At 45.4% G+C, this 72,089-nt stretch overlaps 1 protein-coding gene and 2 pseudogenes across 1 annotated transcript; 2 read left to right on the forward strand and 1 right to left on the reverse strand.

The window, feature by feature from the left end:
• Window positions 1–10,439: 10,439 nt before the first annotated feature.
• LOC8041998 (phosducin-like protein 3) lies at window positions 10,440–50,190 on the forward strand. Its single transcript, XM_002415142.4, has 6 exons — window positions 10,440–10,590; window positions 11,249–11,390; window positions 17,180–17,267; window positions 25,909–26,052; window positions 31,316–31,524; window positions 49,949–50,190. Exons 1-6 carry the CDS (start codon window positions 10,585–10,587, stop codon window positions 50,074–50,076), a joined length of 717 nt encoding a protein of 238 aa, XP_002415187.2. The 5' UTR covers window positions 10,440–10,584; the 3' UTR covers window positions 50,077–50,190.
• On the reverse strand, window positions 38,613–39,384 carry LOC121047815 (annotated as a pseudogene).
• Window positions 50,191–70,327: 20,137 nt separating the features above from the next.
• LOC121837500 lies at window positions 70,328–71,803 on the forward strand (annotated as a pseudogene).
• Window positions 71,804–72,089: the final 286 nt, after the last annotated feature.

The raw sequence follows: 72,089 nt of genomic DNA on the forward strand, positions 1-72,089 counted from the left end.
TAGCTTTTCTTTAGCATTGGTGGACCCAAAATAATTTATAACAAAATAGAGTTTTAGTAGATCGTTCTCATGACTCCGATAACGATGCCCGATACTCCGCCACCGCCTCCCTTGCGCATGCATAGTATCGTTATCGGGGCTATCAGAACGATCTACTAAAACTCTCTAATAACTATGCAGTCAAAACAAATGAAACTTTCTGGGGATATTCTCTGGATGTTGGTGAATGTAAAAATGGCCTTTTTAAAAAAAAAAAAAAAATATATATATATATATATATATATTATTTTTTTTTTGTATCGAAGGCATTGAAACAATCTTCTAAAATCTGTATTGAAGAGTTTTAGTTGATCATTTCGATGCCTCCGACAACGATACCCGATACTCTGACACCTCCTTTGCGCATGCATTATATCGGGTATCGCTATCGGGTCCGATCGGATCACCTGCCCATACTTTTTTAAATCTCAAAATGAGGACAATTTTTGCATGAAAATTGAAAGCGGAAGGATTTTTTTTATTTGTTTTGTATTGTGTTGTAATCGATTTCTTATAGCGAGTTCGTTTCACACGCACTGGCACGGTTCGAGTTCTCTCCCAGAATGCATCGCTCTCACAGAGTGTTGCACGGAAAACTGGACTCAAACGAACTCGCCAAATGCACCGAGTGCAGAAGACTGACGCTGCCGCCATCTATGTTGTAGAAAAGGTACCGACTTCAAACCGAAACTAGCGCCTTTCTGTTCGGTGTGATGCGTGGGAATGCGAGAATGCAGTCGCTACCAACGTTTATCTACGAACGTTGCTCGCTGCAACATGTAGTTTATAGTTGCGATGGCTTCAAGCAGCTAGGCTGCCGTAGAGATAATTACAGACGGCGTAAATTTCCGCAACCAGCTGTCTACAAAGCAGCTGGTTGCGATCTTTCAATTCTTATAACCGTTTACACTGAAGAAAACTGATGATGCTGTCCGAGCAGAAGCTTGATCCGTTTGAGCATGGTATTATTCGTGAACCACTGAAAGGGTACGGCTTAAAACTAGCCTGTTGGAATATCCAGCAAAACTGGGACTTTCGATTTGGATCGTCATTATAGGTGGATTAGATATTAGCCTTGGTGAGGGCGTCGAGAACGAGAGCTTTCTCGAACAAAATACGACGGGGCAAGTTAGCTGACGTAGGTAAATGTTAAACATGGTGATGTTGCCCAATCCTCGGGTAAAGTCTCCATCTTTAGCTTTCTCTGATGCTTATTTAGCAGTCAGAGGTTTCTGCCGGGGGAGTTTTGTCGACAAATGTTAAATTTTTCACCCGCACATGGATGGTGATAGACATCTCGGGGGCCGCTGTTGCGTTTGTTCTGAGCATTTCTTTACACACTGGTATATTTCAGCGTTTTGTGCGGCAACAGAGCGATTTAAAACCTGCAAATAAATCACGGGTTGTCAATTGCTTCCTTCGTGAAATAGCAGACGCTCACAATTCAAGCTCGGGTTTGATTTCGTTGCCCGCGGGACGCGATTTCTATCAGAAAATCTACTTTTTTTTTCGTTCGGTTCCGCGACACATCGTAGCAGACGAACCCTCGTCGTCTGCTCACGCTCCTCGCCGGCCCCACCGGAGCGAGGCATGACGGGATTGCATTCTGGCGCACTCCCGATTTTCTCGGTGCAGCGAGTGCATGCACGCGTGGGGTGTCAGCGCTGAAACGAACTCGGAGAGTGCAACCACTCGTGGAGTGCCGGCCGAAACGAACCCGTTCCACGCTGCGAGTGGGCACGCGTGGGCACGAGCAACGTAACGTTGGGCACGAGTGCCGTGAAACGAACTCGCTATTAAATATCGCGTGTAAACTTTTTTTCCCCGCTAAAATCGGCGGGAATCGTTGGAAGCATCTGTACACACTGGGCAAACAAAGATGGCGTCCGCGTGTGATCTCTATGCGCCATTGCTATCAGGGTTGCCAGGTTGGGCTATTAATAGCCAAATTGGGCTACTCTGTCATGCATTTGGCGTCGAAATTTGGCGGTTGGCTATGTGGCTATTTTTGGGCTATTTAAAATCCTAACGCGGCACTTTTTTTCTTTTTTTTTTTTTGCTTAGTTTAGAGTAGTTGTACAAAAGACACTTCAGCATGGACCCAAAGTGACAATCCACCCTTTCTGGATTCCCGCTTTCAGATATGTTCTGCCCGAGGATTCGTGGGCGTGATGTCAGAACCAGCTCCGACGACATCGCTTTTGTACTAATTGTGGCTTATTTTATGCTCCCAAGTTCTTTCTGCTTCCTACTGGCGTCTCCTATTTTCTCGAGTTTCCCACCATCCTCCTACAGGAAGCACCTCATTCGAGGAATAATGATACTAAAGACCAGTGTTGCCAGATTGGGCTATATATAGCCAAATTGGGCTACATTTTTTTCTAGTTGGCGTCAAAATTTTGCCTTTGGCTATGTGGCTATTTTTGGGCTATTTCTAAGGGTGCGGCGAACTCTTGTCGAACCTCAGGTTCGACGTCGAACTTTGAGGTTCGACTAATTAATTTTTGGAACTTCTAGTCAGTTTCGTAAAAAAAATTGTTTCTCTTTTGGCTAGTTGAGAAGAGAGAGAGGAAGGAGAATGGCTTCAAACTTCTACAAACTTCGGGGTTTTCACAATGCGCAGAGAAGCAGTGCTAGCAGAGTTCAAGCGGTCTCTCCACAGCGCAGTGAAGCAAATCAAACAAACAAATTGCACTGTTTTTACAGGTCCGGTAGCGCGTCTTCTACCCGGACGTAGACTGGACTCTCCCAACGCAGCTTTGGTACCCATTGCGAAAATTCTTAGGCATCGCCAACTTTAAGAAAAGAAACACAATAAAAAATAGCTTGAACCGGAACGGGGGACGCTCATATTCTATTCAAAGAAAAATAGACGGGTGGTTTATTGGTAAGAACCTTAGATATAGGGGGTGCTAGTTTAAAACTCCCAGTTCTGACTGTTCTGCTTCTACATTCTGTTCTTTTACTGTATGATTATATCTCCCGGGCTTCACAATACAGCTGTCCATGTATGTTTTCTATTTCTGAAAACCTACGAAGGATGGGTAATTGTTTCACAAATTTTCATCCTTCTGAAGCTTTTTTTATGTATATATATCAGGGGACCTAATGTACACAAAAAGTGGCGCATCTGAAGGTTGAAAAAGAGAATTTAACGTGTTGTTTTTTGCGCGTATGAAAAATTGTCAATAAAAGGCTTAAAAATCGTCGTTTTTAGTCTTGGCTATTTTGGGCTATATTTATTTTGTGGCTTTGGCTATATTTGGGCTATACCTCCCAGCCGTTTGGCGGTTTTTTGTTGGGACCATCTGGCAACACTGCTAAAGAGAACTCAAGACCACCTTTATAGAGTTGGTCGTGCTCAAGACATCCTGCAGAATTTGATGTCGCCCGATAACGCGTACTGTACCGGATATAACAAAGGAGGCTTTTCCGCGAAACATGGAAGTTTCTTAAAGCACAATGAGCCGTAACAAAAGACAACAGATTTAGGTCAACGAATGTTCCGAACAAGGCCAAGATCAATGCGCAGGAGCAGTCCGGTTTCCGTTGCTATCCGAGCTTGCCAACGCGCTCCCGACACTGGCCATGCCGAATGACGTCGTGGAGAGAGTATTCAGTCACGTGTCCATGCACGTGTCCCTCACAAAGTCAGGCCTAAGGCAGAACATGTCCCTTCCAACTCTTCAAAACGTCCTCTATGTAGAGTTTGGTAAAGTTTGCTTTCCTTTGGGAAGAATGAGTTCTGTAAGGACATCAACCCTTCTGAAGAAGCTTTTGCCCGTTTTATCACGGAATTCATGTATGAGGCGGGTAAGCCGGGCACGAGCGAGCGCTTCATAACTATGTGACTGCAAAAACGCGTGTGGAAAATTGTTGTACTTTTGTGTTTGGAAAAAAAAAGAAGAAAATAACGTTCAATACATTTCGAGATGTCGTAGATCTTGCAGGCTGCTCCTAAACCGTAGATATGCAGGTGCAGTGCCTTCGAACTGAGCTCGCACAATCGAACGCACAATTTTTGGGTACTGCAGAATATGGCTACTTTTGGGCTGCTGGATCAGGTGTTAATATGATTATTTACGCTGATGATACCAGCATATTTATAACCGGAAATGTATATAATGAGATAGTCGATAAAGCAAATTCGACGTTACAAAGACTAGATGAATGGACGTGCCAAAATAGCTTAAAGATAAATATAAACAAAACTAAAGCCGTCTTATTTCGTAGTAAAAATAAAAGTGTCATGTTAAATCAACCAATAATGCTAAATTCGACACCCATTGAAGTTGTTTCTAGTTTTAAAGTACTAGGGGTTGTTTTTCAAGAAACTTTGTCGTGGGATACACATATTGATTCCGTAGTCGCTAAGCTGTCCCAAATAGTCGGACTTGTTTATCGTAATCGGCACATTCTGCCACGAAATATTATGATTTTAATTTATAATAGTTTGTTTTCATCTAGGCTTGACTACTGCCACTTAGTTTGGGCATCCACAACTCAAGCAAATCTACATAAAATACATGTCTTACAGAAACGGTTCCTAAGAGTTGTTGAAAATATTCCGTCTCACTTTCACACGCATGAGTTGTTCGTAAAATATAATGTATTGCCAATTCATAAAATGTACGATTATCGGCTTTCTAAAACTTTTAAACAAGAGGTAAAAACTAAATCATCGTTTTTAAAAGGACTAGCTAACTTACAAAGCAATACTACCGCCTACACTACGCGCCATGGTGAGCCTTGGAATGTTAGTACTTACAGAACAATCTACGGGCAAGATACGTTGAAAAACAGACTGCCAAGGTTACTAAATAGATTAGCTGCCGGAAATGTCGAGCTTTTAGATATTACGTTTAAAGCACTGCGTCGTTATTTCAGCCCCCAGTCGACTTTCCTTATGTAAAAAATGCTGTGTAATATTATTAAACGTGAAACTAGTTGTGCATGTAAGTAATCTTTTTATTTTTCTATTTTTTTTTCTTGATAGTGCCTTTCAAGATATCCTACAATTGCGTGGTTGTTACGTAGTTTGAGTGTGTCCATTGTTGCTTCTCTTTATTCTGTTTATCTTGCTTTTTCTGTTGATGCTGTAATCTGTATGGTATGTTGATAATTTTCTTTTTATAGTGCTGCAAATGCCAATGTGGGGGCCTGTGGCTTTGTCAAGCTGGTCTTGTGACCGCTTTTTCCACAAGCCTCCAGTATCATGTACTCTGTATTTGATGCAAATAAAATATCAACAACAACAACAACAACAACAATAAATTTCTTGCATTTGGCTACTTTTCGGCTACACCGTCTGGCTTTTGGCGGTTTCAGCTAGAAACTACCTGGCAACCCTGATTGCTATGCGCACCATAGAGTTATTATAATGTACGCTAGAGGTTCAAGTGGCGCTAGTGTGCTGACGCAAATTGAAGCAGACAGCAACCAGTCCAAAATTGACTTCCGGTAATGCATTTCTATGGGAAAAAGTGAGTGCATTTTCCCTCTGCGCTCGATCATAAGAGCAAATATCCCGAATAATTCGTACGTTCTAGGTAGCTTGGAACATTTCTCAGTCAGGCCGACGAATAATTGGTCAGTTACGGTGTTTTTCTTTCAAATTCATCGCATTAAAAACGGTGCTAAAACAGCTTCCTACGTGTATTTATGTGCACTGTCGGACACTGTTAGCGCGAACACGACGTCGGCGCTTTTCAGCGTGGGGGATATACGTGCCAAACGAACGAAGAACATCTGGAAATTAAGAAAGACGGCAAGAACTACGCAGTAACACCGGATCAGTAACTACAGGTGCATATACGATCAAAATTAATTGAAGGCCACGTAATCTATTCCTATTTTAAATAAGTAAGTACCGTTTTATTCTTTCTGCTCTGAGCGAAGCTGCTTGTTCTACGTTCAAAATATCACTCGCACGCTCGAAATCTTTGAGAACAAGTGCCCGATAAAAGCTGCCCGGCAGAGAAAACAATACGAAGAGACAACGTTTATAGCCCACGGACTTTATTATCTACGTTTTGAACGTTTTTATCCTCTCACGCACGACGGGGTCATTTTTATATAGAAACAGGACTGGCATATTATCAATATATAAGCGTCACCGGATTGCTGGCGAGCCTTGAACACACACTACATTCCTTTCCATTGTAATTTTGCTTCGAATCGTCGCTTGTTTCTACACACCTGCTGCGGAACACACGTTTGGGACTGAAATGTAGCGAAGTTAAACATCGGTCACTGATGAAGAAAAATGCGCTAACTAAAGCAATTACACTTTTACAATGTTAATTAAGACACATACTATTCGGTACGACCGAAATAACCAAAGTGTTCCATGTTATTTTCCGGCGAAGAGACAAAATGCACGCGCGTTTTCCCATAGGAATACACAGGAAGACTGGAAAAGTAGACTGGTTGCTGTCTGCTTCAATTTGCGTCACGGAAGTCGCATAGACACTAGCGCCAGTTGAACCTCTAGCGTACATTATAATAACTCTATGATGCGCACATGGCTCCAATCATACCGATGGCACGCACAACATGTGTTGCATGGTTACAGTAGAGATTCAACAAGCCATGTTTATTGCTGCGAGTGCTGAGTGGTGTGGTTATAATTACTTCATTTGGGCCTGCCGCCTCGTTGGAGCGCGAAGGATGGATAACAAAGTTTAAGGGTGCAAGGTAAGGAAACTTCGTTTCTTTTCTTGATGCTTGCTGCATTGCAAATAGGCAATTTCTGATTAATAAATATACTGAGACACTCCTAGCTATATGGTCAGTGCAGGGTAGGAGCCTGAATGAATGAAGCTCTACAAAACAGACTCTTTTGAGCTGTCCGCTTGAAAGTCTTTGTTACCCAGTGTAATGAAATGTCAGTGAAAAAAAAAAAGTGTTTAAGGTACATCTAAAAAAGAAACTGTGGATTCCTCCTGAAAGCACTGACTTGCCACAGTTTACCTTAATATCCATAATTTGCTTTTGAGATTGTCTTAATTTACTTTTGTATTAGACAGAGTGAAGACATTAAGTGTCATGCTTTCAGAAGTTGTAACTGAGGTGTGAGCAGTTACTAGTTAATAATCTTGAGTGCATTGTTAATGAATTACAGGTTTCAGTTTTCAGTGGAAAATGGAGTAGGTGTCAATTTCAGTGGGAAAATGAAGTACAGGTGTCAATTTTAGTGGGAAAATGGTGGCTAACAGCTCTCGAATACATGGAGCTGAATGGTGCTAGTTACCAAAAATGGGCCCCATTCTCGTAATATTTTTTTGAAAATCAGTTATAACCTTTATTTGAGATAAATTAGTTCTGAAACTTTGGCATTTGGTTTCGGACCGCTGACGCTACATTTGGGGGGAACCCTGTACTTAAAGGAGCCGTTTAACAATATTAAATTGAATGTTTCTCACTCTACACAAGCTTACTGGCACCAGTGGGACCCGAAATACTCGCACGCAATGCCACTGACCAAGGAGCTTCTTTTTTGCCGCATAATTTAAAGAGTAAAAGCGAATACCTCTTTTCATTCTCTCCTTTGGTTGTGGGGATAGTGTTGTCGTCATTGTCAACAACATCAATCCTCAGGAGTTTGCCATAAGGCTTTGTGATACCCACGGTGACAACATTTAGGTGTGGCTCATATAGTGGACATGAGCACAGCGTGAGCATTCTATTTGAGCTTAAGACAATACCTCGACACGCACTCAAGTAGTGGCTCGTGCTCAGTTACTGCGACGACAGGAGTAGCCGAGCCTTAGCAATCTGTGGAATTCATTGTGTGCCCTGTGCTTTGCCAACTACAGGGTGTGGATACGATAAACATAGGTGGCATGTAATCAGCTTCAGATCATGTGGTCACTTGCTCTGTCTGCGAGTTTAGGAGATAAACGGTGTGTTTTATAGGTTGTGAATGTCAATGAATAATCAAAAGCTGTACTTACTGAAAGTACAAGGTTTGAATTGTACTGCCCCTTTAATGACGCGTCGAGCATCATACAACTTTGACCTCATGTGAGCCAAGTGTTTACTCATTTGTTGTAGGTCTAGACTTTGCTAAATTCTTTCACAATGCTTCTTAGATATGCAACTTAACTGGTACACATGTTCGACATGCAGGAGGCAGAGCTGAGCATGAATGAGATGGCGATCCTGTCATCAACTGCATCCAAGTTGAAAAATAATCCTGGGAGAAGGGGAAGAAGGCACAGCTAGATGACTGGTGCGCGACCGAAACAATCCGCCTGACCCTGGTGTCGAACCAGGAACTTCCCGCGAAACATTGGTCTCAACGTTCAATCTGTAATATTTAGGTATACTGCTAGTCAAAATAAAGGTTTCATTTTACATATACTCTTCACTGTTGTGCATCCTGTGCATATAATGAATGTCCAGTTAAGCTAATTGCTTGTTCTTGCTTCAAGATTTGTGCCAATGAATGGTAGCTAAAAAACAAGCAAGTGGGCTCTTTTTGTAGTTTCGAGTTTGAAAGTCCCAAAACACAACTTGTTACACTTCCAATGGAAAAAATACTAATTGGTATTTTTATAATTGGGAGTCAGAAAACAGATGGTTATAGTTCCAATTGGAATACAACCAATTGGTTACGGTTCCAATTGAAAAAAAGGCCAATGGGTATTTCTCCAGTTGGGAGTCCGAAAACACAGATGGTTACAGTTCCAACTGGAATAGTACCTACTGGTAATGGTTCCATTTGGTAAAATGCCAATGGGTTTATTTCCCATTGGACAAATACCAATTGGTATTTTTCCAGTTGGGAGTCCGAAAACACAGATGGTTACGCCAGCTGGTACCAACTGGAAAAACCAATTGGACCCAATGGGTATTTTTAACTGGGAAAATACTATCTGATAGAGATCTGGTAAACAGGACGTGCAAGAACATAGCGAGTATACCAGCACATTCCCTAAAAATCCTGTTAGGAATGCCATCAGGACCGGGAGACTTATCGGGTTTAATTAAGTGACCACAGAAGCTTAACCAGTCCGTCAGAGTGGAATTCAATTTCCGGCATGTCACGCAACTGGTTTACTGCGTTAGGCACAGCCAAGTGCACCGCAGTTAACGGGGGAGAAAAAACTGATTGTAAGTATCTACTAAAGCATGTAGCTTTTGCTTGGTCATCGTGTATGGTCTGTTCAAGTTCCTCAATTGATGGTATGCCAACCTGGTCCTTCTTGTTGCTTTTTACCAGTTTCCAGAATTCTTTAGGGCTCCTTTTAAGACAATCACTTAAAGGCCGACGACCAGACTCGAGATTCTGCAAGGCAGAAGACCCTCCTCTCCACGCCTTCGGGCGAGGGAAGCGAAGGATGGAAAGAAGGGACCAAGAGGGGCGGGCGTGGGTGGAAAGGGTAGGAGGGAGAGGAGGAAGCGGGCGAAAAGTGGAAAGCGCGAACTGGTCGTCGGTCTTTAAGGCGCCCTGAAAAACATTTTTAGCTAATTTGAGTTTCCTTTTGTATAGTTTACTTAGGTCTCGTAACCGAGTAAGGGACGCGGCAATAGAAGTCCTGCGGAAAGTTAAGTATGCACGTTTCTTTTTCCTCAAAATTTGCCGTAACTCTTTATTTATCCAAGGTTTTTTTTTTTTTTTTTTTTTTTTTTGCTTTTTTGGAGAGATTAGCTTGTGTGGGATGTAAGTGTCGATTAAGGCAGTAAGCTTAGTTTTAAAAATGTTCCACGTAAAATTTGAAACATTTCAAGAATGTTGCCTATGTTCTTTTGAACATTTGCGGAATGACTCAAAACGTTTTCGTGCTAATTCTGCTGTGAGCCGAAATTCGCTTCCCAGAACCTCCACCGTCAAGCAGTCGGTGCTTCAAAGATTGTCGCTACTTGTAGGAAGCTCTTATCTAAGAACTTTAGTTATAACACCCCCCCCCTTTTTTTTTTTTTCCAAGATTCTTGTATTTTCAAAACGAGGACTGCACAGTCATGCACCATGCAAAATGCAAAAAACAACGTTTCTAATCAGTCGCCGTTTCTGACGAAGATGGAGGTTGGATTTCTCAAATCAGAGATCACTCTATCAGGGCGCGTTGGTAACAGTAATTAAACATGAGGAAGATACATAGAATGGGGGTACTGAAGGAAGTCATTGTTGTCCGTCCCCCCTTTCTATGTATCTTCCTCATGTTTAATGAATCCGTCAACCTGATGTCGTATTTATCTTTACGTATCTCTATCTTCCCTCCTTGCACTGGGCCCCTGTTAGCCACTTTCCCTTTCCTCGATTTTCCCGCATTTAAACTTGAGTATTTATCTTACCCGCTAGGCGGCGCAAACTACCCCCCGATGCAAAACGCGAAGACACTCGCATTTGTCTACCCATTAAGCTAGAGTTCGTGTTTCGCCGGCGTTGTTGGTTTCGCATGCGGTTTCGTAAGGAAAACCCCAGTGAGTCACCGACGTCCGTGCTTCTCGGGTCTGTTCTAAGCTTTCTTGGAGTTCCTATTTGCTAAGACTCCACGGCAGTATTCGTTTTGTATTCTCAGACTCCCTTCTGAAAAGGTGATGGCGGTACGTATTTATCCTCTGTAACTTATAAATGAAACGGTGTAGCGTGTTGGGGACCAAGTGCTTCTCGAAGACGATCACCGATTTCACACAACTCCAAATTGGGAGCTGTCTCCGTTGCCTGCCAAGACCGCTCGTGGCTCTGACTCCACCGTGATAAGCTAATAGCATTTGCTAATGAATCGAATCGGGATAAGAGTATCCGGATTAGTGTGTCGTTGCTCCTTCAGTCGGGCCCGCCCAGACCAAACATTATCTGCTGTATGATGAACCCCGCAGTTCAAATGCACAAAACGGGTGGCCCGCATTATTCGTTGTTGCAGCTAGCGCTTGTCCCTGACCTTTTCGTAGCCAAGTGCTCTTGTCTCCCCCAAGCTGTTGAATGAATAGCTGACTGGTCATTCTAACACTACGACCGAGTAGTTTTCCGGCATCTCATTCAATCGTTTCCTCATACTCGCGAAGACTGGCGAAAAACTCATTCTTAGAGAGTGTGAGTTGGTGAACGAAGTACACCTTTCCGTAAGAAAAATAGTCTCGTTTCAGCTTTAGTGTCATTTCCTTTTTTAGCGCGAGCTTGACCGAGGCTGCTTCTTTGAGACGCGTGATCTCTAGGCGTTGCTCGTACGATCCTTCACGCTTGGCTACCTTTTCTCTGCAGAACCCAAACGAGGACACGCAATGGAACGACGTGCTGAGGCAGAAAGGCATCCTCCCGCCCAAGAAGGAAGACACCGAGAAGGTCTTCACCGAAGACGAGATCGTGAACGTCGTCGAGTCGACGATTTACGAGAAGCTCAACGGTGAGTGGATCTCCAGGCTTGGCAGGAAGTCTCCTAGCGAGGAAACGCCCTGATCAGCGGCTTTGCCAGAAAATTGGCGACTGGGGTGGTCAGGATTACCATGACTTGAGAGGTGGGCCGGGGGAGGGGTGTCCCGGTGGTCGTACTCCCGCTCTAGAAAGGTAGGGAGGTCTTCCTGTGGTCCCACCTGTGGTAGGGGTCGCAACCATTAGGTTGTATATATATGAGGGAGTAAAGAGGTAGATGAAATTACTTGTTTGGTTCCATCCGGACAGGTAATTTTAATTTCATCCGGACAAGCAATCTTGTTTGGTTCCATCCGAGATGGCCTTGATGGTCGCCGGTCTCTAGATGGTGTCAGAAGTGAGCGGCTAGCGCCTTCTCTTTTTTCAAGCGCCAGCACCAGCCTAGGAGGAGACCGCCATGGCCGAAGGGGAGGGCGCCGCTGCCGGTCCGGGAGCGTTGCCAGTCAGTGCACTCAATCTACGAGCACGGCCCCAGTTTGACTTCAGCAACCACGGAAAATGGAAACTGGTATCAGCAGTTCGAGGACTATGTCTACATGTCGGGACTGTACGCCGCCAGCGACAAAGTGCGTGTTCAGATTACTATACTCCATGGGGCCGCAAGCGCGGGACATCCTGACTTTGCTACACGTCGACGACTGAGACTTTGACAGCTACGGTCTGATTGCTGAGAAGTTCAATGCATACTTCGTTCACCCAGTCAATGAGCTCTACGAGAGCACACGCTTCCACAGACGGTTGCAGCAAGCGGGTGAGTCAGCTGACTCCTTTTTTACGACACTCAGCAACATGGCAAAAAAATGTAACTACCCGTCGCGAGACGTGGAGGAGCGGCTCATTTGCAACCGTTTTGTGGTGAGCTTGCGAGACATGAAGCTATCGGACAGACTATGCAAAAACACGGAGCTTACATCGGACGAAGCGCTCATTCAAGTTTGCCAATGCAGAAAGGGAATGGAAGCTGCAGGACTCGTCAGCATCCACAGCCATGGCAGCTTCAGCAGAAGCAAAGCGTTAAACATTGACAGACCAAAAGTTGTGAAGAACCGCCTGCCAAGGCCGAAGCAAGCAAGTGGCAACCCAGCGAGTACATCTTCATGCGGCCTTTGCGGACGTTCTCCGCATCTGCGCTCAGAGTGCCCTGCTAACCATGTGCAATGCAGCAAGTGCCACAAGAAAGGATACTTCGCAGCTGTCTGCTGCACCAAGAATAAGTTGGCTTCGCTGGAGCTTGGTGTCATCCATTCTCCTCCCAAGGCAAGGGCGAAGTTTGTAGATGTGAAGGTCAACAATGTACTGCTGAGCTTCAATGTTGACAGCGGTGCGGAAGTCACCGTCGTCTCCCTTATGTGTTCGGGAAAACCAGCTCGCCTGGAGCCCCCAGAGGGGGAGTTGACAGGACCCGCCGGCCAACTGTTGGACGTGCTAGGAACGTTCGTCGCGGCCTTGGAATGGAAAACCAAGCGCGTCAGGCAGAAGCTCTACATGGTACGATCGCAAGTTGTTCCCTTGTTGAGCTTGCCGGCAATTCAGGTGTTGGTCGTGGTCAAGTTTGTGGATCACCTTCCAGAGTCTTATCCCGAAAGCTGTCCTAGTGAGGTCGACGGGACTTTGTTGACACAGCTTGTCCAGGGCCCAGGCGAACTTCGGGAGCAGTACACTATTTGTCTTTAGCCGAACGCGGTACTGTACTCGCTGCATGTTCTGCGAAGGGGGTCCCCATCCCGCTACGTGATGTCGTGAAGTCTGAACTAGACAAGATGGAGGCCCAAGGCATAATCTGGAGAGTAACCAAGCCGAGACCGGGGTGCGCAGGCATGGTAGTGCTGCCTAAAGCTTCAGGGAGCTACCGCATATGCATGGACCTGACTCGACTGAACCGGGCAGTGCTGCGTGAACGTCACATCCTGCCGAGAGTGGATCAAGTGCTTGGACTTCTGGGCGAGGTGCGAGTCTTCTCCAAGCTCGACACCATGTCGAGTTTTCACCAAGTGAAGCTGTTAAGTGAGTCCCAAGAACTCACAACGTTCATTACGGGGTTTGAACGGTTCTGCTTTTGTCGGTTGCCTTTCGGGATTACCTCTGCGCCAGAATATTTTCAACGCCAGATGTCATACATCCTGGAGGGCCAAGATGGAGTTGTCAATATGATTGATGACATTCTCGTTTTGGGCCGAGATCATGTGGAACACGATAAGCGTCTCGCAGAGGTTTTTGACTGCTTAAAGGAGGCAGGTCTGACTCTGAACAGGTCCAAGTGTAAGTTCGGCGTCACCAGTGTAAAGTTCCTTGGCGTGGTCGTCAGCCAGAATGTTATTATGCCAGACCCTGAGAAGATGGAGGCTGTACAGCACATGGAACCACCGGTTGACGTCGGAGGTGTCCGCAGACTGTTAGCCATGGTCAACCACATAGGTAGGTTTTTGCCACATCTGTCGGACGTCACAGCACCTATTCGAGAACTGCTGAGCAAGAAGAGTTTGTGATTCCGGGGACCAAGCCAGCAGGCTGCTTTCCTCAAGCTCTTAGACTTTGTATGGCTTGCTACAATCCGGAGCACCCGACCATAGTGTCTGCTGACTGCAGCTCTTTCGGTCTTGGAGCAGTCCTGCTCCAGGACCAACCATCTGGCGAGTGTCAAGCGGTGGCCTTTGTTTCACGGTCCCTCACTGCAACCGAGCAAGGGTACAGCCAGACCGAAAAGGAGACTTTGGCAGTGACATGGGCCGTGCGTCGCTTTGATGAGTACGGTCGGGGACTGCGGTTTACAGTGGAAACCGATCACCAGCCCTTGACTGCGTTGCTCGGCGACATGGACGTAGACCTTCTTCCTCCACGAGTTCAGTGACTGAAGATAAAGTTGATGTGGTATCAGTACCAGATCTTATACGTTCCTGGGAAGCTCCTGGCAACGGCCTACACCCTGTCTTGAGCGCCGTAGTGCCGAGCAGCTCCGTCAACCTGCGACAGCCTAGAGCTGTACGGCCAGAGCGTGGTTCACGCAATCTATGAAGGTGCGCCCGTCAACCTCGAGGTGGTCCGTCAACAACAGTCAACAGATGGCGAGTTCACAGCACTTGCAAAGTTCTGCGACCAAGGTTGGCCTCAGAAGACCAAGGTTCCATGTCACCAAATGAAGTACTGGAACTACCGCGGAGAACTAACCGTTTGTGACGGTGTGCTTCTCAAAGGAGGACGCCTCGTGATTCCTGCATCACTGCAACCTGAGGTCCTGCAGGCCATTCACGAGGGACACCAAGGAGTGAACCAATGCAAGGCACGGGTTCGAGACTCGGTGTGGTGGCCCAGTATCGGCGATCAAACAAAACCATAATCGAGAAGTGCGAGCGCTGCGCATCTACGAGGGTACTGCGGGCTGAACCTCTCATGACATCGCCTCCAACAGAGCTACCTTGGCAACAGGTGGGAGTCGATTTATTTCACTTGAACAGCTAAGATTTTCTACTGTTGGTGGACTATCACTCATGTTATCCCGAAGTAATGACACTACGAAGCATGTCAAGTCAAGCCGTGATCTCTGCAGTAAAAAGTGCCACGGCGCGTTTCAGGATTCCGGAGGTACTTCGAAGTGACAACAGACCACAGTTTGCCTCCCACAACTTCGCCAGATTTGTGGAAGACTACGGATTTAAGCACGTCGCTAGCAGTCCTGGATTTCCGCAGTCAAACGGAGAAGTGGAGCGTACAGACCGGACTGTGAAGGACCTCTTGGTTAAAGGCGACGATCCGTTTTTGTCACTTCTCGTCTATAGAGATACTCCAGGCATCTTGGGTTTCAGCCCTGCTCAGCTGCTAATGGGTTGACAGCTGCGGATTCAAGTATTTAAGGCTGCCAAGAAACTCCAACCAGCATGGCCGAAGTCACAGGTCTTTCTGGAGCGAGACAGCGCGGCGAAGCGACGCCAAGCTTCCGACTTAAACCGTCGTCACGGAGTGCTCAAGCTCGGGGAACTTTCACCTGGCGAAGATGTGTGGGTGACCGACGCACAGTGCCCTACCCAAGTGCTTAGCCGAGCGCAACGCCCACGCTCTTACGTCGTCGAAACTCCACAGGGTGTATTGCAGAGAAATCTGTGACACTTGGTTCCTTCAGGAGCCAACCTATGGAGCCAGCTCCGGTTTTGGCAGTTCCTGCTGCCGATGGAGCCAATGGCCTGCAATCCCAATGTTATGAACAAAGAAGACTGGTTACAGCTCCTTCTCTGCAGCCTTCTGACTACGAAGCTATGCAGAGCCAAGGGCAAGTCGGAGAGCTGATGCAAGTCGGGCATCAGCAAACGTGTGGATCCACTCTCTTTGACGAATGAGATCTGGCCGTCGAGTAGTAGCTCCAAAGAGACTGAACTTGTAGTGAGGTCGTGCATTGTGATTTGTTCATCCACGAGCGATCTCTCTGACAAAGGGGGATGTTGTGGTAGGTGTCGCTACCATTAGGTTGTATATATATGAGGGAGTAAAGTGGTAGACGAAGTTACTTGTTTGGTTCCACCCGGACCAGGCGCGTGTGTGTGTTCATTCCTCTTGGACCTTGACGGTCGCCGGTCTCTACACCACCTCCAGCACAAGCTTTCCACTTTCAGTAGCACTTGGGCACTTTATTGGCTTTGAGTATGCACATACAGCCGGAACATGATGGAAGGCAACGAGTGCATGCTGGAAAAGATGCCCTGTCATTCCCACCCTGTCCGTTCCTGTCCAATTCGGCACTTGGGTGCACTGCAGCCTTTTGGCATAGCGACCGAGCGATCGATCACAAACAGTGTAAACACTACTCGAGTAGCCAGAAAACGAAAGCCTGCTCTGCAAAGAAAGCACGACCAGGAACAAACCCGTTCAGCAGACGACGCTATGGATTGACTGCGCAGGCGCAGTCGGGTCTTTCTCTTGCTTCGTTTACCACACGATAGATGGCGCTTGGCTCTGAGCATTACCAAGTTCGGCAATTTTCGTCACATCTCTAATTATGGTACACAATGTAGACCTGAATATTATTTGACAAAACTTTTAGGGAACATTCGCCGGCTACTTATTGTTAATGATTGTGGTGCTAGGTAGGCTCTTACCCAATAGGCGACGTGGATTTGGTTGAGGGGCTGCGGGTCCACAGGTGCATCGGAGTGAAAAGGGAGATAGCTTTCGATGGAAGCAAGGTGTAAAAGAGTTTGGTTTCCTTTTAAAAGTTTTATAGCGAAGAATCATTTTTTGGCCCTCTATTTTTGTGTTTTTGGGTTTCTTTTCACACCTTTTACGACGTGCGGTCAATGAAGTTTGTTTTCAAAGTCGTTTCATGGTCCCTTTAAATAACTTTGTTTTTCGGGGAAAGTGCAGCTTGTGACGGTGTCCAATCAAGGCAGACAGACAGAAAAGTTTCTGGCAAGTGAAGTTAGTCAGAAAATGTTTATTGAAGCTTATGGAGAGTGCATGCCTAAGAAAAGTAAAGTGTCCCTTAAAAAATATTTTATTTCTGTATTTATAAAAAGAATAGTGGTAATACCGGTAACAATCAAAATAAAAAAACTGCCTTTTGCACACCACATGTCTGTAAAATATATAGAAAGAAACTTGCGTCGTCATCGCCATGTACAATTAACAAAAAATTTTCCCTCTTTTTGTCTTTCTTAAGTTAATTGTTTTGCGTGGAAGGTTAAAAACATTGTTCCAGTGAATTTTGAATTATGGCTCTGCTGTCCTGAACTGCTGAGTTCCTAGTCTGCCCGTTAAATGTTGCCCCACTCGTTTCAGGTACCCAGAAAGCTATTGAGGACCTGAGCTTGGAAGAATTGGAGGAACTCGAGGATGAAGAAGACGAACGGGCCCTCTTGCACTACAGGTGAACGTCTTTACAAACTGAAAGCGATACGGCAATACAACTCTTTGAGCCTAATTTATTGTTTCAGTGTTGTCTGTGTTGTGGCAACACCACAGGGACGCCAATTTCTTTTGTTCAGGCAGACTTAAAAACCTTGCTTCAAAACAAATCGAGCAGTCACCAAATTGCACCTGGTGGATGTCCTCTAAGCTACTAGGAATGTTGTTACGTCAACTGTCTCGTAAAAGCAACGCCGCTCCGGGAAAGTATGTTGCCAAGGTGTGCATGTGCACTGCCTGTCAAACTTGGACGAACCAAAGCGGAAGGGAGACGGTGGGGCTGCGAGACTGAAACAAGGGGGTCAGGGGAGTTCTGGAGCACGGGCGACTCACTTCTTTACCTCCACTTCCACCGCTCAACCATTCCTTGGGCGTCCCAACTGGCTAGGTTGTGATGTAACTAGGATTTCGTGTTTTCAGAGTTTATTTCTTGTGATATTCGGAGGGTGTTTTCTGGAGTTCATTTTTTACTGAAAATTCTGTATTTTTTGGAGTTTATTTTTTTTGCTCAAAATTTTCTGTTCGTCGGAGTTCATTTTTATTAGATTCCCATTTCTCTGAAATTCAAATTGTATTTTACTTTATTCCCAATTTTTAAAAAAAATCAAGGACAAAATAAATGAAGTTTGGGTACCGTGACCCGTTGTCCTGGGGGAACCTTGACAGGACTAAAACTTTTATCAGTAGTTCGAGATTTCAAAGGAAACTGAAGTGGTGTCTTCTCAGGACCACTGACTCTGTGCTCTTATAAAGCTTATTTCAGGGGTGGAACGGCTGCGCCATTTTCGCCATTTTGTGCCAGACGCATGTGTCTGTGCCATCGTGCGCCATGTTGCTGAAACTGCGCCACAGCCAATACCTCGCGCCATTGTGCGCCAGATCGCAAAACATGCGCCAAAAAACTTAATTTTGTCTTGGTTTCAGTTTTATTGACTCGATTCGCAACAATGAGCGCGTTTAGCCTGGTCGGCCTTGCAATCCCTTGTTCTGTTTATTCTCTGTATGTATCCCGAGTAGGAAGCGCGCGAAAAAACTTGGATTCTAAGTCTACACCACCTGCGACTGGATTGTTATTCTTCAACCATAAGCGGTTAAGCAAGTCGGCCGAGGTGTGGTCGAGTCGTTAAGCGTCGGATTGCCTGAGGCTTTTTGGCCCGGGATCCGGACACCAGCCAGTTGAAAACAAATGAGCAAAATATTCCTTTTAGTACCTCATCGTTAGAAGTTAGAACCGCATTCTCGCTGGATAAATCGTGATTTGATAGAACTGAAACGCGGTCCGATCCGAATACATGATGGGGAAAACAGCTCAGAAAACACGGACTACAAAGAGGAACAAACACGACAGGACAATGCTGTTTGTTCCTCTTTGTAGTCCGTGTTTTCTGAGCTGTCTTCCCCATCATGTATAGCGTCAACCAACTGGCCCAGTTCTCCACCCTATTCCGATCCGAAACCTTGCCGGCCAGCAGCTCTTAAGCGAGTGGTAGATCTACTCGGCGTCCATTAACCTTGCTCCTGCTTATTGCTTCAAATACGATAACTTCGTTAAAGGGCAACTCCAGGCCATACTTTCGATTTTGGGATTATGACTGCTTTTACTGCATTCAGCGTCCCTGATTTGGAAGGTGTAATTTTTTTCTCGTTATTTTGCGTAGTATTAAAGATACCGACGCCTCAAAGTTTTATTTGGTGCGCGGCCAACAAAACCGAAACTAGCCGCTCGAGGCCCCGGCAACACTGGAAATCAGCCGCTATGTGAACGTGACGTCAGGATCGTTCTCGTTCAACGAGTATGCAGGCCAAGCGGCACCTACCTCTGTTGCGCTAGCCGTCTAAAGATAGGAGGTAAGCTGATTTTATTTTAATTCTATATACGTGGTAGTTATCCAGCATATGTAGCAAGAGTTAGTGTGTATACAACTGGAGAACCCGTAAACTCGTACGGCGCCGTACTCGGCGGCCGCTGCCGTGCGTGCGCTATGCCGTACTCGTCGCTTGTATACCCAAAAGCTAGCGACTGGAGAACGAGTGAACTTGTTTGGTGCCGTACTCGGCAGCTATCGCCGTGTGTGCGGTCTTCCGTACTCGTCGCAAGGCCTAAATTGTCATCGGGGCTCCGTGGATGGAGCGGCGTTGCTCTACGCCGCGCTGCCAGTGACGTACAATACTGGGAGCCCTCTCGCTTTCGCGCTGCGGGTCAGTCCCAAACACAAAGCTTTGAGGCCCTTTGGCGCGGGCCGCGGCGCCCGAACACACGTCTGTTGGGCTGTATACGTCTGTTTTTTCGTTCTTTTTTCCTCGGGCGCATAAAAGCCGAAGTCCACTCGTCGAACAGCATTCACCCACACCTTCTCCGATTTCCAGTCCGTTGGAAACTTGTGAAAAAGCACCTCCGGGTTGCGCAGCGGGTTGTTTGAGCAGCCCACAGAGCTACGAGTTGCACTCGGCATCTTTCGAGGAACAGCTGGGCAGTCTTGGGCGCACCGAGTTGCTCGCTAAAAAGTCTTGGAGTCCTCAAAAACAAATAAACAAAAGGCTATACCAAAGCTACACAGGCTACAGATAAAAGCTACGGCTAAACACGCCAATCACAAGCCGAAGTAGCGGTGGTAGCGGCTCAAAGAAGTGCACCCCGCACAACGCCCGGACCGGAGGAAAAAAGAGAATGATGCTGACGTCACGGCCCAATGTTGCTTTAGCGATCGGCAACCCACTGGCCGCCCGCTAAGGAGCAGCGGCTCGCGGCGGGTCGCATTTTTATTATTTGCATTAGTTGAGAATGCGGCGTCCCACGGGCATAATATTTTGGCTGGGGTCGTATTTTGTGCCATTACAGCGATACCAGTACTTTATTTCATTCTGAGTTTTGGCCGGAGTTGCCCTTTAATCATAGTCTGCTGCTTCGATATCGAGTTGCACTATAGGATAAACTCGAAATTTTTTGCCCTGTTCTTCCGTGCAACTGCACAACCGTTGCTTACGCAGGTCACGTGGTTTGCACAAACAATTACTATGTCGAGCACGTGTGGTTTGCAGTGCTGGTTTGCATTTTGAGCAGCTGAAAGCCACTCAGAAAATATCAAGGACGCTATCTTCAGAAACATAGGGTACTTGATTTTTGATTCTCATTAAGGCTCACGAAGTTTCAAGTTTTCGCATCTGTTACACTGTTATCCCATCCACCTGGATCCCTAACAACTTATGTTCGTCTGTGCCGCTAAGCACGGTTGAAATTGCTCCCATGCTTGTCTAAGACACAAGCTGAAGTGCAATGAAAACTGATCGGAGCTGCTCGTAGCCTGCTCCAGAATGTAGTTTTAGCTGCTCCCAACCTGCTTCAAAACTGCTGTTTCAGCTGCTCCTGTGGCTGCTCCCAAGTACATTTCATGAGTTCCACCCCTGTTATTTGTAAAACGACCTCTTCTGCTTTTTTTTTGTCGTTGCGACCACGAAATTATTACTTTTCCGGATAAATCCCGAAGTGACGAAAAACTTACCGGCAAGTGTTTTTCTGACTTTTTCCGATTTATCTGAAAACGTGGAAGCCTAGCTGTGACGCGTTGACGCCGCCGATTGGCGGAGCTCGTAACCATGCTAGCATCTCCATAGCCCTGCCCACGCTGGGACAATCAACGCCGGGAATTTGTCGTGTCTCCTGTGACGAGTGATCTCCAAAAACTGCTCTTCAAGCGTTTGTCAGGATCGGTCGTTTAGAACTAAAGATATAGCCATCCACTCAATACACAAACGTGCAATTGTCTCTTGCGGGTACTGTTGATCATATTTAGTTAATTTCTGAACGTGAGAGGTATATTGAAATTTTTGTTTCAGTTTTTCTTTAACACACTTGTAAAGTGTGCCTATGCTTCTTAAGCATGGTAGTATGCACGAGCATCGTTGCAGTAACAGGTGTGTGCGAAGTATTTTTCCCAACTGCGAATAATTCTGGCCAGGGCTACCGGGTCTCGCGGCCCATTTTAACTGGGCAGTGTAGTTGGTTAGATAGGTGGTGCCACCTTGCGCAGAATTCTCGCAACTAACGTACGGCCCATTGCCGTAATCTTCAGACTCAATCTCAAGCTGAAACGTCCGAGTGCCCCGCCAAACTCGCAACACGGCGCTCGTGTCCGGTGGTTTGGTGTCGCAGACTTCTCAAAGTTGCTTTTTAATGCGAAAGCATTAACTGGCCTCATGGAGCGAGCCAATGTCATCAGCTTTGAAACCATGCAAAACGGCATCTTAATGAAATCACGTGCAAAGCTAGCCAACGGCACCTTTTGCACTTCGGTCCCATTGGCTGGCGCGCGTCAACGAGGCTCCCATTGGCCGCTGCACGTCAATTTGTGTAATGTCATCCTGTGTTATCACTGATAACCGTGTTTGCTCGCCTCTTATCAGTTGTACGGAGCGTGGCAATATACATGGCACATGGAATAAACCAAGGGGTTCGTTCTACTGGGAACTATGTTGCTGTCTGTTCCTTCCTCACGCCGCCAGGCACACGACAGTTTAAACGATCGCTCACCCGATGGCGCTGCGTGTCCGCGAGGCAGCGGCTCCACCGTTTTATGCCCAAGGTCAGCCCGTCGTACGCTGCGGATTAAAGAAGGGAGCGAAGTGGGGCGTGCATGCTTTTGCATTCACAACTGATAAGAAGTGCTTAGGTGTACCGCGAGCCTTTTTTGACCACCGACCATGTCGACTCGCGGCCGACCGAGGCACCTCCTTTTCACTGCCCGGGATTATGCCATCGATCGAAAGCCCTTTTGCAATTTTTACTTACAAAGACACCGGTGAAATGATCTAAAGGGAAGCTGCAACCGAGCATTCTAACTCTGTCGTCTTGAGGCGAAGCGCCGACCTACGTACCCCCGGGTGTCCAGTTCGAATCCCCTTCGAGGTGCCCGCAATCCGACGTACCTCAGTGGTCGTAATTGATATTCGGGTCCCTGGGTGTTCTAAATTAATCATCGGTCCTCCGCCGTCCCGAACCAGACGCCATTCATTGGTTTGGCACACCCCTAATTTGATTGGAGATGGAATCTTCATCGCATTGATCGAACCTTAGTATGTGGTAATTTCGCAGAGTTTGTGGCTTTTCCCGAACATGAGGTACTAGTTGTTAGGATGGAGCACAGCATTTTTTGTAGTTTTCTCCGAAGCTCTCCTTTTGAGAAAGACTGAAAGATTAAAGGGAGACAAGCAGAGACGTATGCATATGTCTATGCTTGTCCCCCTTAAATGTTTGATTCTTTCTTTGTTTCTTGCCTACAGCACACTCCCCATATCTACCTCTCCTTTTGCGTCGCCACCGTGGTGCCCGGAACACATCCTTGACCGGTGTGTCTTACCCTGTTCTGAAAAGGGGTGCCTAGATTTCCGCCCAGAATGTGATGGAAGCGTCACGCTGTCGCCGACCACAATCTTGGCTGTGTCGCTGCAGTGGATGTGGCAGGTGCCCGTTTTTCTGCAGGGCATCCTCCGGCTTGACAGTCCATGCAAACTTTGGCAGCCGGAAGTTCGGACGCTGTGACAACGGCAGTGCTCAGATTTGCTCGCACCTTTTTGCCAGGAGTTCTGGTGCTGACCGCCGCCGGGGTCACGACATCCGACGACGTGTCGCGCCGGCTCCTGCGACGTCGTTTGTTGCCACTTCGGGACCGAATTTTATATGTGGGTGGGACGGGACACTAAACACGCCAGTTGCGGGCGTGTTCCAAGCACTGTAGTTGCCACTCGTCTGCACCGTTTTGCTGTTTCTTGCACAGGGGTTGCGATGTCGGAACGAAAAGCTCTTATTGGCACATTGAAAAAACAAAAATAGTGGGTAGACATTGAGGCATCTAGCATAGAGGTCTACCCACTATCCTTCCAATCAAATCCAATTAGAGCCCGGCGTAGTTCTGCCGTCACCGCAACTCCTGCGGAAGAAGCAGACGGCTTGCTCTCCACATTGCAGTTTCACGTGCCTTGACGTTGTGAGCTCCGATGTCCCACAACGACTGTAACAGGTTACAGCTGTTTCTATTCGATCCTAGTTCCATTTGTCCCCTCCTTCCGAGCTTTCTTTTATTTTCTAGCTGAACATTTCAAGCTTCTCTATTTGGCCTCAACCTTTTTATTTTCTTCTTAATAAAAAAAAACAAATGCCCTTTGGTGTATTTGGCTGAATACCCTTGCCTTTTCACCTAGGAAGATTTTTCCTCATAGGTGTCATAGGTGAAATTGAAAAACATAGTATTTCGAGCGTAGTAGGCTTATTTTGTTTTTAAATACTTGTCACTCGTTATAGACCTACACACTGTTTACAAACAACCCGTGTTTGGCAACACCAGATGTAAGCACTGCGCGAGCGCAGGAACCAGATTCGTGTGAGGTGAAGCTTCTGTGCATGCACCATGGCGACAACAGCGCCACCACAGAGGCATGATATCAGAGCCGCGTGTTGGTGTATACTTGCAGGGCGGCATAGTCTGCATCAGGCTAAATTTGTGTGCCCCGCGAAACGGTGTTTCAATATTTGTTCTGCTTTTCTTTTTAATTTGTGCCAATTAACTCAAGAGGCATCCAGAAGTTCCCAGGCGAAATTTTCAACTGGGACCAATTGGTCCCAGTTGGTGTTGTCCAACTGGTCCCAGTTCGAGTTGGTCCCAGCTGGAATTGGTCCCAGTTACAACCGGTCCCAGTTGGAGTTGGTCCCAGTTACCGCTGGTACCAACTCCAGCAACAATGAAACACGGCACAAAATGGAAGGTTGACAAGACTTTATTGTCAAAAACTTGGAGAATGAAACTAAATAACAGGTTCGGCGACGTACACGCTCCGGGTTTAACCACTTGCTTGCGACACTTGAATCGCTTTTTCAGAGGTAGCATTCGTGAGATGAAGGAAGATTGGCCGCTGGCGTCTGTTAGTGAAGACGTCCTCAGTTTCTCTACCCATCGCGTGAAGAAAGGTGCTCACCCGTGATCCCGCATTGCGCAGGTGAAGTCCTGATAGGATGCGGTAGCGCTCCTACCTTGCAAGCTCTGTCACAACAGTCGAACATTTTTGAGGTAGATCTCCCGCCATTTTCGCCATTGTGCTCTCCGCGGCATTTTCTTCCGTCCGGTCTTTCCAGCGTGCCCTCCGATCGCTGAACTGCATCTTTCCATCCTCGAAGTTCACCGCCGCCACCATGGTGTGCTTACAGTTAAGTCCAAAGAAGCGCAGCTGTAGTTCTGACATTTTCATAACGACGCCAACTTGGGCGATGGCGACCCTTTTCTACCGCGTCCGTCCAACTCCGCCGTCTGCATAGGCAGCGCCGTCTGTCGACAGCGCATACCACAATTCCGCACCCGCGTGCCACGGCGGCCGGCTAGCTCTGATTGGCCAAAAGATAAATTTATTTATTAAAAGAATAAAGAAAAAAAAGCACTGTAGGTGTTCAAATAAATGTTTTAATATTATTTTAATGATGCACTAAATGTTCATTTAGGTGAACATATTTTGTCACTAATCATATTTTCCAATTAAAAAATTATTTAGTTAATTAAAATTTTTATATTATTTTTATAAATATATAAATGTACCCAGTAATTAAAAATTTCCCTATTTGTACAAATCTATAAATTTAAGTGTTTTTAGTTTTCTTCATTAGTAAAGGTCAATACACCCCCAACTTGTCCAAATTCTTGCCCTGTGTGAACTGAGAATGGGAAAGGCATTTGAAGTCCGACTGGGAATCGCTCCAACCACTTACTTTCCTAACTGGTTCCAGGTCAGTCCATTCCCAACTGGGAGTCAAACCAGTTGACCCCTCAGCTGGTCCCAGTTGGACTCCTATTGGTCCCAGTTCATTCCCAGTTGGTACCACTTAGTCCCAGTTGAAACCAGTTGACGTGGCAACTGGTCCCAGTTAGAAATTTTTTGCTTGGGTTGCTGTTTCTATAATGGGACGATCTATTTGTGACAAAAACCATGTCTGCCTATGGACAACAATTGTCTTTAAACCTCGTATGAGCCCTTAAATTCTCATATTCATAGAAAATCTGTTTGGTAGTCCCAGTTTCAAAATTCATTTGCTCATGAAGGTGACAGAGACATTTCCATTCCCAATTATTTTATCACAAAAAAGTAGTCCACAAAACTTACTATACTTCGAGTCGTATTGGCACGCTGAGTTCCGTCTTTTTGAAGCTTCACGGGTTGATTTTCTAGCCTTTCTCCTTCCATTGTGTGTTTTCAACTTTTTTAGAAAAATTTACTTTCTGATACAGTGACAAAGCATTGCAGAAAGTGCAGTTGAGCTTGCCTTTTCTTTTGCCAATTTTAGTCGAAGAAGTAAGCTGAAACCACAACTGTTTCCCAACTCGATGTGCATGTGTCTGCCATTTTAAAGAGCCCCGTCACGACATTGGGTGTTCGACACGGAGCACGGCCGGTTGTGGTAACGCACGTGGCTAGTAGTGTTGCTCTAGCCGTGACTACGGAATGGGGTCACGACGCCTACAAGTAAGTCAGTGTTATTGAGAAAAGCGACGACGAAGGGTTGGTTGCAGACGTCGGTAGCACTCTGACCTAACCTGGTTGTGCTTGCCCGTGCGTTGCGGATGCAGGCAGATGCGGTTGGCGGAGATCCAGGCGACGCTGCAGAAGTCCCGCTACGGCGACGTGAGGGAGATCTCCGCCGACGACTATGTCGAGCAAGTCAACAAAGCCGGGGAAGGCGTCTGGGTCGTGCTGCACCTGTACCAGCCAGGGTGAGTTAGGATTGCATGTGAAGCGTGACACGGGTTTTTGAACTGGGTTCCTGGTGTTCCGAGCGAGGTGCGGAGTCCAGATCGAAGGTCCCTGGACCTAGGCCACGGCATAAGGTATAAAAAGGTATGGACACCACGCGCGTTGCAGCTGCCAGATGGAGTCCTCTCCTCAGCTCGGTTGCGAGCAACGCCGCCAGATGGCCCTTTGATGGGCCATCTGGCCCATGGCCCTTTGATGGGCAAGACCGGTGAACGCCAGATGGCTCTTTGATGGGCAAGACCGGTGAGCGTGTTGCAGTGTTCACTCCGAGATCTCTGGCGAGTAGTCAACAGGGTGCGCGTCGTTGGCTTGCCACGCCAGTTGCGAGATGGCGCCACGAGTTCATAGCGTCGGTAACTTGGTCGTCTGCGACCGTGCGTAACGAAAGCTTTGCCATGCTTTTTTGCTTTCATTTTTTTACGAGAAGCGAACTGCCCCTCAAACTTTCCCGCAGTAAGACTGATCTGCTCGGCGCACATTCAATGAAAAATTTAGCTTTCTATATGCCGGCGTCGATTTTTTCTGGCTTGTTTTACAGCAGAAGGTCCGCCTGGGACACTGTATATAATTGTAACTGAAGCATGTCTGCCTATAAGAGTGAGGAAAATTGTGAGCCTGTCGTTTTAACTGAGAGAGGGAGGAATCGCCTATTCATAAACACAAAGAGGTCAACCTGCATTTAGAGCTGATTTGCTACTTATGAACGCCACTCAGCGACTGCCCTTTGCACACGAGTGCAAAGCGGGGAAGCCCAGCACTCGCGCTGGTGCAGAACAGTGAAACCTGACACGATGCACGATTCCGAACTCCAAGCTAAACAAAACTAGCACGGAACCAGTGTAACAGAATGAACAAACGGAACTGTACATAACCGCTGTGCTTGCGTGCATCGGACAAAGAGACGGAAAGAGGAAACGGGCGATTGCAGAAACCTAAATTTCATTCGAGTCTTTTCAGGGTCATGTCAGCTTGGGTGAGATGCGCAGACAGAGAACAAGGGTGTCTACCAACCTGGAAGACCGGGAATCGTCGGGGAATTTTTACTTTAATCGGCATCGGTCAGGGAAATTGAGGTTTCCTTTACCTGAGCGGCAGCAAAAGACACGTGCATTGTACAACGCACCTTGAGAGCAACTCAGCCCATGTGCCAATGCAAATCTCCACTCGGGAACTGTCTCTGCCGCTCAGACAAGAACGCCTTGAAGTTCGTCTCGAAGTGCTTTGACATAAAAACTGCACTTCATACGTGTCCCGTCTTCTTAGGAGTCAGTGAGGGAATTATGACAAAGTTGTCAGGGGAAACCTGAAAAAGTTGAAATTTTAAACCATCGTTTTGGTAGACACCTTGGAAGAGGCAAAGCAGCTAAAAAGAGGGGGGCGGAGTAAAAGGAATAAGGTGGCTGCGGCCCAACGGGCCTGCATATTGCTTTAGGTGGCAGTTTTGGGACGTAACAGCCAAGAAGGCAAATGCAACAAAGAGGACATTCACACACATATCTTTACGGGAGTGCAGCAGGACCGGTGGTCGCAAGCGCAACAGCCAGGAAAATGCAGTAGCCTAGAAAGTATAGACAAAGTTCTGCTTATAGCAGATCTGAGCCTAGCTACCGTAAAATCCCGTAGGGCGCCCACCCAAAATGAAGAGATAATTAGTGAAAAACGTGAGGTGAACAATCACAAATATTTAGCCAGAAAAACGGGATGGACGGTGTCTCGGGGGGAGGCGCCCTTATGAGCTTTTACGGTATGAGCCAAATGCTCCTTAATATATACGGTGATCCAAGTCACCAGGCTTGATCTAAAATGGACCGTAAGAATCGACGCCTGCACATAGAAATCTAGACTTTTCGTTAAAGGTGTATTTTACAGGTCGGTTTTTTCTTGTAAAATTAGGAAGCACATTCGCTTTCTGTGAAAAATAAGGCCAAGAGACTCCAGGGCCTACGGCGGGCGGCGACACAGATGACCAAGTCGAGTAGCGGGGTGTTTTTGGCATTCATATTGATAGATGGCGCTACCTCCTTATCGTGACGGCTCTTAACCATTGTGGTTTATTAAAATGAATTTAATCTTCTGGAAATGTACCTTTAATTAAAAAATTAATGTGGACAATAAAAGCAAGACTTAAAGTTAAAAAAAAAAGTGTCTGCATAACGTCGGGGCTTTTGCTGCCAATGGATTTTATCTGCGTGTCGTCTACTTTCTTTTGCTGGTCAACTACACCTTTGGACGCTGCTCCCGACGCTATCAACACGAACGCCAAACACACCCCACTACTGCACTTGGTCGTCTGGCTCATCGCCCACCGTAGACCCTGGCTAGTTTTTTGGCCTTATATTTTACAAAAAGAGAGCTACGCTTTGTAATTTTACAATAAAAAGCCAAGCTGTGAAATACACAAGAAGTAACAGGAGGTTACTTTTTGGGGATTATTGGTGTATACTGAAAGCACAAAACCCTTCATTTTATTTACTTTTGAATCGTGATAAAAAAAAACTGCAAAAACACCTCTGGATCCATATTCTGTTTGGCTAGAAGTCTGATCCATTCAGTAACAAATGTGATCATGAATGCAGGGGTTTTCGGCCCTCTCGCTTGAGCCAAACAAATAGGCCTAAATGCTAATGTATTAGACTCACTTGTCGTATTCATATGAAACTGCGTAATTGTAATGAACGTCCCGCATTCTTTAGTGACGTTGCGGGCTTTCCATATTTCAGTTCCCAAACACCGTATCATTTGCTGTCTTAATGCACTGCGAGATAATGGGACGTTGAAATTGTTTAACGGGACATCTATTGCGATTCTGCCCCAATTGCAAAAATATATTTGTGGTAACGGTGTATTAGTTACTAAAATGTTGCGCATCGTGATAGTTTGATAATCACAGATTAAGAGGACCTCTGGCGATTTTCTGAACTACCAAAACTGAACTTGTTTTCGGAATTACGGGGCCTAAAGCGCCGTTTACACACTTGCAGTCGAGTAAGATGGAGAGAGGCAAGACCGGTTTTTAAAAAAACACTGACATGTCAAAATCTTTTTTTTTTTTTTTTTTCATTATCCAAAACAATTGAAAACCATGTCTGAACATTGCTTTCAAAATTCGAAACCTGGGAATTCAATATTTGTGAAGCAAAAAAACTTTCAGCCTTTCCACTCTGCTAAAGAAGGAAGACCAGCGAAGCTTACTACGGTGGGACAACCTCAAGGACGACTTCTTTTACGACCTCAAGGATGACTTTTAGGACGACCTCAGTAACAACGTTTAGAACAACCTCAGTAACGACGTTTAGGACGGCGTCTAGAACGACCTCAAGGACGACATTTAGGACAACCTCAAGGATGACTTCTAGGATGAACTTGAGGACAACATCTCGGGACGACCTCAAGGACGACTTCTAGGACGACGCTTAGAAAAATTCGGCCTTTCCACTCTGGTGAAGACCAGAGTGGAAAGGCTGGAAAGGTTGCCGCTATCTATGAGCAAGGCCGGTAAACCAGTTGTCTGGTTACCGCCGTCGCTTATAGGTGGCGGTAGCTGTCCAGAGTTTTCTGTCGACATTTCTTTGCGGGGGACACGATCCTAGGGAAACTAGCCCTCAACAGCTCCGCTGTAAAAACAATTTCGAAACGCCGAATTTGAAGTTCTGACGCGATCTGCGCCAGGTGCAGTGACGTCAAATATTGAGCTGCCCTGCGAGTCAACTTCCTTTCACGTTTCCGCTCCGAACTGGCGTTGTGGCCGTTGCCGCCGCGACCCGAAACGAGGAGATGAGGAGCAAGAGAGAAGGGCGCCGGCGTACCGGGAAAAACTGGTTTCCTTCGTGCGTGCCGTGCTGCCTGCCTATCGCTGTGAGCAGACGACGCTTGACGTCTCACCCGTTCTGCACGAAAGGTTGCCGGGGCAGAGTCACAACCGAAAGTATAATACACAGACACCAAACACAGTTGTTTTGACCGTTTGGCGATTTCCTTTTCAAAGTCTGAGAGGTCGTCGGGCACCTTAAAAAGAGCACTTCATTCGATTCCCCGACTCACCGACCATCCTCTGCTATATGCGTTGAGCATCACCATGTTTCCCGAGAAAGGATTAAAATCCAAGAGGTAACATCACACCGGACTCTGATTTTTGATATTTCAAAAGGAAGGGCCTTTGTGCATTCGCATTTGCATTAAAAAACATGTTTTACGATTACCGTTATTCAATGTTATAGAAATGTCTCCTACAAAGCTTCTAAATTCCATGATATTTGACATCACAAATCAAAAGAAGCAAGGAGGGGAGGAGCGGGAGAGAAAAACGCCAAAAATAAAAAGGGTGCGGGAGAAAATTTCTTTTTGCAATGCGTTTTTCTCTTTTTTTTTTGTCTATGACTACAATTTGCATTGTTTTAGACAATTAAAAAAAAAAAAAAAAAAAACCTTTGGGATGTCAGTGCTTCTCTGAGAGTCGTCTGAAACGCCACGAGGTGACGTGATCCACGGAGTGAGGGGCTTCCGCTCCGCACACCAAAGCTTGTGTCAACCCCTTTAAGCCTCTTGCAACGACGTTGGGCCAGATGCTCTGCTGGAGAGCTGGTCCTACGCTGTCGCAAGAGGCTTAAAAACCGGTCTTGTTTCTCCCCGTCCTACTCGGTTGCAAGTGTGTGAACGGCGCTTTACTCTTTTCGGCATGATGTTTATAATCTCAGAATTTAAAAATTGCTACTAAGAAAAGGACAAATGACGGTTATGCCTCAACATAAATTCACATTTTCCCACGCTCTCCAGCGGGGTGTGTTCTATGCCTTGCCCGTTGTGCGGGGAGTCTGAAAAGCATGTTATTTGTACATTTTTGTTTGTTTGGCTGGAATGAGCATTCACTCATTCCAGTAGAGCCTCTCAGACCAAAGTTGAAAATTCAATAACTTTGCAAAAGAAGTTATTGCGACTGGTAATCTTGGTTACTAGTTCAGTTGTGTCTATTAATCGCTTTGATCAGTCTACCTGCATCTGGTGCACCGGTGCAGTAAAGTGTAGGACGGTGCACATACCGGATGTACACTGCCCTACACATTTCTGCACCGGTGCAGGTAAATCAAACAAAGCTCATGTGTTAAACACATTTTGAGGCAACTCGGTGACTATGAAAAGGCATTCTTCGTTGGCTTTGAAATAATGAAGCCTTATCATGATCAGCTGCAGTCTTGGTAACTCTTCTCTGTTGTCGCACTGCATCAGGGTCCCCTACTGTACCCTGATCAGCCAGCACCTGAGCCAGCTGGCCACCAAGTTCCCCACGACCAAATTCCTTAAGAGTGTGGCTACCAACTGCATACCCAACTACCCTGACCGCAACGTGCCCACCATCTTCGTCTACCGGGACGGCCAGCTCTGCAAGCAGTTCGTGGGACCCGACGTCTTTGGGGGCATGAAGCTCAAGGTGGACGGTGGGTTCTCTTTGCTAATGGTGCTAGACAAATCTTGTTGTGCGGGTCTGACTTCGGCCGTGAATACGGAGAAGATATAAGAAAGATGGGTGAACGGGTTACCATAGTTATCGGAGCCACGCGACTTAGCGTTCGCAAAGAGTGTTTCACATGCTGCGATTCCGTGGCCAGAACCGCTGCCACTAGCGGCACGGCGCGACGGCAATTCGCAACAGTTCGCAAGGTTTCATTTTGCACGAGCGTTTTCTACCGCTGCGGTGCCCGATGTTGATCGCAGCGACCGGATGCACCCAACGAGTTACTGCAGCTCGCAGTACCACTTCGCCACTTCATTTATTGTTTCTATTTTGTATCTTATTTCATTGAAACTGAATGGGCATACAGTTGAACCTCGATTTAACGAATTCAACGGGACCCGCTAATTATTTCGTTAAATCGGGAACTTCGTAAAATTGAGAAAGTCATTTTGCAGGCATAGGTTCCGCGGGGAATCCAAATTCGTTCCTTAAATTGGGAAATTCGTAAAATCGGGTTTCATTAATTCGAAGTTCAACTGCATTAGATGCCAAAAAAATTTATCTGTGTGTGCCTTTGCATATTCTTTATTTTAAAATGTGTTGCCTCAGATGCATCTGAATTATTCCCAAAGGAATGCAAATGCGTACACGTTGCGACGCAAGAGGCAAGACGAAAGAGGGAATCGACCTTACAGAGACTCTTTGTGGAACCCAGACACACGGGCCAAACCACTTCGAGGCATAACACACTGCTGAAGTGGAAACTGGCCCACTAAAAAAAAAACCAACGCGAGAAACCAAATTGGCCGCGTATTTTCTCCGCATGTCATCTGCTTGTCTGATTCTGAAGTCCTTTATGTTTGCCAAATTGGGCTGATTCTCAAGGTCTTCGGAGATACCGCCCTTTGCCGACTGAGACCTCGGGATCCTCTCCTGGTCCGCTTTGTCTCAACTTGACGCCGTCGCAACCGTCCTTCTCGTCTCGCTTTCTTTTTTTTTTCTTTTTTTCTCTTCTCCTTTCTCTTCTCTATGCAGATCTTTCGCTTCTGTTTCTCTTTGTTGTTGGTCCTTTCTGTCTACCCGCAGTCACCCGACACTTCTAACACGTCATACTCCGTTCTCATCTGTGGCCCCTCGATTTCCGCCCGGTGACTTCACGGAATGTCATTTTGTTGCCTTATGCGGCCCTGACAGCAGCACGGCGGCAGAGGGGGATGCAGCGGACGCCCGTTCCGTTGGGGGTGGCTGTTCAACTTCATGGTCTGCGGAAAGTTTGGCAGCTAGAATTGGGATGCCACGACAACGGCGGCACTTCCGTTTGCCCATCTTTTTTTTTGTCGGCACTTCTACGACCGATGGCCGGGATTGCAACGTCCCACGGCGTGACGCATAACTTGTCGCCACTTTTGCGAGCACTTTTGATATGTGGATCTTGCGGGACGCTAGACGCACCCGTTGAACGCGCATTGCAGGCGCCATACTCGCGGGCTGCCTCGGTGGTTCAGACGCTTTTCTGTCAATCAATAATGCGTTCTACGGCGAAATAACGTTTAAACAAACTCTAGTGTAACAAACCATTCGAATGAACACATTTTTTGTAAAATTCCCCAGCAGAACTTCAATGTGTTCGATGCATTCGGTTGAGTGAGCCTTCACTTTAAGCAAACTTTTTTTTTAGGTCTCTCGATACTTGTTCAAGTGGTGTCTCATTATTTTGGCACACTGTTAGTGGTCACGAGCAATTGCCAGTTTTTATGTTTTTGCCTTAAAACTCTACAACTGCCACAGAAACTGAGCACGACAGAAAGTCCTCATTGAGGACAGTAACCGAAGTGGTAAAGTTTTACTGCCCATCGGTACTCCGAGTAAAATGCAGAAAAAAGCCAATCTCGCATTCGTGCCAACTGTGTTGTGGGTCTGTGTGAACACAATGATCTCTGGCACGCAAGCACATACCTAAGAACCTCCACTATTTCAGAACACACAGCTATACACCATCTCATCTGTTCTGTACAGCATTCTGGGAAGTACTCTCACAGGCATGTGGCTTTGCCATGTGGCCGCTCTTGCATGAGGGCCCATCCAAAGAAAGCAGTCCGTGAGCCGTGCCCTTGCACCCGTTTTTCCCACAACCCCACACAAACCTGATTAGACGACGTATTGTGCCACGCCTCGCTGTACAGATGCGTGCCAAATCACTGCAGACCTCACATCTCGTGTCTGTTTGGTAGCTCCCGCATCTTTAGTTGGAAGAGGTAATTTTTCAATACCGAGTGTTTCCTTCACAATGTGGGTATGCTTAGACGGCTGGAACCTAATCAGCCCCAGTGGCCGTCTGGCGTCTTAGCCGTAGATGAAAAATCTGGACAGTGCAGTACCATTGCTAGCCTGGGGTCTTTAACGTGTATCACGCAGTAGTAAGACGTTCATTCATATTGAAACAGGCAGGAGTAAGGATTGAAGCCAGGCAATGCACTGTACCATTTTGCAATGATGGCAGACGATCCGTTGAAATGGCAAAATTACAACGGCGGAGTTGTCCTCTGGTGATAAGTTTACAACGTCCGAAAAACTGGACAGTAATGTAGCGGCACAGTCTTCGAAAAATGCTCCAAAATATTGTTGGTGTGAAGTCCGCACTGTTGAAGCTCCATCCGGCAACAGGACCAAGCTCTCATCACACTCGACTTCTATGGGTCTGCCTCAGCGTACACATACAGTCGCCAAGCGATTATTCGAACGTTTTCGCCGAACCGTCGCTCACCTCATAAAGTTAATGTGCAACATGGACCGAAATTTCGGACGCCATAAAGCTTATTGCTCGATATTTCTGACATAGTTTGCACGATTTACTTAGTTTACAGCCACATAACGGCTGCCGCGATAGCGCTGCGAGTTCAGTGACCGCCATTTTGGTTGTTTTGATTTTGTTCTGTGGGCTCAATGCCACGTCCTACGTAATAAACAAGCTGGGTTGAGGCTATAGTCAAGTTTTCCGGTTCCGCTATAGTCAAAATGGTCGTCGTCTGCCCATTCTTGTGGTTTTTGCGACGGCCGTCTGCCGTTTTTGTGGCTTTTGAGTGCGATGGTTTTTTGTTGATAGGCTTAGTATTGAAGCGAGCTTGGCGGACTAAACATTGTCTACAAATAGTGCCAAATGGCGCCAACTTTAACTTCGCTGTTTGTGACAACGGAGGCACTAACAAAGTGCAGCATCGTGATCAAACAGATCAACAAACAAGTGAAAAGTGAACAATATAAAGCGGAAGTTGCACGAGAACTTAAAATTGGCATGAAGCAAGTGGAAAGTGGCCAATACGCAGCAAAATATGAGAGAAATTCGGTATTTCGGCTGAAATGGATTTTTCAGACCGCTCGATTATTCGGACAATTACGGGGTCCTCTCGGAGTCCGAAAAATCGGTCAGCAACTGTAGAGGGAACACTGTAGTCACCAGCAGAATGAAAAGGGCGGGGCGTGTCTTGGCGGACACCTGGTCTCCAGCACATGCTCCAAGCTTTTCACCGTGCTCTAGCTGCATGTGCACGCTCAAGGTGCACGAGACGCGAAAGCATGGTCGTAGCTAGAAAGTTTGCGCCGAAGACTCCTCCCCACTGTTTTCACCTTGTCGGTGACCATATAGACCTTTTCACCCCCCTTCACGTGGGCGCTGCCATCTTGGAATCACGTGATGCAGCCACCATAAGCTGGCGTCAACTCGTCGCTCCTCTGCCCTCCGCGCCTTCGCGAAGTCGTCATATTTGTGTTGGGCTCCCCCGTTGGGCTCCCCGAGTAGAAAACATGTTAAAGCCAGCTTGTGAGCGCCTGACAAAAGCGCCTGAGGCACGCAATATTGCCGCGCTCGTCGGCGAGCAACCACATGCGTGGCCGAGTGGTTATCGCATTGACTGTCGCGCGGAAAGCCTGGGTTCGATTCCTGTCGGTGGAATGCTTTTTTATTTATTCTTTCAACATTGCGTTCTCGGCAGTTTGAGAACATTCTCGTCTGATCGAGTTCCGAATGTTCCAGTCGCCGAACATTCTAGGCCGATTATTCCAGAAGCCAACACACGTACATAAGGGGCTCCGCGTGGCAATCTGCAGTCAGTTTCGCCCCAGCGTTCGACTCTGCTCTTTCGCCGACTTCAACGCCCGCGACGCTCTGCTGTTATCTTTTGGTTCCTTTTTATGTTTGGGCACAAGTTTGCCCTATTAAACGTTTAGTTCCTTCAGTTATTCGCCGCCTCATCACTTGTCCTTCGTGACAATATGTAACGCCAAAAAGAAGCCATCTGCATGGAAATCTCTCAAGTGCAGCAGATCTACTCTCGACGTCGCTTTCAGTGGCGTCGAGAGTCAACACCGCCGACGCTGCATCTGCTCAGACAAGTAAAGATCTCTCTACACAAATCTATGAAGTGGCGCCTGGCATTCGACTTCAGTTAAGCTTGCTGGAGGTCAATTCCCTTGCGCCATTTCATTTTATTTCACAAATTATACAGAAGGCAGGTGTCCGGCTTCATTTAACGGATTTGTTCCTTATCTCACATTCTAAATACGTTGTAAGAAAATGTTTTTACAACAAAGTTACCTAAGGTCAACATTGGGAAATGCTGCTATGCCTTAGCAGGGCCGATAGTTGAAAAAATGTCCTGCTCAGCCTGGATGGACCATGGAAACATCTCTTGAGTCTTTCATTTCTTTAAAGAAACCGATAGATAATATAGCTTCTTTTCTGCATTCTATGCGTCATCACAGGGGGGTTTCCCAGTCTGAAATTTTCACAAAATCTTGGTGTCCTCGAAAATCAAACAGTGAGCACAAAACTTGAGAGTTCATCTAGTCTCTGTGATTCAGCACATTGTTAGTCAGGTTGTCACCCTTCTTTTTCAGTTTGCCTCTATGCATTAAGTCTCTTCATTAGTTTATTTTTATGAAAACTAGTGTCATCACCCTCTGTCAGGTAACTACTGAGATGAAAAGGTATACAGAGCCACTACATGAGTTACTAGGTTTTAGAGTGACGACACATCAAACACATTGCTGTATGGAATCAATGCTGCCACTTGTCACCAACTTTTGTTGTTGTGTCCGACCAGTGCCTCCTATGTAAGTTACACTATGCCTGTCAGCTCCGAGCACTGGCAAGCGGAAGGGAAAGAGCAAATAGTATGTGTGGTTGCCGTGCGGTGGAGCCACCTAGGCGTAAAAACCTACCGTGTAGTGAAGCCAACCATCTCTTCCGTAGGAGGTTCAATGATGTTGCCCCAGCAACACCGACAACAAGAAATCTAAATGTTTTTGACTGACAGCTCGGGGCCAGCTCGTCGTTTTCCGACGGAATATTACTTCTTATTTTCCTACCTTTTCACCCGCACACGACCCAGCGCCAACTATTTCTATGCACGCGATTCAGGGTGATCGCCAAAGCCCCAAACTGCCGCCAAAGCAGACGTGCTGCAAAAGCGAAGCCTGGCCGTGCTTGCTTCGTGGTTTCGTATTTTATCGCAGCGAAACTCGTTTGAATCAGGGTGGTCACATCCAGAACAGTGTTCCACATGTTGTTAAAAAAACATATATATGATATATCTTCAATAATAATGTAAATACGACATGCTAGAAAAATAGAAAAAAAACGAAAATCCGCCAGGCGGCGCTACCTAGCTATACGTGCTTGTTGTGAGGTGAAGCATCAGGCCTGGACAACTCTTGGAGAGAAGCTGACAGGCATAGTCTAACTTATATAGGAGGCACTGGTCAGACAGAAGGTGCAAAAACCGCTTTCCGTCGTCCTGCTTGCTAAAACGGTCAACGACAAAACAAAACGATAACCGTGATGATCTAACGCCGTATCTACTGCTCGGAAATCTTATTTTTGAACCAGTACTGTCGCAAAACAGCAATTGTGCAGTCTTGACCACTAGAGTGGCTTCTCCCACAAGCCGGTGGCACGTAAACAATGTTGCATGACACAAACGAACGATCGTCGCAACAGCAGGGAACAGTGATGGAAAGGGGCACGGATGCCTGAAGCATAGTTTTCTACCGACTCTGGTGTTCGCTATTTATTTTGAAGAAATTAAAAATGTTTTGGCAGTTATTCGCTGGTATCGTAGAGGTACGGGGACAGACAAGTGGGGCAGTTTTACTTGACTTAGTTCCGGCTTGGAATCTTGCCGTAATCAGAGTTGGAAACCTTCACTTTAAGTGTTTCAAAGCGTGGAGGCAATGTTTTCCAGTTTGCTCAAGCTCTTTTGCATCGTAATTGACTGTGGCTGCAGTTGGCAACATAAAGGAACGTTGGCTGGCACTCTATTTCTATATGTGCTGTTTTTTATAAAGAGTTAAAACGCTCTAGAAGTCAGCATTTCGGCATCCAAGATGTCCCCGGCAGATGTTGCCAGGATGGCTCTGAAGAAGGGAAAAAAACGGAGCAAGCTTATTAAGGCAGGACATAAACCTAAATTTGAAATTTGTTTTTAAAAAATGGTTTTTCAATTTTGTGCTTTTGGTTTTAGAAACTAATCATACACTTTTATACCAAATTTGATAACCATATGCCAAATAGTTATGTTGATATAAAATGTTTCCATCACATTGTGAGGCAGTAACAAAGTAAAAGAGTTCAAGGTTTGAATGCATTTTTCTCAATTCCACTTTTTCCTGCAAATTTTGTTCGAGGGAATCTTTTATTCGAAGGTAATAGTATTCTGTTACCACAATCAAGATGCTTCTGAACTGAAAGTTACTGGGGATTCAGGCTATCTACTTTATTTTGTTTTAAGTCAAAGTCCTCAACGAGAAAAGCTATTTTTTCAAAAATTGACATAGCACAGATGTGCACTTTATATTTTCAGGTAATGACTCTTCTGAAATATTTACATTTGAGCTATAAAAACTAGATAGCCCGACGTCACAAATTTCCCACTTTACAGTGGACTCCTTTTAAATGGAACTCGAATGGACAGAAAAATTTGTTCCGTTTATCAGAAGTTTTATTTAAGCAAAGCACATAAAATGAGTGAAATATGACTTTATTTTTTAAGCATGATGTTCAGCTAATGTAGCTGACTAGAAAAAAGAGGTAATGGTAGTTTGTTTTGCATTTTGTAATCGCTTTTTGACGAAGTAAGTGTGCATGCCTTGGAGGTTGCGCAGAAATTCCGCACAGCCTTCAGATTCAAAGTAGTGCTGCAAGAGAGCAACAGCCTCCCTCGCTGTGCAGTCTGGCACTGCAGCAGGACCGGGGTCACTGCATTCCACGTCATCTTCACTGGAGCTCGAGGCCTCTTCAACCTTGAACTTCAGCTACCAGCTCTTCAATGTTCTCTTCGCGACATGTTGCGAAGCTTGCATCTAGTGTTTCATAATCTTGTCGCGTGAAAGAAGTGGAACAGACCAGCTGACCAAAAAGAATGTCAGCTTCAGCTGCATCAGCATCAGTGTCCCCTTCCTCGTCGGGAATGACTTCTTGTCTTGCAAAGCCTGCGTGGTGAAAGCATCTTTGCACAGTTGACACTGAAACTTGCTCCCAGGCATAGGTCAGCATGTGCAGTGCCGAAAGCAAGTTCACACTATAGTCTTTCCCACTGTCTGCACAAAGAAGCATTCGGTGGAGTAGCTGACGGTGGTAGTACGCTTTCAGGTTCTGTATAACACCTTGGTCCATTGGCTGGATTACTGCAGATACGTTCGGTGGCAGGAACTCGAGGCTGATGGACTCAAGCCTATCCACTTCACCATGGGCGGGGCAGTTGTCTACAATAAAGACGACTTTCCTGCCCTCACGGGTAAATCTCGCATCCTGTTCTCGCAGCCAGGTTTTAAAAATCGTTTGCATCATCCAAGTTTTTCTGTTTGCATAATAAGTGACGGACAGCTCTTGGATGCCTTAACCGCACACTGAGGAATGGCACCGACTGGATATGTTGCCCTGCTGCTTCTTTTGTCCTCGTAGTTTTCCACGCTCTGCTTTTCTTTGCTGCTTTCTTTGACTTTGCAGTACCACACCCTTGAAACAGCGAAGGTTTTGCGATTTTCCCACAACCACCAGCCTCAACTTATCACTGCCGTCCATGTTGGCACCCACCAGCACTGTGATGCGCTCTTTACTTCGCTTACCCCCAGTACAGATTTCCCCTTTGAAGGTGAGGGTCTTAATTGGGAGTGCCTTATAGAACAGTCCCAGCTCGTCGACGTTGTTTACATCTCGTGCTTCGAAGGTTTGCAGAATTTCTTGCAACCGCCCCTGCTGAAAGTTCCTACAAAGGCTTCTGTTGACTGCTGCACTTTCCCCAGAAATAGTCTTAAAGACTAGGCCGTGTCGCTTTTTAAAACGGCTGAGCCAACCGTCGCTCATCTTGAAGTTTTCAATTACCACCTTAAATGCAGTCTCTCCAGCATTTTCTTCAAGAATGGGGCCACTGATCGGGAAATTAGCACTTCGCGCGCGCTTAAACCAGAGAAAAAGGACGTTCTCTGTTTCTTCAAAAGGTGTCTTCTGCATCTGCCTTCAGTCGGTGGCAAAGCTTCCGCACTTTACAGTGTCTTGAATATTTTCTTTGCCCTTTGATATCCTTGAGAGTGTAGACTTTGGGATATCAAACTTCTTTACGATCTCCGTCTGCGAGAGGTCATTACGATCCAGCTCTTGAAGAATCTTCATTTTCGTAATAAGTGAAATCGCTTGGTACGGCCGCTTTTTTACTGCTTCCATCAGAACACGACAAGCAGACGCTGGTAGGAACGACTGATGTTTTGCTTACTCGATGGTAAACAAGACGCGCAACAAGTTCAAGACGAGGTGCTAACCCTAATGACGGTAGAAACACTGGATTGGATTGCCTTGTCATAATGGCTTGGTTGGATGAATGGATGGATGGTAATGGCTGTACCTTTTGTAACAGGCAGCATCTTGCGCCACCTAGCCTAACATTTCGTCATCTCTCTTTTTTTAATATGTATTTGTTTAAATTTTGTTCTAACACTACCCCTTCCCCTTTTAAAGTGTCCTCTGTCTTGGCTATTGCGTACTCCATGGTTGTGAGACTGCTGTAGCAATTTCTGATGTCTGCGGTTGCCATCGGTAGTTTCGGTTTTGGTCCCGTTTAACCGAAGTAAGCAAAAAAGGGGGTTCCGATGACCCGAAGAATTTATCATTAAATACATAGGAAACCAACCGAGACAACCTCTAGAGTTCTGTTTATCCGAATATTCTGTTTGAGCGAGTTTCGTTTAATGGGAGCCCGTTGTATATTCAAGCAGTCAAAATGGTGCTTAATAAGTTCATCTCCATGTCATAGATTTCTTAATAAAGAATGACACATCTTCTTATAGAGGTATGTAAAATTGTCCTAAAAGACTGAAATTTTTCACAACACACCTACACCTTATCTTAAATCTCTCCTGCAAATTTTATTTCAATCACATGTGTAGTTCAGAAATTAAATCTCTAGCCTGTGTCCCCCTTTAAGCAACCTGAATACATTCCTGATTCTACATTCTACGACACTGTTAGCGCAAGCGAGCCATTGCCAGTTTACGCTGTTTTTTTTCTCTTGGTATTAAAGGACTGTCATCAAAAGTGGTGGAAATTGCTCGATTGGGGTAGTAACTGGAGTGGTACATCTTGACCATAAGTAAAATGCAAATAAAGTGCCCAAGTTACATTCACGCTTACAGTGCCACACAGAGTGCCTCTTGAGTTCCGTCATTGACAGGGCTGTTTTCTTGTTTCGATATCTTGCCAACCCCAAAAAGGATGCTAATGAAAAGTTTCTTACATGAAAACAAATAATAAAAATGGCAAAAACGTTTACACCATGGCAGCAACTGACTTACCAGTAGCGATAGGGCGTTTTGTGAAACTGCTTCATTGGAAACGAGATCCAACCATTGCACCCCTGGCGGCTAAATTGAGAACTAAACCCACGGGGGCGACGACAACGTTATTATTTGTTTGCGTTTCTGACGTAGCGTTCGGCTGGGGCTCGCGCTCAGTAGCCTGCAGCACCTTTTTGCGTGTGAAGCTGTTGCGGTGCAAGCACACACGGATGGAATTTACACTTTTTGAGCCGATGCGTTGGGGGTGATGTTGCACGAGGGCTGGGGCAGGCCTAAGAAGGACATCTAGCTGTTCTCCACTTCATATATAGCTCAGAAAATAAATTTTACGTCTTCTATCAATCACACTGCATGCTGGCTTCTAACAAGAAACCGTCCCGGCTTGCAGAAAGTGCAACCACTGCACTTTTTCACATAATCAACGAGGCATTTATATCCTGATATTAATCTACCACAAATTCATTGAGTTCAGGGTGGAAAAAAAAATCAAGATGATATAAATTGTGATTTAAGCCACACCAATATCACTGTGATAATTTTCCTAAAAAACACCTTTTCCACAAAAATCATTTCCTGCGTAGTGCTGGGTTTAGGGTGGAACACATTTTTTGCCGTGCGTTCGTGATCTGTAGTTGTTACGCCGAAGTCTGATGAGCACGAAACTTCTTGAACCTTTATACATTGCGTGTACCAACGGGATACCGCATAGTTGTGATCTTTTTTTTATGATGCCGGCATTTTTTTGTAGCACAGATGCAGCAGACGATGGGAACTCGTCGCTTCATCTACAATGGCGACGGTCGTTTCCCACGGTATTTGGAGAACTGAAATTTGAGACTGTTGCAGTGATGTGATTGCTGCACCATTTGTGCCATGCTGCTCCTGAGGGTTTACCTTGCTACATCCTGTTACATTCAACCCAAATGCGAGGAATTTGCGCCAACGTTGTGCCAAAACTTGATTGCACTTTATCAATACTGGAAACAATGTCTTGGGCAACTCCACATGTCCGGATTATTATAGTAGCAGGGATAGAAGTGCTGCTCTATTCGCAGCAAATTGCACCACGATGGAAAGTCTGCTACATCTTGTGCCAGAGCACCATTTTTTTGCTGAGAATTGTGCCTCACCTGTGCCAAGATAAACTTAAGAGAAGCGAAAAATATTTAATTATTGGTCATTTTTAATGCTTTAAGTAAGTAGAAGGATATTAAAATGGTAGAAATATCTATTTCACGGCGTCTGTATACATACCGTATAACTTGTTTCGTCTTAGGTCAAAGCACAGTCCAAGGCTCGAACAGATGCAACCATGAACACGCATACTAAAAGCGCAAGTCACAGGACATTCGCTGCACGTGATTTGTTTAGCAGACGAAAGAACGCGCACAGAAAGATGACGAATGTCATAATGTCGCGCTTTGAAAACTGTATGATCGATCCCATAGGCTCGTAGCATCAGCTGCATTTTGACTTGAGGTGAAACAAAAGTATGTTAATTGCGCTGGCCGGTCGATCGCCGACATCATCTAAATCTCCAGACAATGCCAGCAATGTCGGGAGCTAAAAGTCGCGTGAAAAAGTATCAAAATATTAGGACGGCAACTACTGTGATAAGATATGACCAGGGTCTTGTACTCCTGGAGAGAGAATAACAAGAATTATATTGTTCATTTTATATGCCCAAAAACAGGCACGTGGGTCTTCAGATTGGCACACAAGATAAAAAGAAGAAACAACACACACAGCATCAAGTGTACAGATTAGCATGGCTACAAGTAGTGGGCACACTTCCCACAAATTGTACCATCGAGTTTCAACCTCTCCAAGTCCCAGTGGAGAACAGACGGATCCATGAATATGTCCAAGCTAGAGGATGCAATTCTGTGAAATAAAATTTCCATACGGGACAGTAGTGAGAGTTTAGACGTGGAATGGGGGGGGGGGGGGACATAGAAGACAGTCAAATTTCTGTTAATGCGACAACGAACATGAAAGTTGGGCATTACTCGGAAGTAGGTTAGCATCAATCCAAGCATTTACCACCCTGTGCAAACAAAATATCAAATCATTCTCAAATCTTCTATTTCACAATTTTTCACAAAGGCCCATGTAAAACACTATTAACTTTTTTCTTACCGAGGGGAAAAGTTGTGATTTTTAAGGAGTTCACAGAATATTTTTTATTTTAATGACTAAGTAGAAGTATGGAAAAAAATGACACATCAAAATGCAACCCATTAGTTACTTTTTACAAGGAAATAATGTTTGGATTCATGAACCCAAGAGTTTTCAAACATTTGATTTCTGAACTTGAAATTTGCATTAACAAAGCTTACAAAATTTGAAACATGCATGGTTATATAAAAGCGTACCATGAATAAAAAAAAATTCAGAATATACAAAGTGTTTGCTACTCATAGCTATCAGTCCTGTAAGTCAAATCACTCTAGCTAGAACTGGACTTTTTTGCTTCGTCATCAAGTTAGGCCCCGCTTGTGCCAGTCTATGAGGCAGCTGCGAGAGGTTGTAAAGCAGAGGTACACCTGGCATGTACTAGAAAGCTCATACGTTTTGTGTTTGATCTTGGCGTCTTCATAGCACTTTTTGCAGTTTATTCGCGCCTTCATTTTTTCTGGCTTGTGGCACAGGTAGTCGGGGGGTGGTGGTGGGACGAAGACTTGCTCCTCTCTGATAGCCAGCTAATCAAACCGGGGTCCCCGAGCCAACTCTGGAATGTCCAGATGTTCTTTGCAGTGCGCTTGGAAAAGAATAATACTGTTCACGCTTGCAATATCTATGCAGTGAAAAAACGAGGTTTTCCATCATTGCACGCATTTCATGGGCACATATATGACCCAATGAGTTGGTCACTCTTGTCCACACCGAGCATCCCAGCACCGTAGTTAGTCATGGATCAGCGGGGGCTTCTTGACGTTTCCCCTGGTCCACGTGTCTCCTCTTCTCGCTTTGCAGGGCAGGAATGTGCTTGTTGGCTGTGTGGATGGTGCTCATCATGTTTACCACACGCCTGTCCATCCACTGGAGGTAGAGGATTATATGGTCGTGCAGCCAACGAATGTCTCCCCGTTGACATAATGAAGAGAACAGCACACAAAATGACAAGGACAGCTTGGTTTTCCCACCTTGTGTCTTTGAGCTCTGCTAGGAAACCACGGTGATCTTCGCGTGTTGTTCCACAGGCCAGTGTTTTGTGGTCAAGGAGGTGGACAAAAGGGTGCAAAGATGTAAAAATTGTCCATAAAAACTTTGTACCCTTGGTCGAGGTACTCTGCACAGAGCTCACTGATGACATCAAAAGCCAAGCCACGTGGCCCTGGTCTTTCGCTCCTGCCAGTGTGCATAAAGAATTTGACCATGTATCCCTTCTGGGAGTCACCCAACACCCAGAGCTTATGTTGAAGAACAGCACGAAACACAAGGACACAGAGGAGAGAAGCACATAAGGACAAGAGTTTATAGACCCACTTTGTCCCCTTGTCCGAGAGGTACTGTCCAATTCCAAAGCAGGCTTTGGACGTCACTATTCTTTCATTCACAGACAGGTCTCGGTCTGGCTGGAAATATTTTGATGATGTTTGGTTGGTGTTCTGAAGCAGCCAAGATACATTCCGGAGCTTGCCTCCTGGCGCTCTATAATCAGACCAATATTTTGCTCGCTACAGAACCTGCTACAAAAGGTCAAATGCCGCTTCCGTCGCCGTGGTAGGCTTCTGCAATTTTTCAGAACTCGATTATAACCCCAAATGACATACTATTCTATTTGACCTCTCCCTCAAGCACCGACGGTCGGAATCTTCGCGATATCTTTTGGGTTTGTAGTATGCCTGGCGGGTAAGGTTGCTTTGTTTAGTGCGCTTCTCACCTCGCTCTTGTGTACTGCAGTGAAACGAAAACTGCAGAGTTTGCTTGGGTACGGGCCAGCCCGCACTTTACGGCTGTATTCATGAAAAACCCGGGTCAGGCACGGGCCTTGCATTGAAGTCTACAAGGCAGGCCAAGGCGGGCCAAGCCAGCAGTTACTCTTTTTTTTTTGTTTTAGCAGCAAAGCTTTTCTAAGTTTGTTCGAGAGGTTGGGGGAGGGACAATAGTGGGACAGACTCAAAGGCTGAGAAGCATGTGTGTGCGTTTTTACATGCTTTTGTACAGTTTGGTGTGTGTGCAGCAAATGCTCTTCGAGAGCAGTTCTCCCCATCAACGCGCACGCATAGGCGCCTCACGTAATATCCCTAGAAGTACCCACCCCCGATAGATAACCCGCCTCTATTTTTGGCATGATTTGCTATTCTTTCAAAAACACCGAAAGATAGCCCACCTCTACTAATTGCGGGGCTCTGGCCTGTGGTGACCTCTGCAGGATCGGTGTTGCTTTGCCACAGTGGGAGAGAAGTGAACGTTGCAAACTGGGAAGGACAGTTTTCTATGTTCCATCACCCTTCAATGTGAAAACAAGGTTGGCAGGTCACAGAATATAAAAGTAGCACTCTTCAAATTTTTCTTGATTGCACACCGAAAGTTAGCCTACTCTTCTTTTTCACACAATTTGCTCTTGCTCTTAGGTGGGCCATCTCTAGGGATATTACGGTATGCAATGCGCACTCTCCGAGGCGTAAACCACCTGCATCTACAAGCGCATGCATCCAGAGCATGGGTAAAGAGCTTCCCTTTGGGGGTGTTTTTTCTAAACAGTTTCTCTAGGGATATTACGGTATGCAATGTGCACTTTCTCAGGCGTAAACCACCTGTATCTACAAGTGCACGCATCCAGGGCATGGGTAAACAAGTTCCCTTTGGGGGTGTTTTTTCTAAACAATTTCTCGCACACCGCTACCAAAAACTTTTTTTTTGACGCAGCAGGAGTGGGCAATTTAAAACTTCCTTTTGTCCAAACCCGTCGCAGTGTTTCTCTTCTTTTTTAACTTTGACACACGGTTTTGTTTACCGCTCGCAATTTTTGTTTTTCTGTCCTTTCTGATATGAGTGTTTGATCGCAAAAAAGGATGACGAGGGTGATTTTTCTTAAAGTCGCTGTGAAACGGTTTTTGGATTTTTGGCCAATTAACTACAGGAATTAATTTGTGTCACTTTAGAACAAAAAACAGAAAAATTGTGTTTTCTTGTACACTCTAGCTTTTATTGTAAAAAGATTAAACATATCGAAGGTTAAAGTGCTTTTCAACTCTCGCACCGTCTTTCAAGTGCCCCGTTGGGTTCTGACTTCAAAGAACCCAGACGCTTTCTCTGCAATTGTTGACTTTTTGAGGATTAGCATCGCCAAAGGTCGCAGCAAGCGATCGACACAATGGACAGTTCATTACAGGGCTGACGGCAAGTGTAGCAGCGGAGGGGGTCGGGTTTTGTTGTTACCGCATGTCCCCCAGAAACGTGTCGCCGTAATTCCCGTAACCGCCGCGGACAGCTGCAGATCGGCAAAAAATTTGTTTTGGCCTTTGCGATTACACAGTGGAATAGCAGCTTTTGGGGGGCAAGGTGGCACATTTTTTGTCACTTGTGTCTCAATAAATAATATACAAAACACAAACTCCAAATTCTTTCAATGTTGAAATCGTTGCACTACCCCTTTAGCGAGATTGGTCTGCTAATAAAAGCAGCAAAAAAATAAACGGATGCTTACTGAATTGACTATTGGGTACCATAATCAACATGTGCAGCAGTAGCGAGCGAGCTGCTGTGCCGTGGAATTTGTGAGCTATCTATACTGGCCGAAAATTAGCGGGCCTCGGCGGGCATGAGAAAATTAACATCGGGCCGGGCCGGCTGTCGTAAATGGCTAGCGGGCCACGGGCAGGCCTAGGCCAAAGACACGGCGGGCTAGGCTGGGCCGGACTCCTAAATATCACCTGTGCAGGCCTCTACTGCATAGTATGCTTTGTGATTTTGCTTATCTGGCTTCGCTGCAGTGCACCCGCGTGCTAAAGGGAATGCACTCCCCCAAAGCAGCATTAAAGGAGTCATGAAACGATTTTCCAACTTTTTCCTGTTTAGCTTTCCTCCTCAACTCATAAATCGTGCATTGTTCCAAACAGTCCAAGAATACGAAAAGGGGGGGAGTCGCCTCTCGCTCGGACTCTCGTTTGTTTACCCGGACACTGACATTCTCCTTCTAGAAGATTAGCCTGTCGCTCAAAATTTAGACGAAAGTTGCTTTCCCCACCCCGTTCACCCCGAAGCTGACAGTGCTGTGGAGGCTACGTGCTCATTGGGCCAGCCACACTTTTGCCACGTGATCAAGCTCTCTTGCGCATACACACGAGCAGAGAATGAGGTCAGGTGATGAAAAGGAGGCGGCTGATTGGTCCGGCAAGTGCGAAGCTTCCACCACAATGTCAGCTTAGGGGTGAAGGGAATAAGTGAGGTCCGGTGTTGTGTGACGTGCGTTTGGACCCGGTGACGCACTTTGGGGACCGCGGATGTATCACAGTGAAAAGGCAGAGAGCTTACGAAGGAATGGAGGTAGGAAATAGTCCGCTGTGTTTTCAAATTTTCATCCCGAAAGTCAGGCTTTTGACTTTCTACCTTTTTTCCTTTTGGGCCACTGAACCCGACGTGCTATTAGTAAAATACCAATCTAAATTGATTTATCCCAGCCCAAAATTCGTTTCATGGGCCTTTTAACACTTGGGTATTGGGTATATTTTAGAAACAGATAGGAACTTGGTGAGTGTTAATGAAAAGCTCTTAGTTGCAGTAAAATTTTCTGAGTAAAGCTCCAACTATTATTTATGACAAACTGCAATATTCTGGCAATACCTTTTCCAAATCGAGATTTCGTAAGGGTACACATAAACATTTGTGTGAACTGCTGTATAAATTTATTTTTATTTCAACTCTTTTTTTTTAGTTGTCACCTTTGTATAGGTTTTATTTGTTTGAGGAACTGTCAATAGAATAAATTAAAACTAAATTAGCTGAAGCAGTGGAAGGAAGCTTAAGAATAACCTTAACGAGTTTGGATTGTCTTAAAAAGGCATATTATCGTCCACATGTCGATCCTTGTTATCAAGAAGTTCTACATACAGAATGTCATTTATGTTCATAATTCAATGACAAAGTTTTTTTTTAATCCAAATTAAGAATGCAGCTTTATTACAACCTTTAGAACTTGAAGGAACCATCAATTTGAGTGCTCAATATTATTCCAAGATTATTTCAGTGGAATATACTATTTGGTTTACATTGTATATCATACATAAGATAATAATTCACAGCAGTTCATACTGTCCTTCATCAATTGGCATCTTGTTGCCATGCCTAGTGCTTCTATGCATAACTATACAGCTAGTTCTGTTTTTGAGGGAGTCAAATCTGGCATGCAGTTGATGCTAACGAAAGGTTGCATAGAAGTGTGAGACCAAAGTAGGCGGGTTGTTTAGTTGGATAGGCCAGCACGCAAATCTTAACATACAGGGTATTTCTGGGAATGTGGGCCAAATGAAACCTCCAGAAACTATGCATTACACGGAAAAAATGTTGATGCCGTAGTGGTCAAAGCCACAGGGCCCATTAAGGAAAATTATGGTTGTTCAATATAAGTAGGTAACTAATTTTACTAATTAAAATTTTAATTAATAACTTTAAAGGTACGGTTTCAATTTGGAACTTGATGCGAAGCACCGAAAACTACTAAATCCACCCACGTTACAGTTACATAAGACACGCAGCATTTTCTGGCGTTCCGAAAATATACTTAATCTGGATGCGTTTCTAGGTTTCCGTTTCTTATCGGGGTACATCTCTAAGTCAGCAATCCCGCTCTCTTGGGCCAAAACAGGCAACATACATCTGCCGTCACGCATCGCGCGTAGAAGGGGCTAGATAAGAAAGCCTCCGGACGGCCGTACAAGGTTTGTCTTTTTGACGTCGGTGCCAATGCGATGACGTACCTTTACGTGCGATGCGTGGCAGCGCACGCACGCTGTGCGTTTTGGCCACGGGGGCAGGATCGCCAGCATTGAGGTGTGCTCTGAGAAGAAACCGAAACCTAGAAATGCGTCCAAATATGGCATTGTTTCGGAACAGTGTAAAATATCATTGTAACGTGTGTTGATTTAGTAGTTTTCAACGATTTGCATCAAGTTTCGAATTGAAACTGTACCTTTAAAGTTGTTAATTAAAAATTTAATTCCTAAAATTAATTAATTATTCAATTACACTACTGTTAATGCTAATAACATTAAAAGCTAAATTACAAGGCTAATAATTTTTCTTAATGGGCCTTTTGGGCACAGACCACTACGGCATCAACATTTCTTTCTGTGCGACGCGCAGTTTTCGCGGGATCGATTTCGTCCGCGTTCCCAGAAACACCCTGTATAATATTCGGGGTGGTATGAATAAAAATGAAGTGTATGCTTGTGCTCTGAAAGTATTTCTTGCTGCTTTGTAATGGACTTTTGGCTGCTCCGAAGGTGCTACAAAATGACCCAGGTCAATCTCATCACTAATGTTGCGATAGTGTTCTGCCAGTGGAGGATGTACAGCTGCTCTAGCTAACCACACTATTGTGCCCTGCCTGCTTCCAGAGTTGGAGTGGATGCTGTCCAAAGTCGGCGCAGTGCAGTCAGACCTGGAAGAGGACCCAAGGCCCAAGACAAGAGACGTGCTTCTAGACTCTCTCAAAGCAGACTACGACGATTTGGCCGACTGGTAGCATCCGTGTTTGGTGCGGCTTAAAGGTGTCATCGTGCCCGTGGTGATGGGTATTTATTTGATATGGTTGAAATAAATTTTAATATTCCCCCTGTTGACAATTGATAAAACAAAATGGTTTAGTGCTTTGTCTGGTAGATGTCGGAAGAGTCTGAATTTGCCTTTAATTTCGGCATCTGATTTCTCCGGTGCGGAGTGGCGACTTGGCTTGCGTTGTAGGATTTCTTTTCGGCTGTGTTAGTAACATACCGTAATGTCCCGAGAGATAGCCCACCTAAAATTGAAATAAAATTGGGTTAAAATAAGCAGTGGGCTAACTTTTGGTGTGCAATCGAGAGAAGTTGAAAAAATGTGATGTTTAGATTTGTGTGTCTGCCAAACATGTTATCGCGGTGAGGAGCAATGAAGCAAAAATGACTATACCTCCCAGTCAGCAATGATCGTTTATATCCTGCCATATGTAACTAGACGCATTTAGGCCAAGGTAATGATTGATCCGAACACTATGATTACTCGGAATGGGCTGTCTTTCGGTGTTGAAAAGAAAATAGCAAATCAAGACAAAAATAGCTGTGGGTTACCTTTCATGGGTGGGGCATCTTCTCTCCGGATTTTACGGTATGCTCTTATTGGCAGTGGACAGAAGTCTTTGCTGTTGTAAACGTTTTTGTGCAATATGGGGTGTGGGGGGGGGGGGGGGGGGGGGGGGCTGTTCTCTCGTTTGGGAACCGATACATCGCAACAAGGGAAATCGCCTTTCGAATATTTTTGGTGTGGTCAAAGCCACAATTTGCAACAGGTGTTGTGTATGGTTAGCTACCCTGTGGGGGTTTTTAAAACAAGCCTGCGATAGGCATAACTTGCATGAATTGGCATTTATTTTGCGTAGAGATCCCTTTCCCTTTCCTCCCGGATATTATCCGGGAGGAAAGGGATAAAAAATATTTGCCAATCGTACCAAGCGGCTGCTGCAAAATTGCCCGAATGACATAGACAAACACGAAGCATTCGAAGTTTTGAAGCAACCAGATTCTGACAGATGGTGCTTGCATTATTCTGATGGCTATCCTTCTACATTAAAGGGGTACTTCGGCGTTCTCTTCATAGTCCTCGATTTCCCCAAAAATTTCCTAAACACACAAACAAACATTGTTGAAATAGTAACCCAAATATTTGGGCAAAATAAATTTTTTTTCACAAAGTTATTGAATTTACAATTTCGTTCCTGACCGTGTTTTTCAAAGTGAAAAGCTCTACTGGCAACAATGAAAATATGACGTCAGGGGAAGGCAGGGGTTCACTCTTTGGGCTGTAGACTTTGTTCCCAACTGATTACGAATGGTTTCATGGTGTCAAATGAATGCTTTGGAAGGTCGCTCTAGCTCCCACACAGCAGCACGAATAGTTCCTTTTTGGACTGCCCGCTTGATAGGCAAGCCTGCCCTCCCGTGACGTCACGGCATTGAAAAGCGCGGGTATATTTGAATCTTGGTTTTGACGTCATTTTCATTTGTCGATTTCACTATAACTATTCTGAATTTTGCGATACTAAATAGCATATTGGAAAGAGTAAAGGCCGGTGTTATTGAAAATATAGTTACTTGGAGTAGCTCAGAAAATCGCCAGAGTACCTCTTTAAGGCTGTGGTCCCACGGCAGCCATCTTGAACAAGGCGTTAGTTCAACCAATAGATGGCGACACGCACCCGTGGGGTGGCCGAAACAGCGGTTCACAGTGGGATGGCTCGAGCACCATCACGTTCCCCTCGTGGCCTTGCTCGTGCCGCTGCCAGCTGTGCTCAGCTAGCTCAAGTAGCGTGGCCCAGCATACGGATGTATGCGTGAATTTCAGGTTGGGTATAAATTGTTCCCTGATATAGGGAGATGCGGTTCGGCGGTTGTAACGGGCTTTCGCAATAATTGTTACCAAGGAGGAATCAAATGTTCATTGACGTGTCAATATTCTATCAATGAAAATTTCCTCTGCAGGAATGCACGCTCAGTAGACTCAATCTTTCAAGACACCAGTGGAAGCGGACGTCAAGTAAACTGCTTCGCCATTTACGGTACTTACCTCACCATTTTAATGACGACTAAAATAACGTCACGAAATATTGTGTTTTACGGGGTCCGGAAGATGTAAAGGTTGTTACATTATAGTTCCCAGAAACTTTCTGGAAAGACTCGAAGTCTTCCTTGAGTCCAACGCCATAATGAACAGAAACTGAAAACGATCCACTATTCAGTCGGTGGGTGGCGAAACGTATCCGCATCTGCGGAGTCATGGTTGATGCGTACTCTAAGTGGCTGGAAGTTTACACGATGCCTGCCACGACGTCCAAACACGTCATTGACGTTCTATGGTCTCTTTTACCTACTTTTGCCCTACCGAAAATACTTTTCTCTGATAACGCGCCAAATCTTGCTTCAAATATAAAAAAAAAAGTTTATGAAAAAAAAAAAAAAAAAAAACCGGCATCAGGCATCACATTAGCGAACCATACCATGCTGCAACTAACGGGCAAGCAGAACAGATGGTGTGCGAAACGGAAAAATGCCTTTTTGAAGCTTACGTAAAAAGCAGTTCAGTGAAGAATCGCCAGGTTCTTGTTCCAGCAGCGCGCGATGGTCTCATATTACACAGTAAAAACACCCGCCGAAGCAATATTCGGCGGACGAAGAGCCACACCCTTCGATCTCATGATACTATATCCTAAGAACGAAGATCGAGAGATTCCCAGATCGGGGAGTAATGGCAGTTTATTCGGTCGGACAACTCGTCTACGTGAGGAATTTCAGCGGAAGTCGGTCCTTCCATGTAAAACTTGAGTAGAAAAGGCTCTATGTTGGTTGACCAGAAGGTGTCATCCCTCTGAATACGTTGGATATCAATGCCCTTGAGTGTCAATATAACTAAATCACAAAACTCTCTTTGTGTATTGTGTAACTGCCCTTGTATTTGATAGTAGAAGCTATGGGGTGATTTGGACCTTTCACACCAGGCTCCTATTTCTTATTTTTCGCCTCATACTCCTTTGCGGTTTAACTATGTTTCAAGAATCTTTTGGAACGGGGACACTTTACGTCAACGAGGTTACGAGGCCATTTGTTCCAAGTAGTCAATCAGGGAATGCTGCTAGAAATCCGTCCCTCATATTAACGAATAAGCCGCACTTCTGCACAGTGCAGTTTTCCTGCTCCACGTACAGTTGTAAAGCAGCATACTCATTGATTCTACCATATACTGTTGCGGGTGAAGAATGTCTTTGGCTACACGATACTTGAAACAAGTCTGGCACTGTACGTTGTGGTTTAACACCCACTAATGTCGTCGTCCTTATAGAGCCTCATCATTTAATCATTACCTCGTCACCTCATATTGCTCTTCATCAACAGTAAGTACAATAGGCTGCCGCAATATTACAATCAAAGAATTGAAAAATTGAGTCGTTCAGTCCTTCAACAAATTTATTATTTATATAATGTTATTACGTTACATTACCTCGAGACGATCGACGTACATTACCTCGAGACGATCGACGGCCGAGTGCATGGTCTAGCGTACACCAGCTTGGAGCACTTGGAAGCTCGCGCTGCAGGACATACCCCGCCCCTGCCCGTTTCGATCTGGATGAGCATCGCACCGGCGTGCGGTCGTGTATCCCTACTGCGTGGTGCACGTTAAGGACCAGAGGTTTGCGGTTGTACCGCACTGGCTAAATTGCTCATCTACAGCTGAGACACCAGACGCCCACTAAGGCAGACTAACTTCCGGCTGTATAACATTGCACACAACAGTTTGCAATTAGACGCATAATAACAAAGAACACAGCGTGCCGCCTGTTTTCTTTGGATGCCTTTTGAAAGCTCGCGCGTTCTATCGTTTGAGACGGTTAGAACGGTCGCACATAAAACCCGCGTTTCTCCTACCCGGCCGCTTCCTCCTCTCATAATGTGTAGTTGGCTATAACTAAATAAGCTATGATAATGGTGTATTATTCATATTTAGTTTCAGTTTCAGTCAGGGAATATAAGTTTCGCGGGAACTAGAGCCGATAAATGAGCGGCGCTTAGAGTATCGGCACTCTCTTCCCCGAGAGTGTCGTGAACGCCGCCATTTTGGAGCTTGTGCAAAGCAGGTGCAACTGCCGATCGTCATGATCCAAAAGTGCGACATCCTCAACATTAGATTCGGTGTTAGGAAGCTCATGTAATGTTGCTTTGCTTTGTCGCAAACGGTTTAAAGTGGAGGACGGAAAAGCGTTTCTTGTGATTTCAGATAAAGCTTCAAGTAACTGGCAACCATGATTTTAAGCCACAATATGGCCAAGTGTCACTACTCTAAAGCGTAGCTTATTTAATGACACTATTCATGCTCTTGTTCAAGAGGCTTGTAATACTTGGAGGGGCTATGACGTAAGCCCCGTGGATTCCACAAGACACTACCTTTTGACACCTGCCTCTTCCTCATTGTTCCTGCATGTGCCAGTAAATTAGCTACGGTTCAAAGTAACGACACTTGGCCATATTGCGGCTTAAAATCATGGTTGCCAGTTATTTGAAGCTTCATCTAAAATCACAGGAAACGCTTTTCCGTCCCCCACAAATGTTTCAACAACCCGCGACAGAGCATTGCAATATTGCATCAGCTTCTTAGCACCGCATCTAATGCTGAGGAAGTCGTACTTTTGGATCATGACGATCGGCCGTTGCGTTTGCTCTGAACAAGACCCAAAATGGCGGCGCCCAAAACAATTTTGGGAATACTTTAAAGCTCATTTAGTGACTCTCTCTAGGCATGAAGTGAACATGGGTGTATTCCATGGTGTATTCTTTTCCTCTTCGTCTTTATTGTTTATTAATTTCAATCATATCGAATAATGAACACATTACATCACGCTACGCTTGTGTAATTATTTGTCTTAGATTTATTAACCTAACTCAGTATTTAAACCATTCATTTACCGATAGTAAATCTTCCAATATATTTTTTTAATGTGAAGGTAAAAAGACACGGAGATTGATGATGATACAGACGCCAACGCCGCCCTCGGAAATTTTTTGAACATCAGAAATCAGCAGTTTGTCTGCGATCCGCCAGGTAGCGCAACAAAACACCCAAACAGTTTTTAATTGTTTTTAAAATTAACTAAGCTCTACACCTATTAAAAAACCAAAGCAAGATCACTGTGACAATTTAATACATTGCAACGCATATCTATCCCAAACAAAAAATGTTATTAGATGCCAATAAATCTGTTTAATGTCTAAAAAAGATATGCGTCAAAAACAGGTAAGTTTGAAGGGCTCCTGAAGCGTTATGACTTTGAAAATGAAAAAAAGGCCATCGTCCACCTCTTGGGCAAGCATTGTAGCTCTAAATTTTATAAAGGATTTTATCATAGTTTAATTAGTTCCTCAACGGCATTTGAAGTACCATGACTCGAAGCACCAAAATGTGCTACGTTTGATATAAAATATCTAAACAAAAGAAACTTTACACAACATTAAATTTTTTTCTGCATATTACCAATTATAAGCACTACATCTGTAGCTAATTTCATTGTCCTAGCGCTTGTCAGTAAAAACATATTTGTGCTGAAAAATGTCAATTTTAGGGCAATATTTGGAGGGATGAAAAAAACAAAGTAGTGCAAATACCAAAAAAGTGTATCGTTACATTCTGCTCCGACATCATCTTAACAAAACTGCTATATCGGAACCGTGTTATCTTTAATGGATAGTTCATAAAACATGAACTAGCGGAGCAAGTGAGGGTCCGCGACATCATATTCGCAACGCTACAAGTGCGCATGAACAGTAAAAACCAACACACACATAATATTAAATGAAAGAGGATTGCATTGCCTTTCGAATGACATCAATCCCACAAAACAGTGTTTAAAAGGAGATGAGTAATGACCTGCCAAAAAGTACGTGAACTGCCACATTCAGTGGGACCGTGGCCTTAATGACACACAAATTGGGCATCATGCAGGGGGATGATGCCTAAATTTTGTGACATTACATTAATTTGAAATTAAAGCGCTCTTTATGGAGCCCTATCGTGACAGTTTCAGGTTTAACTCGTCTTTCAATGGTTATTGGTGCTATCGTTTAAGGGGGGGAGGGGGGGGTCCATTTGCCTACATTGCAGATTTATGATTGCCTAAATAGTAAGACAGGTTTTGTAATGGACACTTAGCGTACTTGGTTTTGATTTTAGCATTGCAAACAGGAAAACTTGCTGATGCATAGGGCTAGTAGAGTTGCTGGTAACACTGCCAAAAAACACTGACAAAGAAAGAAGCACACAGGACTAGGTGTAACTTGCAACTAAACTTTACTGAAGGAAACACATAAAAAGAAGAATAAAACCGTTCATGCGCAAAGATGATGGACTTTCATTAACCACCTGGAGAGCCTGCCGTCATTGTTGAGTGACCGATAAAAACCTGCTCCCTATCGGATAAGGCAACAGAAGGAGCACTGATACACACATTCGTGCCATGGGCCCGTATCATTAATGCCTCACGTATCTCATTCGAATTTTGTTTTGAATTTTCCCACAATTTTGCTTCTATTAAACTCGGCCTGGCACTCGCACCTAATCACAATGTACAGCCAAGTGGCCAGATGGGGATAGCCTGGTGGCGGCAGGGTGTTCTCTGATTCCATCATTAATGCATCTCCCTGTCTGGCCAACATAAACCCTACTGCAAGACGGGAACCTTCAAAGCGACCCCTAAGGCACATTGCCGAAACTTGGTGGCATGATGCTTGCTGCACATACCCTCTGCATCACCCGGCACTCCTGCATTATTTTTTCTTTGGCAAAGCTTAGAAAGTTTGTTTGGGGCAGAAAAAACTACAGCAATGCGAAACTTATTTGCCACCTTTTTGAGGTTGTGAGAGACCTTATGTACATAAGGCAGGACAACAGATCTAACTTCAGGCCTTGCCCTCTTAGCCTCCTCTCCCCTAACAGGCCTCTTCCACTTCTTAACCCTTCAGCAACATCACATAAGACCCGGGAAGGAAACCCCACATCCTGGAATCTGTCTAGCTGCAACTGAAAACTACAAGTCATCTGTTAAGGGCAAGATTTTTTTCAAGGAGGCAGCCAGGCAGCTAGAGGCGATTCCCCTCTTTACGAGCTTCGAATGAGCCGAGTCATATGGAAGCAGCTTTTTCTGTGATCGGGGCTCATATGCCCAACACACATGGCCGCCCTCAAAGAAAAGACCCAAGTCCAAAAATTGCAGCCGCCCGGCGCTCACGGTTTCATGCGTAAAACTTAAGCCTTGCTCACAACTCTTAAAAACCTCAAGCACACGAGAGACCATATTATCTTCGTTAACCTCTACAGAATCTCCGTTTAAAACTAAAAAATCGTCAACGTACCTAAAATTCTTCAGCCTGTAATTCTTTACCAACAACTTTTCTATTGCCTTATCACACGAAGCAAGAAAAATATTGCACAGTACTGGCATCACCCTCGATCCAATGCATACGCCTCTTTTTTGCACAAACAACTGCCCTTCAAAAGAAACCAAGGTGTTCTGGAGGTAGTGAGTTAGCAACTCTAAAAAGCCTTCGACAGTTATTCCAGTGGAACTGTGGAATGACAGCTCCCCGTTCTCTTCGATGCATGTTTTCACAGCCACCAGCAGTTGGTCATGTGGCACAGAATAAAATAAATCTTCCACATCTATCGAAAATCCTTTTACCCCCCTCAAGTCTTCAATTTGTAGAAACTCGGTTATTTCTTCAGAGTTTTTTTTACAGGAAAAGGTCCCGCAAATTCAACCCCGAAAGATGTCTGTAGAGGAAGCCTCGTACCTCCCGCTGCCAGGAGTCCTTTTCAGTGATGGTCGCCATAAACGGGCACCCAGTCTTGTGAGTTTTTGCCGTGAAGAACACTGATAAATTAAGTTTCTTTGAAGCTTGTACTTTTTTAGCCAAGCCAGTCAACTCCAACCTTTGGCACAGAGACTTAGTCTGTGTTTTTATCTTGGGCAGCGAAACTGGCTGGACAGGCCTGAAATGCCTTTCAATGGCTTGCCGAGACCTCTCCAAGTACGAGTCGTCTCCCACAACAACAAATCCACTCTCCTTATCGGCAGTTAGAAACTTAAGGCTACTCTCAATAAAATGAGAAACAACGCCCTTCATACTAACGAACCTCTGTTCTATAACCAAATTGCACACAAGAACATCAACACCTTCTGAAATACATCTGTTCTTGTCCTGTGGGTCAGCATTTTCTGCCAAAGTTCTCACTTAGGCCAACCTTTCCACAGGTTTTTGTCGTGGCGCAAAACTAAACTTGGGACCCTTGTTTAGAATATCGGTGACTTTGCAGGGTACACTTGCATCCTCCAGAAAGGTAACGCCGTTGGACACCACTTCCTTTCTTGCTTTTGTCGGCAGCGTGCCTCGAAGCTTGTTCCTCATAAGTCTGTCGCCTGTGACACAAGTCTGAGAAGCTCACCGTATCTCCTGCTTGCCTCACGTTGAGTGGCCGAAGGACTCGCACACAGCATCCACAAAAAGTCCCGGTGCCTGCTCACTTGCTTCCACCTTTCCGATCTGGGGACCTTGCAGACCCACTTTCCGTGCCCATGGGACGGAACCACACCCCCGAAGAGGTCCAACACGTCAGGCGGTGAAAAACCTTTGCGTATGGCAACGGAGTAAAGTCTGGCTTGACACGTCGCAGCGGCGATGAGGTTGACAAAAACAAGATTTGAAAGAGGGACTCAACCAAAGAGACATCGTACCTGTCCTACTCATGAGGCAAACATTAATTTCAATTTACTCTACATTCGATATGACATAGAGCTGCAGACTCGATTTGCCAGCATCCTATGCAAGCGCATCCGACCCATTGCCACCACGAAGTTTCTCGAGGGCATGCATATTTGGAAAACTGCCTATGCACATGCTGTCTAGCGTATGAATGTTGGAACATATCTGTAGTGACTATTTGCCATCTCGGCACCAACACAGAAACATGAGAACAAACTGAGTTCCGAGAACATCACATGACACAGTGGCACATGGCAGTTAGAAATGCACATCTGCATGCTTCTGTGCTCGCACCTAGCACACAGCAAAGGTGTCTGAAGTAGAGCTGCACTGAATCATGACGTCATGTGAATTCTCGTTATAAAGTCAGTGTGCCAGTCTGCTGCACGCAGGTCTGCATTTCTGCATGTGCACAACATGCATTTCTGCATGTGCACAACCATAATAGAACTGAAAGAAGAAAAAAGCAGACTCACTACATTTGCCACGTTTAAAGGCTGGGGTATGAATCCAGCGCGGAGCTTGCTTGTGTGTTCCAGATGTAGTATCTTATACACTACACAAGGACCGCCATCCTTTTTTTTGTCGGTTGATTATGAGGACATTAGGCATTTCAGAATGTGGTGATCATGTTTTTTATTTTTATTCTTTTATTTTTATTCATCCTGTGAGCTTACTCTCCCGTTTGTTGTCTTCTATGAAACTCGGCTTGTGGGCAACCAACACACAAGGGGAAGGACATTCTGTTATCATAAAACTACCAGAACCACAACTGAACTTGACATTCTTCATTACACAGATGCCTTTGGGTCACGGTTACATTCACAAAAATTATCTGGGTGTCAAAGCTTCCATCTTTTTGCTTTTGCCTTCGTTTTGTAACAAGCATACGGAGCGGTAACTTACGTAAAATTCGTCAATGCTTTCTAAAAAACTCAATTTTCTGACTTCTGTCGGACTCAAATGTCACCCAACTTTTTTCTATCAGGAACCGTTGCTCCTGTAGGGGCCTTAGAGAGAGAGAGAGAATGTGATATTCGAGCCGAAATGGGCAGAGCTGGCCGTAGGAGGTTGCAACATCTATTTTCTGCCTCCCACCACAAAGTATTCTAGCTTTTGTACTAGTATGATCAGTTTACAGGTAGTTGAATTTTACCTTTGAGGCTTGAAGGGGTACTCCGGCGATTTTTTGAGCTACCTCAACTAACTATATTTTCTGACTCCCCGGTTTACCCTTTCCGGTATGCTATTTAGTATCGCGAAATTCATAATAGTTATTGTGAAATCGGCCAATGAAAATGATGCAAAAACCAACGATCAAATATTCCCGCACTTTTCAGTGTCGTGACGTCAGTAGCAGGCAGGCTTGCCAGTCGATCAAGCAGACTAAAAAAGAATATGCCAAGCATTTGTTCCATGCTGGAGCGCTGGTACTGGACCGAGTTTCCAAAGCATTCATTTGACACCATGAAACTGCTTCGAATCAGTTGGGAACAGTGAACCCCTGCCTTCCACTGACGTAACTGTGTCGTTGTTGCCAGTATAGACTCAGTTTGAAAAACACGATGAGGACCATAATTGTAAATTCAAGACCTTTGCGAAAAAAAAAATAGTTTGGCCTAATATTTAGGATACTATTCTAGCGATGTTTGTTGGTGAGTTTAGCAGAATTTCAAGCAAGCCGGAGTACCCTTTAAAGGAATGCTGAACCGAAATCTGGATTCCACAAAACACACGGCAAAAGCGTGCAACGGGATGCTGCAAACACCAAAACATCACTCATACAACGATATCTTGAACGGATGACCGTATTTTTTTTTTAAGAAAAAGAGGCGCATTTGACAGAAATTGTCACGTCATGTTTCTCCGAGAAGGAGACGGAACCGCCTCGCGTCTTCTCCGCCTCGCCGCCTTGAGGGAGTGGAGCGAAGACCCATTTTCACCTCAAGAAAAAAGCAAGTTTTGCGCATTGTTCATACGCGGCGCGAAGTAGTTCTTGCGAGATTTGGTTGTCGGAGGAAAAAGCGATGCTTTTTGCGTTTGGAAAGTGTATGTCTTGAGAAGATAACATATATCTAGTCTACGATTCACCTACATATATCTTCATTCTCTACATAAAAGGGGAAATCAGTAATACTCCGCGAGAAGCCGGTCTTTTTTTACTACGGTTCTTGAGGTGAAAACGGGTATAGGTATCTTCACGGTCACGCGCCTCGTCGGCCTGGTTCAATCTCGACCTCTTTTTCCTCAAATACGGCCGTCCCTTCGAGATATCGCCTTACGAGTAGTGTTGTAGGGATTGTAGCGTTCCGCCTGCATCTCCTCCATTGTTTTTTTCTGAAATCCAAATTTCGGTTCACCATCCCTTTAAAGAGCAACTTTGTCCAATTCCGAAAATTTTAAGATAATAAGTGATTTGACATTAAAAATTAGAGGAGGGCGGGGCCCTACAACAACTTTTTTACTGGTTTTTAATTTTCACCGAACCTGAACGTAATAACTTAATTAGATTTTCTTTTCTCGAATTTTGCTTTATATTAAAAGTTACAGGCAAATCAGAATTACAAAAAGCAAAAAATTGCGGTGGCTTAGCTCGGATATGCCAGGATATACGTAGCGTCACGTGAGCTTATGCGCACAAAATGAGAGGTGCCATCAAGCGGCTCCGGGGCAGCGTCAGACTTGGCTACTGCGCAACGGAGGCGCACAGCTGGGCACGCGACGACGCCAGTGCGTCTGCCGCGGCTATGACGTCACTCCTCTGGAATGCGCAGACCGGCGAGGCGCGCGCGGTGGCGGCTCCGGCGCGCCAGCTGTGCGCCGTGTGACGTCATTGCTCTTCGCGCATGCGCAGACCGGCGAGGCGCGCCAGCTGTTCGCCGTGTGACGCCACTGCTCCTCGCGCTTGCGCAGCACGGCTCTTTAACAGCCACGCGAAACTGCTCAACCTCGGCCAGTGTAGCTGACGCTACAAAATAACTTCCTTCATGACGTCTTTGGTCCTGGTTTGAGTGGCCGTGAACTAGAGCAGGGGCAGTGAGCTCAGCGAGCGCTCACGACTGCCGCACTTCGTGTTGACGGCTCGAGAGGGCGCCACTAAAGCATGTGCTGGATAGGCTGGATGAAGCGGGCGGCCAGGGCGGCTCACATTGCATTTGCTGCGCGACTACACACTAATTCGGCATGATACTTCATTGGCCACAAACGACAGCAAACACGGGTAAAGATCATTTCACAACAGGAGCCACTTCGCACTGCCAAACCCCCAAACCGCAAGCCAAACCTGCTCGCCGAAGGCCTTCGGAACACTCGGAACCTGTCAGATCCTCGGGCCCATACCCCGCAGCGCCGCCGCGTACATCCGGGACCTTTCTACGCTCGCCGCTCGTCAGCGCCTGATCCCACTACCCCTTTCTAGGATGCGCCGCCTTTTCCACCGCTTGGCGGCGGCTATGTCAACGGGTCATTTCTTGTTTCCGTACTCCATAAACTGCATTTGTTTTGTTTTTTCTTCTAATCTAAAATACAAAAAAAAAAACTACTTTCATACATAATTGAAACGGTTCGCGCCACTTCTATTCTGAATTTCGACTAAAAAAAGCATTTAGCGGCTCTGACCAGTAGTAAAGCCAGGACCAAAAACGTCACGATGTCGTCACATATCGCGCGCTTTCGGCACCACGGGTCGCCCCCGTAGGTGGAGGAGGTTTCCGCGTCGTCCGGTAAAAATATAACGCACTGATATTTAGTTCCTCTCCGTGCCCGCTGGCTTGCCTGAACCCCAAGAGATGTGGAAACCGCAAAAAAGGTTGACGCTTAAATATGATTGCAGCGCCCTGCAATCATACATTAGGATGCTTAGAGCTCGTAGATTGAGTTATTACAATAAAACGAGGATCTCAAACAACACTTTAGTCCTTCTTTATTAATAAAAGTACTAGCAAAAAAAAAATTAGCAAAAAAAAAAAAAAAAAACTTGCTCTTTCGCGTAGAAAAAAAAATAGTGAAACATATTATTTTTAGGAGTCCATCAAGCAACCTTTGCGGTCGCCATGTTTTGGACACGAAGTGCGTGATTGGACCCGAGTCCTCGTAGAACGCTTACGCTGCACTCGTTTGCAATAGTTTCCGATATGAGCTTAACCGAGTTGATGCCGAACACTGACGCAGCCCTCGCGTCCGACACATGCTCCGAGTATGTGGATGAAGCAATGGCGGACCGGCGACGGCGCGGACTTCTGAAATGGCTTTATTGACAATTGGGTTGTGGAGTTATTTATACAGCGTCGACGACGAGTCACTCGACGAGTCACTCGCTGTAGATGAGCAATTTAGCCAGTGCAGTACAACTGCTAGAGTGGGTTCTTTAACGTGCACCACGCAGTAGTGATACACGACCGCACGCCGGTACGATGCTCGTCCAGATCGAAACGAGCAGGGGTGGGGCTCGAACCCAGGATCCCTGGGTTCTGCAGCGCGAGCTTTCGCTTCACGCGCGTCGAGCTGGGTGTGCGCTTTAGCCCACTCGGCCACCAATCTCCCGTTTATTGACGAACAGGTAAGCGAGAAAGATGAATGTACAGGAACCTGCCCTACGTTTCATGTCTTGTCTGTTCTTTTCATACGCTTTGCAGACTATAAACGCTCCAACACTGCACTGTTAAAAAAAAGAAAGAAAGAAGATTCAAGTCCAGGATGTAATGTGTGCGATACCATGTGGGAGTACTTGGCACTGTTATTGCTGCAATCTACCTGATGACCATTTCTTTTACACTGGTATTTCGTTTACTTGCACCCTTGAACAGATATCTTGTTGTCCGTTGCAACGTAAGAAGGCAGGGCGAGGGAAAGGAAGGCCGAGGAGGAGGAAGCAGACGGAATGCTAAAGAGAGGAGGAGGTCTCCCCCTCTCTTCTCCAGCGTTCCGTCTGCTTCCTTCTCCACTGCCTTCCGCTTTTACAATATACTCCTTTTTGCAATATATTCTTTTCCCTCGCCTTACCTTCTTGAGTTGTCACAAGTCAACGGACTAGAGATAAATTTTACTTTTCGCAACAGTAATATTTAAATGCGGTAGGGAAATCTAGGAAGTGCTTCCTTTGAAAATGTTTCATGTGCAATATCTGCAACTGTCTCGACATCGCAACCGTATTGCTAAAAATTTAACCTGTTATAGTTCAAATTCACAAGCAAAGGGAGGTCCGAAACTCAGTTATATTCATAATAATAATTTTAAAAAAATCGTCGAACAACTTTTATATACGAACCACCGTGTTCTACGGGGTGTTTCACGAAAGGTAGACAAATTCGACATTGCGAAAACTACGCATCGCACCAAAAAAGGCTCGTGTCGTTTTGGTCCTAGGCCGAGGGACCATTTAGAAAAATTATTAAAGTTTGGGATAATTAAGTTGTTAATTATTTTCGCGTAATTACTTTTTTTTAATATTGAGTTGAAGGGCATGGTTTCATTGGGAAAATCTCTGAGCATCATCGAAAACCCTAAATAAGAAAAAAACATATTGGAGTGCGATAGAAGGCAGGCGTTGCATTTTACAGCTTTCTGAAAAATAGCACAACTTCGACGGGTTTCTATGTTTCTGGTTGCAATCGGAGTGCTTTTCGGCATCGACGGTACCGCGCCCCGTGGAGAAATAGTGCCACCAACATCTGCTTCGCAGTCCTCGCGCAACCCAGCAGAGGTAGGTTGATATAAGTTTTAATAAACAATCTTTAGACTCCGCACTTCTGGCTATCCGTCGTATCATACTACCTACAATGGCTGAGACCTAACTAAAGAAAGCTAGACTATAGTAAATAAAAGTAAATAAAGGCTAGACAAGTAAATAAAAATGTCAGTGCTGTACCGTACCTGCATGGCATCTCATGTAACCCGAAGAAAGTGCGAAGTCGTGTGGCAGGGGAGGTGGTGTTCTCAGCACCAAATAATCTGGCCGGGTTCTGCAGCAAAGTTAATTCAGATGTTAAAAATAAGATCGGGTGTATACTATAAAACACCAAAATCAATTCGTGGCTCGTATGCAAGGAGTGATCCATTTCATTCCATTGTCTTGCAGTCGTCGTTATATGTCGGTCAAACAGGAAGGTGCATCAACGATGGGCTCAGAGAACACCGATATAACGTTTTTAAAGTTGTGTCGGGTCACCTCGGGTGCACTGCAGAAATTGTGTTTGCAGCGGAGTCTTCAACAAATGCCAAGTGTTTTTTTTTTTTTTTCATAAAGACAGTGCCGCGCGTAAAATTACAGAAGCGCGTCACATCGCAAGACTAGGACCAGATTGTGCACGTTAGCGCCCCGTCGCTCGTGATTTCCGATAAAAAGAAGCAATGTATATACTTGCAGCGAGGGATCCAAACCAGTGACGGTGTTGTATTGAACGCGTGATATATGCATATTTTTCTGTTTTCTTTTTGATTTATTTGGCGTGGCATGTTTGCTATTTATACTGGATGCTAATATAAATACACCTTCAGTTGAGAGTCAGCGCAGCGTCCTGTCGGTCACCTTTTGCTTTGTCCTCATCTTTGCGCTGTTTTGTTTTCAATGGTGTCTATATGACGGGCCTCGCTGTACGAGAATGCGTTCAAACTAGGGTGCCTTCATGTGCGCTTTGCTTGGGGTGATGACATCTGGCCATTTTGTTTCGAACGCTTATTTTTATTTTTTGTTCTGAAGCGCGCGAAAGAGCGTGTCCCTGCACGCGCTCGTGGCGCTGACTGTGCTACGGCGACATTTTGTTTCCTGCGATTTCTTTGTATTTTACCCGTGAGTGCGTGCTGTCGGCATCGGGTACTTCAAACGATGGCATCACCCTAAACAGAAGGACATTGAGGCACCCTAGTTCAAACGCAAACATGCACCTCATGCTACGTCGCTTTGAAGAAATTGGCCTCGGGAACGGGTGTATCTCGAAACAACCCATTCTTATTTGAACCCTTCTCGTTTGAACCCATTCGCAAAACGCCCTTCTCGTTTTTACCTTTCGCGTTTCGACCCTTTCTTATTTATACCTGTCTCACTTGAACCCTTCTCGTCTGAACTCATTCACAAAACACCCTTCGCGTTTTAACCTTTCGCATTTCGACCCTTTCTCATTTGAACCCGTTGTCATTTGAACATCGTAGTGAGGTATAGACCTTTTCAGCCTCCGTCGCATGGGCGCTGCCATCTTGGAATCACGTGACACGGCCGCCATAAGGTGGCTTCAACTCGTCGCTCCACTCTCCCCTCCGCGCCTTGCCGAAGGCGTTGCATTCGCGTTTTTCGTCGTTTTTTACTGCGTTTCGCGCCTTATTGTAAATCGCCGCCCGATGCTTAGATTTACAACTTATATGCATGCCATAATAATGTGCACGAGGTCATCTGCAGTAAATTTTGTAACAGATTAGTACTATTTCAACCGCCGGCGTACCGGATATACGTGTGAGAAGGGAGGAGGTAGAGGAATCAGCGTCAGCCCTGGCGCATATAGACGCTTTGCAGCAGCTGTGCAAGGGCGCCGCCATAACTGACCTTCAGTTTTTGTTCCCCCTTATTACGCTTACTTCACTTCATTATTACCATAGCAGGCCAGGTTATTGACATCTTAGATTTTATTCTGTCTTGCTCCCCAGCATTGGCCTTTGTGGAGGCTCGTCCACACCAATTTCAGTGGCTCGGTATCTCGGTAAAACAAGAGAAGGTCAGCAATGGCGGCTGTATTCTGGCGCGTGTGTAAAGCGTCTATCGAGCCCAATTATTTATGACAACTGAAATTTGCCCAGTGATAGTAGTGGCATATTCGCAATAAGTATAGTCCAATGTATATGTATAACCACGCGCTTAGGATCTTAAGGAATGTGACCAAAATACTCAGCATATAAAGCTACGTGTGTTTAATGAGTCTCCTGCCATGCCTTCATAACAAATTTAAAATGCTCCTAGTTGCTCTTTATTATATAGGATATATAAGAGATATAATTGACGAATCTTTAACTCACATTTTATCTGATGCTCGGGAAAATGGTAACGTCCACATCAAGCAATTTGTTTGTTCACAACATTACACCTAAATCTTCTATACGTTCTTAATGGTTTTTGCAATATAAACGTTTGCTTGATTTATTTATGAGTTTAGAGGAACTACACCATGTTCGGTCCCATATCTGCAGTCATTAAAGGGTGTTGACATTTCTTTTCACACAATGTTTAATTTATTGATTTTCATTATTTTAGCACAAAGACCCATGTGAAAAAAAAAAAAAACATCTGTCACAGGCAGCTTGAGAGTGCCTAGGACTCACATTATGTTAGGCCGAAAATAAGCATCTATATAGAAATCACCCGATTTCCGTGTTGTTGATTCTAGATCGCATCAGTTTCAATGGAGATCTGTCTATACAGGTTCATGAACTCGTGCCTAGCATTCGACTTCAGCCAAACGAACGGGAGATCACTTCTCTCGGACCTTTTAATTTTATTTGGCCAAGTTTATACAAAGAAAAAATTTCAGACTTCAATTGATGAGAATGTCACTCATCTCATGTGCCAAGCACGTCGTTATCAAATGTCAGTAAAACAAATATCTAATTTTCTAACGCCAACGTTGTGAAACGCTGTTAGTAAGTACCTTAGCAGGGTCAATAGCTGAAGGAATTTCCCACCCCCGACCTAGGACGGACTATCGAAATATGTATCGAGTACTTAATTTCCTTAAAGAAAACAGCCTGAGACAATATCACTTATTTCTTAGTATGTCTGCGTCATTATAGGATACATTTCGAGTCTTTAAAGTTCAGAAAAAGTTGGCGTCCCCGAAAATCGCAGCGAGCAGTGAACTGGCGATTTCATGTATTTTTCGCGATTCAGGAGGTTTTTATTTCGGTTGTGGATCTGCATTTTTACTATACATCTACTCATTAGTATTTTTATTAGTTCATTCTTTTGGAAAGTAGGGTCAGTCGGTACGGCCGCAGACGATTGGAATCGTCCTTGTGCATCATAGTCGTTTCGTTGCCAAACCTGATCGAAATTAACGACGAACATGACCATATATGCATCGTAAAGTGTTCGTAAAAAAGTCCGCAAATATGACCCGAAATCACTTCGTAGTTCTCAAATTGGCGCAGTACCACAGTTTTGTTAGTTGTGTGCTATAACGGGTACATTTGTATCACGAAATTATGCGGGAGTGACATAACACATAAACACAGCCACGACCGCGCTGAAACCGAAACCAATCAAAGTGAAGCCACCCAATGGCGGCGAGGGCGTCAGCGCCCTCTATCCGCCGGTCGGGTAACTACGGAGATGAAAAGGTCTATAGAAAGAAGGAAAAACAGTTGAAGGTGAAGGTTGAAATGAAGCGAAGCGGCACCATCTCTTGCATAGCACATGAAACAATTTTCCTTATGCCTGCGTGCCACCCCGAGTCTGCTGACGTAGCTACGCGGTCACATGGTGACGTGGTTTTAAAAGTGCTAGCGCAGATTCGGTACTTCATTTCTCTTTTGTCGCTGTATGTCGTTAAGATGTCGTCGTTTGGAGCGGATGGATCATTGTGCTAGTCGTGTGTTATTGCTTGTAATGGCCAATTCGGGTGGTCATTTTTCCTGAAAAAAAGTTTTCCCATATCTTCGGCAAGGGCGTTCGCGTGGTCTAAGGCTGGCGGGTGCAAGCTTTTCGGGTTGCGCTTCTCAGGCGTGTACCGGCAATTAAACCAGCAGACGTTTTCCGAGCTCCAAGAGGTCGGGCAGCTTGTCTGCCAGACTGTATCCGGTATCGTCACATCCGAATCGGGATAGGGAACCAAACGAAACAATGCTCGCTGAGGCGGCAAATAGCGGGTTCGAGTGGCAAACGAAGCCATCGAGACAGGCACCCTTTTGTGCTCTGAGTCAAGATAGCAAAAACAACGAAGAGAAAGATAATTTATGTTTCAAAGAATGTCAACATTTTTGGAAGAATTTATCCAGCCTGAGCAAGGTAGGTTTGCTCTGAGACACGGGCTGCATCATACATCACTTTATTTTACAACTCTGTAATAACAAGGTATTACACCGCTGAAAAAAAAAGTATGCAGAGTGATGCAGTTTGAAACTTGAACACGCATTACAATTTCAAGGACGGTGGGTGCAATGAGAAGACTGAGGATTCCAAAAAAGGTACTAGAGAGTTTTAGTAGATCGTTCCGATACCCCCGATAGTCCCGATAACGATACTATGCATGCGCAAGGGAGGCGGTGGCGAAGTATCGGGTATCGTTATCGGAGTCATGGGAACGATCTACAAAAACTCTCTACTAACAGTGAAGAGAATATGGAAAGCGACGCTGGCGAGTCTCCATGGCAACAGTTAATCGAAAATCCAAACGAAGTTTATTGAAATTTGACGCGCGTACGGGCAGCACTATACACTGATTTATACATCTGCCCTTTCATTGATTTTATATTTTAATATTCTGTCAGCTGTACGGACTGTGGTAATGCCAATATTTTGAAAAGTTTTGTGAAGCCGCTTCTTTTTACACACATCTCAAAGAGTCGTAATTTATGTTGTTGGCGTATGCAGCGTGCTCATGGTACCATAGAATGATCGAAGAAGAAGTTAACAGAGCTCACTCGCGACCCAGTCAAATAAAAACGCCAGTTCATTGTGCTTCAATTGCATTCGGGTAGAGACGTGATGCGCCGCTGGCGCGTTATTGGCCGCCGGTGCCACAGGCAAGGGCTCGAAGGCAATTAATTACCCGAATTCGCCATAAACACCGCAGCAAGATTGCGAGATCATGATGTTGGATTAATTTTAGTTCGAAATGAGAGAGGTTAAAATGAGAAAAGTCTTTCTGACAATGGTCAAAACCAGAAAGTATGTTTTGAGAAAATTTGAAATGAGAAAGGTTAAAATGAGAAAAGTCGTTTTGAGAAGGGTCAAAACCCGAAAGTTTGTTTTGAGAACGGTTTAAATGAGAAAGGGAGAAACGCGAAAGTTGTTTTGCGCTGGGTTGAAATGAGAAGGTAAAAACGAGAAGGTAGAAATGCGAACGGGTTCAAATGAGAACCACCCACGGGAACTAGGGTGCTATAAAACTGGAGTACTAGTGTCAGTGGCTGTCCTCGAGGATGCGAACAAATTCGCTGAGTGAGCTGGCACGGCTTTCGGCGTACGTCGGTCTGCGTTCACTTGACTTGGCCGTTGCGGCGTTTGCGCTCGCTCCCCGCGCAGCAGGAGGACGACGAAGTGCTCTTACCAAAAGATGTCGAATCTTCCACTCCTGATAGTTTTTCGTATTTTTTACCTTCTATTGCGAAAATCTCGATCAAATATTAACGGGCAGTATTTCTAAACTCAGTGTGCCTGACGAAGCAATCAAGCAGACCGCCAAGTTCTCTTTTAGAGAAAACTGCTGCGTTTGCCGTTGCGATCGTTCCATGTGAACGGACATGGAAGCGACCCAAGCGGTCGTCCCTGACGCTGCTAATACAGCACTGGGCATAACTCCGGAGCAACGTCAAAGGAACGAAGCACCCGTAGCGTCGCAACCAGATGATGGACACTCTATTTGTTCCGATCGTTCCATTGCATCGTCGACTACAGACATCAACAGTATGGAACAAGACGACGAAACCGGAGGTCCGTATCAAGAAGTTAGATCACGAAAGTGAACTCGGCGCAGCAACTCCAACTCCAGCTCGGAGTCAATAATCCAATCAAAAGCCATCGAAGAAGGGCTCACTGTTGTGTTCGTCCCTGCGGATACTGAGACGCTAATAACATCCCTCGGTAGCGTGAATCTCTCAAGAGCTCTAGAAAACTCCTGTCCTGAGGGCATTCACGAGGTTCGTTTTAACAGCAGATTGAAAGTCATCGCAGTTGACACCAGAAATGGTGAGGCTACAAAAAACATTGCTCAACTTGAAGGCTTTCTGTGGAACTCCGGTGATGTCATACTCTCCACTGGCTGGAAGTTGGAACAACGCTGAACGGAATAATTTAGGACGTCGACAAAGAGCTTTTTAATGAGGAGATCACCTCGCATCTCAGGTGCAATATTAAGGTTAGTGCCGTTCGACGCCTAAGGAAGTCTAGCACAGTCAAAGTCGCCTTCCGGGGCGAGATTCTGACAACTCATGTTCTTCTGGGCCATGTACGCCATCCCGTCCGTCCGTTTCAATAAAGGCCCATGCCTTAACTGCTTTGGATTCGGACACAAGCGAGTGGCCTGCAAACGCCCCAAAAAGTGTGAACATTGTGGAAAACTACATGAATCAACGGACATCACATGTCAATTAATGCCTGCGAAATATTTCAACTGCGGCCAAGAACTCGAAGCTACAGCACGCTTCTGCTCGAAGCGAAAGAAACTAGGGGAGATCCAGACGTACCCAAAATTCAACTCGGTGGGCTTTCATGTCGCCGAATCAGCCTTGGAGTACGATAAGCACTTTCCGGAGATGGAATCTACTCGATCAGGCAGCAATGCCGCGAAAGAACCGACTGTCACTGGACTCAAGAATTCAAGAGAGCAAGACATGGAAGAAACTTCTAAAGATATGACTACATCATCGCTATACACAACGGTTGTCAAACAAACAAAACCTAAAAGTCACGCAACTCAAAAAGATTGCCAGGGTTAAGTCCACACGACAAACAAAAAAGCATATGCCGGCTGCATCAACAATTCAGACATCCCAGATTTTTTCTGCACCCACCGCTCGGCCGCAACCCTACCATTCGAAGGACACAAATGCAATGCGCAACCAACTACTTCCTTTAAAGACAGTTCACCTGAATGGACGTTTTTTGTCAAGACCGCAGTCAAGATCACTCTCAGCCTGCTTAAAAGCAACGAATCAACCTGGGCAAAGACACCTACTACCATAATCCAAGCAGTGCTCCCTCTCTTTGAGGGATGCTAGGGACATATTCTACTCAAACTAAGGGTTTCACCACCACAACCACGGTGGTGTCCGCAAGAGCTACCATACCCAACCCGCCCAGTCTGGCAAACACCCTCAGTAGAAATGGCAGAGCTCGCTTATGGCAGAGCAACGCAGGGCGGCCAGAACTAGAGTCTGGCAGTGGAACTGCTGAGCGTACCACAACAAGCGTGGGGCCCTAGCGCAGTACATTGCCGGACTCGACAAACCTCCCGACATAATACCACTCCAGAAAACTGGAACCGAGACACCCTCACTTTCGGGC

Source organism: Ixodes scapularis, unplaced genomic scaffold (genome assembly GCF_016920785.2).
Source record: "Ixodes scapularis isolate PalLabHiFi unplaced genomic scaffold, ASM1692078v2 PGA_scaffold44__24_contigs__length_19508400, whole genome shotgun sequence".
Taxonomy (NCBI): domain Eukaryota; kingdom Metazoa; phylum Arthropoda; class Arachnida; order Ixodida; family Ixodidae; genus Ixodes; species Ixodes scapularis.

Bases quoted from the DNA above. Each gene is read 5' to 3' on its own strand.
- LOC8041998 (XM_002415142.4), top strand. The intron at 17,268-25,908 runs GTGAACGTCTTT...TTGCGGATGCAG, and splicing joins CGGGCCCTCTTGCACTACAG to GCAGATGCGGTTGGCGGAGA. The intron at 31,525-49,948 runs GTGGGTTCTCTT...GCCTGCTTCCAG, and splicing joins CATGAAGCTCAAGGTGGACG to AGTTGGAGTGGATGCTGTCC.